Source organism: Python bivittatus, unplaced genomic scaffold (assembly GCF_059951505.1).
Source record: "Python bivittatus isolate LINGU-HERP-01145 unplaced genomic scaffold, Pbiv_v1 ctg000080_np1212, whole genome shotgun sequence".
In the NCBI taxonomy this organism is placed as follows: Eukaryota; Metazoa; Chordata; class Lepidosauria; order Squamata; family Pythonidae; genus Python; species Python bivittatus.
Window position 1 is genome coordinate 29,092,407 of NW_028277035.1, and position 71,256 is coordinate 29,163,662.

General features: G+C 38.6%; 1 protein-coding gene across 6 annotated transcripts; it reads left to right on the forward strand.

Moving 5' to 3' along the window:
- The first annotated feature begins 3,362 nt into the window (after nucleotides 1-3,362).
- P4HA2 (prolyl 4-hydroxylase subunit alpha 2) lies at nucleotides 3,363-55,178 on the forward strand. 6 transcript variants are annotated; one of them, XM_007439399.4, is made up of 16 exons: nucleotides 3,363-3,476; nucleotides 3,980-4,024; nucleotides 18,096-18,186; nucleotides 22,663-22,759; nucleotides 24,078-24,229; nucleotides 28,973-29,110; nucleotides 30,980-31,219; nucleotides 33,684-33,883; nucleotides 35,114-35,290; nucleotides 40,942-41,012; nucleotides 41,971-42,070; nucleotides 43,409-43,462; nucleotides 49,859-49,924; nucleotides 51,743-51,811; nucleotides 53,232-53,328; nucleotides 55,083-55,178. In XM_007439399.4, the coding sequence occupies exons 3-16, from the start codon at nucleotides 18,114-18,116 to the stop codon at nucleotides 55,151-55,153; spliced, it is 1,605 nt and encodes a 534-aa protein (XP_007439461.1). In that variant the 5' UTR covers nucleotides 3,363-3,476; nucleotides 3,980-4,024; nucleotides 18,096-18,113; the 3' UTR covers nucleotides 55,154-55,178. The 6 variants fall into 6 exon arrangements, with proteins under 6 accessions (XP_007439461.1, XP_087989862.1, XP_007439460.1 ...); XM_088133736.1 differs by lacking the exon at nucleotides 49,859-49,924 and adding an exon at nucleotides 49,733-49,792 and having other exon boundaries at nucleotides 3,365-3,476; XM_007439398.4 differs by having other exon boundaries at nucleotides 3,371-3,818.
- Nucleotides 55,179-71,256: the final 16,078 nt, after the last annotated feature.

A 71,256-nucleotide genomic window follows, 5' to 3' on the forward strand; every position in this document is an offset into this window, starting at 1 on the left:
GGCAAACTTTAAGGTGCATTCCTCCTGCTGAAAAAATCTGTGTTGTGCTTAGTTACTGCGATATTAGAATTGGAATTTTAATCTGTTCTTATTCAAGGAAAGTGGAACCATCTACCTGATCATGGTTGGTTTTGGAAGGTAAGCAGGGTTATCAGGCCTATAGGCTGGACTGGGACATTTGAAACAAGATCCACAAAGAAGGCAGTGGCAAATCACTTCCAAACTCTCTATTTCCTGGAATATACAAATAGAGCAAGATTGTTGCATACTGCAACTCAGGGAGGAGCAACTTCCACTGGTTGGAGGGCTACACTAGGTTTTGCATAGCATACCCAGGTCCCCACTCCAAAACTGGACATGACTAGGATCCAATCTGAGAAGAACCTTCTAGGAATGTTGTTAATGTTTGTTATGGGATAAAATGTTAAGGGATAAAATAAAATAAATGTTAGTGAGATGTAAGGCACCCATCCTCATCCATTTTGCAGGGACTCTGGAGATTATTTAAGGTACACTGATATGCCACATGGGCCTGCCCCCAGGCTGCACTTTTTACAGCCATGCTTGAAATTATTATATGAACAGATACAGAATGTTCCAATTTAAGACTAGAACACAGAAGCACATCCACTCTCTGTTTCCTACCCATGATCATAAAGCAGGTTATTTGTAGGCTCTGGGTTATTTCCATAATCAGTTCCTCCACTTAAAGTTATGATGATTGTTGGTTTTAATAGAGAATCAGAAATTGTAGTGAATCTCTAAGACAGCCTTTCCTACCTGCTGTCCTCTGAGAAATTCCAGCCTGCATGACCTAATGCATAATTAATTAATAAAAATAATTAATAATAAGCTGCAGTTTAGTTAGGTACCACTATATTAGGCTTGACTCTTAGCAACTGCATGGACAAACTTTCACCATCTCAGCCTGTCTCCAGTAACAAGCTGTTCCAAGGATATTCCAATGCAGTAATTTTGTGACCCCATCTGTTCACCTCATTCATTATCTTCCCTTTTTCTACTTCTCACAACTTTGCAAAGTGTAGTACTGTTTTCTAATTTACCATCTGCTCTCATCATGTGGCCAAAATATGTGAGCTTCTGCTTGCTGATCCTCACCTAAAGGAGGTGGTCATTCTTTATTTGCTCCTGGATGGAGTGATTGTAGTCCATGGTACTCATAGTAGTTATCTGATCTATAATTCATTTTTTTCCTATCTCCTTTTCATCACTCTTTCTCAATGTCCAACTTTCACAGCAGTACATTACAACCTGAAAGACCATAGCTTTAACTGGCCTGATCTATGGCGTCCACTTCTTCATGGACACATGGCGTCCACTTCTTTATAAGCTCACTAAGCCTATGCAAAGTAAGTGGGTTTCAGTGCAGCACTCAGGGCCATGGAGGCAACATAATTCATTTCACTGAAGAAAAGTGACCCCCCCCCCCCCAATTCACTGTCAGAAAGTTAACTTGGGTGGCATCAAATTGCTTCAGGCTAGCCAGGAAGTGAATCTTCTCAGATTTCTTTCCCAGCACTGCCCAAAGTGTTCCCAGCTGAGGCACACACCCAGCCTACAGCACACACCACAGCCACCCAGCCAGCCCACATGACAAAACATGTGTGGTGATGCCATGATATGAACTCTGCCTTATATACTTGCATCCTACATCTGACCAAGTATGGAAGTTGTGGATTTTGTGTCATGACATCAGGATGCATGTTTCGTTTCTTGTCCCCTATCCCCTGTGGATGTCTTTGCCTTCAGAGTGTGGCAAAAGGGCTATCCAGGCTGTTGAATTCTTGATAAGTGTAATAACCGAAGGAACTGCAAAGTTGATTCAGGCCAGCCTTTATTTGAATCAGGAGGAAGGAGAAAAATTTCCTGCTTTTTTGGGGGAGGGGGTGGAATTTGAAAGAAAGGCAGTATGGGAGTTATATTCGGAGTTAGAGTTTCTCAGGACAGAAATGTTAATTACATCAACAACAAACAGTGGTACAGTTCCAATTAAGGCTGAAAGGACAAAGCTTAATACCTTGTGGGAAAAAGAAATACCATCAATAATTGCTGCAGGTATACTGTAGATCTCCATTTTGTGTTGGGAGAGGGCAATCAACTATTTGTATGTGTCTTATTCTTTATTCTGATAAGGCACAAAGAATAACAATCTACTGCCCAAGTTATCAAGAAGGATAATGTATCTTTTTTTCATGGCATTTCTGAACTGAGATATAAACTGTAATTCTACAGTCTGATTTGAACATTTGGCATTCTTTCATTTTTCTGTAAATGATTTGCACAGGAAAACATCCAAATGAATTGTGATGTATACAGTACATTCAGAAGACAACTCTATTGAACATCTCCATTACTAATACCGTAGCTTGTACATATCAAAATGGGAGAGTTGCTTTGAAGCCGTCAGGACAGAGTTTGAAGTGCCTATTTAAGAGCACATCTAACCTTTCAGTTCAAAATTAGTGGCTCACTTTGCTTAGAGAAAGATCAGCTACTACATTTATTAGTGGCTGGAAACCTCCTATGGACTTTTTGCTGAAAAAAGAAAAAATGAACATGTGATTTTTGGATCTGATGATTAGAAAGGGTAGGTTATGGAAAGAAGGAAATTATGATGTAACCTTAGAGAGGGAAGGTAGAATAAGAAATGCATTTATAGCTGCTGTTAAGAAGATCAGAAACCACTTCTTTGTAACCTTTTTTCTTTTTCTTTGTCTTTCTTTTTATTCCTTCTTTACTTATTCCTTTTCTTTATTCTTCTTACTTTCAACTTAAAATTTGTACTGTTTTTATTCTGTTGAAAACCTCTTTAATAAAAATTACAAAAAAAACAAAAACAAAACCAGCAGCTCACTACATACATGGTAAGAACCACGTTATGGCTTGGCATGACAGATGAGCCCAGCCTTTTCTGATTTGTAAATCATATTTTGCAGCTTAGACTGATGAGGACAATAGTTCATTCAATAAGCCACGCTTAAATTAGGATCTTACGCGAACCCAGACACATGGGTTTCCACTGGTTGTTTTTCGCCATTTCTTCTGCGGAAAAGCCCGTTGTCCATAAAAGTCTTAAGCATGAGCCATAATGGTGTAAAGAAAACGTGTACGTGGGTGCGAACAGCAGGACGAGGCGGGACGGTGGAACCAAGTTCCCAGCCGCCTCAGCTCTTCCGAAGGTGAGGCGGGGCAGCTCTTGGAAGCATTACGGTATCGCCTGAGCCCTTCCTAGCTCTGTGCCAGGAGCGCGGGGGGTGGGGGGAGGAGGGGTTTCCGACGTGGCAGCCGCTCAATAGGAGCGCAGAACGCCAAGCGCATCAGCAAAGAGAGGGCGGGACTAGAAGTGCCAGGGTTGTTCTAGAAAGCGCGGAGCTGTGTTGCGTGTTCTTAGGCGAGCCGCGGTCGCCGCTTCTTCCTAGGCGGGACGGGATCAGGGTACACCTGTGAGGCTCCTCGTACGTTGCTTTGATGCCGACCATCGTATCGGCAGGGCGGCATTTGGTGCTTCTTAGCCTCTGCCATTCTTGGAGCTGTGCTGCTCCCGCGCTCCCCCAGCTCTGCCCGCCTGCTTCTTGCTCACACCTCTCCTTGCTCCTAATTAACCGCCTCCCGCTAGACTGTGACAGGCGCCTTCTTTCCCCCCCTCCCCCGCCCTTACGCGCGAAGCGCGCCTCACCGCGCAATCCTATACATGCCTAGCGAGCAGTAAGACCCACAGAGACTTACGCCCAGGAAAGTGTGTCTAGGATTGCGTCCAAGGCCATCCCTGCATGGCTCCTGCGACCACCGCATGGCAGGTATAGGAACATGCGCCCGCGAAACCCGAAGCTGCCGGCAACGCGTTAGCCTCGTAGGCGCAGTGGAGAAGCGGCGGGTCTGGGAGTGACTTCATCGCTGGCCCAGCTGCAGCCTGGAATGTTTCCACGCCATAATAAACTCCTGCTTAACTTGTTTTCAGGTACAGGCCAGAGGGCAGACAAGGCGAGCACGGTGGTTTCTGCAGGTAACGCTTTGAAACGCTCACCGGGTGACGTCTGGGGGGAGCGGGTAGGAGGTGGGAGGGCGGGGTGAGAAGCGGCGGCGAAGAAGAAGAAGGCATCGTTATTAAGAAAGCTATTTCTGGAAGATCCGTGGCCGGGGAATGTTGGTCGACTTGTGGGTGAGGTCCAAAGTTTGAGAAAACTTGGCCTTCAGCTATGCGGGGGCAGGCTAAGTTCTGCTGCCCTCGAGTGAAAGTGGTTGCTCCTCTTCACCTTCCTGAGGGAAAAAATGACTTAATGGAGTGACAACCCCACTGTGACCCATCCTGTAGTTTCGAAAGCTTCCTCGGCTGTAGTCGTGTGCATCGGCACGTAGACTGGAATTTTCAACCTGCTACATCACAGAAGGTGGCACCTTTTTGGAACAGGGCGGTGGGGGCTCTCTGGCCCTGGTGGGGTGTGGAAAAGGCCAAGTTTCAGGAAGGCCCTGCTTGACTAAAGGTGGAGCCAAGCACCGAGTGGTAGTGAGAAGGGTAGAAAAGAAGTGGTTCTCTTTATCTCTCAGCTTATGAAGGATCTTCCAGCAGGCAGGCAGCCAAATGATCTTGCACTTGTAGCAATTCCTGACCTAAGAAAACAGTAAAGGCTGCAGATTTATCAACTACTTCTTAGGGAAGAGAGGGGAATTGAGAGCAGTGGCTTCCTCTTTAATGGTGTTTTCTCTCTGCCAGTTTCTCTGCCAAAATAAGGCACTAGAGAGATCCTGGTGCCATAGCAATACAAAGGTTCTGCCTTGCACTGCTTTACTTATTCATTCATTATGCTTAATCTGCCCAGTAATGAGCAGAGTTAAGGGCTATTCTAAGTTAGACACTGTACATATACATTATGTCTCTGTGTTTTTTGTAGGGGAGTGTCAAAAGTGAAATTAGAGGGGGAATGGAAAGCCAAAAATCCTGGCAAAAACAGACTGGTGTCCTTTTCTTATATAGCTCTGAGGTGCTTTAGAGAGAGTGTCTGTCGCATTAGGATCTCCCAAGTAGGATATAGAGCAGTGATTCTCAACCTTAGCAACTTTAAGATGTATGGACAACCCCCAGAATTCCCCAGTCAGCTGAAGAAGTCCACACATCTTCAAGTTGCCAAGGTTGAGAAACATCAGAGACACGATTCTGGCTTAACATGATGTGTGCAGCCAGCTATGGTTAATTTAGTGAACCATAATTAAAGAACCATGGCTTAACACAGTATGCAGCCAGATGCAGTAAACTACTCTATGCAACAGTGTTTTGGCTAGCGAACGTGGAGATTTCAGGTTCACCTTATGACTCCATTACATATCTCCATACAAACAATTTGCAGCACATCGGTACCCAGCCAAGGCTAATCTGGTCAGTAAATTTCTCAGGCCTAAATATTGGCTATGGAGATATAGGCTGCATGCAAGACGGTGGCTTTAATGACATTTGGGGGAGAGGACCGTTTCACTGTGCTATGAGATACCACATTCTCTATCCCCATTATGACCACCTTTTTGAGGTCCAGAAACTGGAATGTCTTCCAGAGGACACGTCTCACTGTCATATTTATACTTTTCCTTTCCTCCAGGACTTCTACATTCCAGAGCATGTGGAATCAGGATTAAAAATCAGCAGTGTCAGCTCCAAAGCAAACAAAAAATTATTAAGAAAAACTATTGTTGTAAAAATTATTTGTTTATGGGACTTCCGTTAATGGGTGGAACTCAAAGGGTTTTTGGGGTTTTTTGGTGTGTGTGCCTTCGAGTCACTGTTGACTTCTGGCGAGTATCTGGACTACTCCCTGCAGTTTTCTTGGCGAGATTTTGGAAGTGGTTTACCATTGCCTCCTTCCTAGGGCTGAGAGAGAGCAACTGGCCCAAGGTCACCCAGCTGGCTTTGTGCCTAAAGTCTCCTGGTTTCTAGCCTGATGCCTTAATCACTACACCAAACTGGCTCTTGGAATTCAAAGTAGCTAATAATTAATGCACTATTAAAGCCTTCTTATGAACTTTGTAAGATTACAGGTTTCTGAATAAAAATATCCCTTTCCTTTGATTGTGGTCTACGTAGTTTAGCACATTGATTATAAATGTTAGAATCCTTAAACTAGCTCTCCATCAAAAGGCCATGCTTTGGAATCAAATGAAAAGGAGGGTTTTCATTTATTCCAAAGCATTTATCCCATCATTGTTATAAGCAATACCTAAAGGAAATACTGTAGTAACTTGAAATTTTGAATTTAAAGGGATGTCTGTAGAAAATAGTTTCTAAATTATGTATTCTCATTAAACACAGTGGTGGTTCATTAATGCTGAAATTTGTATAATCTAAAAAGCTGAATAAGATAGGGCACATTTTTTGGTCTGATTTCAGTAGAAGAATTAGACATACTTATATAGCCAACTCTTTTCCAGAAAATACATTTGCATATTGGTTCATTAATGTCCTGAAATGCCTTTGGGGCTTTCTTTTTTTGAATGAAATGTGTGTTTAGTAAAATATGATCTGATAGATTGACTGAAAGTAATTCAAGTACAATGTAAGTTTGCATTATGTACAGTTTCAAACTCTGGTGTAGAGGTTCTGCTTTAATAAAAACAACTTTTGACTAGTAAGCAAATATGCAAATCGAAACCATATTCCTTCCTCTTTATTTTGTTGATTCCTCCTGACCTCAGTCTGTTCTCCTCTGAAACCCCAAATCATCAATTCTGTCACTTCTGACTAGATATACCATATCCCAACTGCAAAAGTCTAACTAGAGTATTCCATGTCTCTCCTGTTACCTCTCCTATTACCATATGCATTTTTGCAGCTCAGATGCAGTACTGTATGTGTAATCCTACTAATGTAATGCCCTAATTGGTATTTCAACATATGCACAGAATAAATATTTTTGCCACCTTGTGATTTTTGGTTAAAACTGTGTTTAACGTATCACAGAGTTAAAAGTGGAAGCTGTAGAGAAATTTTGCCTTGATGTGTGCCACATTTTAGACTTGCATGAGCAGTCAAAGAGCAGCCGAGGCTAAGGCATATTTTTTAAAAAGTTTTGGCTTAATGTGAATCTAGGCACTGTGATTTGTAAACCGTGGTTTATGCTTAGCATACTGTTGGAACCTAGTCAGTTTTGATGATTACGATCAAGGCTGTCTTATAGCTGAGGTGATTGTGGCATTCTTCTTTGCATGACAATCGGAACGTCATTGTTGTATATTTGATGTTGATGCACACAGATTCAGATGAAAATTATCCTTAATTTTTATGAATGATTCAGTGGTTCTCCTCTCTTTTAGCTTGTTTGCTGTTCATAACCTAGAGGGAGAAGACAATTTTCCTTGATTTTGAATGACAAGTTTCTGAATGATCAGGAAAAGATTCAAAGCAGACTTATTTCAGCTAAGATTTCCTTCCAAAGTTTTTACAGCTGGGATTTTAGAATGGTTTTCAATATGGTCTTTTTGAAAATATTTTAATATTCCAAAGTTATTTATAGATATATCTGATAGGATGTTGCATATTAGCATTCTGGACTGTGACCAACAAGTGCAGTTGCATGTCTGCTTCTCCAAAATTTTAACTGGCTCTAGATCAAGAAGACAACCTAGCTTCCTTTTCATGTTTGCAGTTTGGATTGAACAGGTCTCTTCATATATTTGTCCTAGAGCTTTTCTCTTGGGATAAGAGAAAGATAGAATAAACAAATTTAAAGGCATCAGAACAAGAACTCATTGCGGTTTTAAAAAGTCTTTCAGAACTAATCCCAATGTTAGTGTTTTTAAAACTGCATAACCAAGAAATCACAAGGTTACTAACTTTATTAAAGTAAAGGAAACTCATAAGATTATTGATATATGGTGCCACTGTACTCAAAAAAGCATTTGAGACACCACATACCCTCATATTGCTATGAAAAAAGCACAAAAGGATTAAATGTTTGTTTAACATTTAGTTGTTTAATTATTTGCAGATGCACATTAAGCTTTTGGCATGGGAGGTGGTGATGCAGGCATGTGGAAGGGATGAATGTTTAGAGATGTAATATTCAAATCTGGAGCAAGAAGCCAGCTGGAAGGCAGTTATCTTTGGGGAAAGAGGAACATTTAGTAAGGCTCTTGGCTTTAAGAGATTAGCACCGTTATTTAGTTTTAGTAAGAATTGTGTGTGTGCTGCCAAAGAGCTTATGGATTCTAAAGACTTTGGGAAAGGCCTGTACCTTCTGAGGATCAAAGAAAATATAGGTGATACTCCTTTCATGTTATGAACAGTTCCATGCAGGGTCTTCACACTGTTTCACAATCAGCTGTGGACCTGTGTGATCTCACACTGTTATTTGTTTTTGGCATCTAAGATGACTTATTTTTAGCTTGGCAATTGTGCATCTAAAATTTCACCAAAATGACCGTTCTCTTTAACAAGCTACAGGCTCTCATCTCATCCATCTCCTAATCCTGAATTAAAGTTTAGCTGCTGTAGCATCAACTCAGAATGCTGTTCTTTCCATTTTAAAAGTATAACAAAGAAGACAGCAGCTCAGCAGCCTTGCAGCTCCCTCTCATAGCACCTGCTTGGATTTTTTTTTTTTTTTTAAGAAATCGCCAGTTAAATGTACATAGTCCAAACTAAGAATGTGGATGGAGGATTGGGCACTCTTGAGTGGCATTCTTCATATTATTTTATTGGCCAGCTAGAGGGAATACTGTAGTAGAAATTATTGTGAGTCAGGTGTAGACTGTTTTAAGGGACTGGGGAGTAGTAGTGTAGAAATGTTTGATATCCTTAGAATAACATACAATTAGCACTATACCAGCACCATTTGCCTCAATGGAAGGACAGATAAATCTGCAAAGTGTGAAATTGTTTTTTATATAGCAGACATTTCTTCATGGATTCAATATTGATCACACCCCTGAAACCAATATTGTATGTCATCTATGATGTCAGGCCTGGCATTTGTCTAAATAGGGATGATTTTATTGTGTAGCGCATAGTTGTATGTTTAAATGCAGTGGGAAACAGTATTTTAGATTAGGTTTTAAATAGAAATATCAGAAATAGAAATGTCAGTTAAATACAAATATCATATAAAAGCTATAAATAAATCTCAAGTTTTTATTTGCAAGAGCTTCATTTGCTGAATGAGGAGAAAGTAATCCTCAGACTTAAAGTGCCTGAGTAACTGACAACAAATATATTGAGGACCTAGGGTTCTTGGATAGTTATAACTTGGATATTTATAACGTGGATGTCAGGTTCGGTCAGCACGAGGTTTCAGGGAAGCACGGGGCTGCAGGGAAGCTCGCAACCAGACCACGCGGAATCCACCGGCGGTAGCTAGCGGGGAAAAGAGGAACCGAAAGCGCCGCTAATTAACGAGCCACCTGCGGCCAGCTAAACAGGAAAACCGCAGCGGAAGCTTTTAATTACGAACTGATAACGGCGCGAGCAAGCAAGGAACGGGGCCGCAGGGCAGCGAAACAAGATCGTAACGCAGCACAGAACCCGCGGGTCTGCACGTAGCAGGGAGGGGCCAACCCAGCCGGAGGGGGACTGGCAATCAAGGACAATGGACTCTGACCGACCCTGCCATCATGAACGATCAGGGGGGACATTGGGGGGCCTAATAGCCCACAGCCGCAACGCGATCACGAGGCGGGGAAAAGCGCGGGAAGGGGGGAATATAACAAGTGATGCAATTGTACCAAGCCAGTCCTGGCTTTGCTTGTGACTACTACGTTACGCATGAGTAAACCTTCTTTGTGAACCACACGTGTCACGAGAGTTTCTCTGTCGAACGGGGCAAATCTCACAGTGGATACTTATAACTTGGATAATGTTGATCATGTATATAAAATAGTTTCATTTAATATAAGATCTTTGTCATTTTATCGGAGGGTTTTTCTCTTCTGTTGATACCTAAGAGAGAAAGTCATTAGAGCAACTGCAAAGTATGAAACTCATTAAATCAAGAAGCAGACTAGCATGTGAAAAGGCAAAGAGCCACATCTCAAACTAGTTTCCAGAAATCTGTAAAATGATAAAAAGACTGACAAGAGAAATAGAAACAGCTGGTGGTGATAGAACTTCAAATGCAAAAAATATTATAGATTATATATTTCATGTGGCCAAATATACTACATATTCCTTCACCACTTTTTTTTTTTTTTTTATGAGAGCTTCCTTTTTGGACAAAATTAAAAGTGTATAACTTTCTTTGCTTTACTACAGTGGTGATGGCACATTTTAGTGCTATCTCTTTTTACCTGTTTGTTTCTTCTAAGCAGGCAAAAATAACACATTACCAGGCACAACCTAAAGAGTTCTGCAGGTTGTGGTGCCATTTCAAAAATATTTTAAACTAAATTCATAACAAAGCTTACATCTGTCAATGGTGTTATAAATTAAATATGCTTATATTTTATCCACCCACCCACACTCACATACATTTTCTTACTTTTTCTGGAAAAAAGAAAGAGAAGAAAACATTTTACATCTACATCTATTCTCTGGGGTTTATGTAGGATTCTTACCCTGCTTTTTTCCATTTGGTGGAAAACACAAGAGAAACACATTTTTTCCGCTGCTTTCCAGCTGTGCTCCCTCTGTCTGCCCCAATGTGTCCCTAGGCCTTTTGGTTTCTCTACTGACAGCACAGGAGTGGTTATGGAAAAACAAGATGTGGATCATGCTGTAATTACTCAAATCTTTTAAAGCAGTGTTTCTCAACCTCGGCAACTTTAAGAGGTGTGGACTTCAATTCCCAGAATTCCCCAGCCAGCCATGGGAAGTTGAAGTCCACACCTCTTAAAGTTGCCGAGGTTGAGAAACACTGTTTTAAAGCTTTGGAATTTTATTTGGAGATTGATCCAATAAGATAATTTTACAGTACAGCAAAAATATTACTCCTATTTTTAAAAGACCTTTTCACCCAGTCAAGATATTTCTGACTCTGTAGGTAAGTGAATATTGCATGCTGTTCTTAAAATAGCTTTCTTCCTGCATTATCACTGAGGGGAGGAGGGAACGAGTGTGCCACCCTTGACTGCTAAAGAGTGGCATGTAAAGGTGTTGCAGTTATGTTGCACCCTTCTCTGTTAGCCCAGGGGGAACGGAAGTGGTCAGGGAAGGGTTTGAGTACAATTTTTAATATTTCAGTATTTTAATATGTATTCTTTCCATTTAAGCACAGGTTTCACTGACAGTAACCTGCCAAAGCGTTAGGTGATCTGTCAGACAATGAAACAAATGGAAAGAGATTGTGATTACAATGAACACTTCCTTAAATGCATTCCCACCCAGATACTTCCCCTAATTCCCAAGTGTCAACGACCACCACAGTGTCAACCATGGGGTCATGCATGGGCTCCTTGAATTCCTACTGCAACATGCTTTAATACCCCGTAGTCGAAGTAATTTTTTCCTTGCTCCTAAATGTAATTCATTAAGTGTTCTGCCTCCATTAAACAGGATGAGTTTAATTTTTGTTGTCTGGTCTAGAGTGAGTTGCAGACTGCAGGCTTCAGTACTGCTCACTCACCTGCTTCTTATTAGAGAAGAGAAAGGGCAGATCCCAGGTAAGGGCAAATCCCTGGAAAGATAATATCTTAATTAAAATAATACTAAATTAATTATTTTTTGTATTATTTGTTAAAGTCAAGGTCATGTTCTATACCAGTCATTCTGAATTTCACTTAAACAGAAGATTTTTCACTTCTAATTTTGAAAAGAAAAGTCTGATCCATTTGGTTCAAACTCAGTTTGTTCCTTATGCCTAAGATAAAGTAGATACTTCAAACTGCACTAGACTTATAGCATGCCTGTAATAGATAACAACTGCCAGTTTTTTCAATTCCCCTTTGGGGGGGAATTGAATTGGGGTACACAAGTTGTGTATCAGGGTTGCAAGTGGTCTCCATAATGTGTTTGGTATGGACTCAGCTGTAAAAATAATAACAGTAATTTTTAACATGACAGAAAGGATTAAAAACTTTAGAATGTTAAAACATTAGAATGAAACACATTCATTATATTTATTCAAGTGATTTTAATTACACCAAATTAAATCAAATTTCATTTTTGTCTTGGCTCTGTCTATTTTTTGGAGTGTGGTCCACAGCATACTTCTTAAATTCAGAGCATTTTCCTCAGTCTGGAAAAAGTTGTGCATTTCTGGATTAAACTGCTAAGTGTTCAGGGTTTCAGTGTTTTTGTGTGTACTTTGTCCTTGAATGTCAAGTCACAGGTGAATTTGAATAAACAGACATATGGAGACCATATGAATTTTCAGGATGTTTATGTTTCTACAGCTAAGATTGGAGAAACTGTACAACTTCTTAAACTCCTCTTTCTGAGAAACTGTCATCAAGGAATGTGTATTAGTTTCTGGCTAATAGTGTATGTTAAGTTCCTTCTGTGCAATTTACAGTCAGAGTACAAAATGTTAAAAGATTGTTTCTTTTCATGTGGCAGGCATAAAGAGAGTTGTGATTTTGACCTTTTCCCTTTGTCAATGTGCACTTAGAGACACAATTTATCATTCTGGCTAAGTGAAATGTTGTTCGATCAGAAATGAGAAACCCATGGCCCTCTGTATATCTCTGATTCTCAGCAGTTCTAGTTAGCATGACTAGTGCTGAGTTATCTTTCAGCAGCTTCTAGAAGGCTACTTGTTTCGCACCTCTGCAACTAGCTTGAGAAACTTTAACTCGCTGATTTAAATTAATGGCTTGGACCCTAGCTAGATTTCTACAAATGGAAGGACAGCACTAATATCAAACTCAGCGACTTGCTGGCAGAGAAAGGAAGTAATTTTCATGTATTTCCCTTTCAGTGTTTCCTGTATTGTTTCAGGGGTTTTCCTAGCCTGCTCTAAAGCAGACTTCAAGAAGTAAAATAGCCTGCAAAAATCATTTGTTAACTGAAATGCATTAGGATAATTCCACATTTGTGGGGGGGTGGGGGTGGGCTTTGTTTTAGATCAGAATATTAACTGCAAGGAATACGTGCAGAATAAGTTGGGAATAATGGAAAGAAATTTATATGATGCTGTTAAATTAGTGCTTTCTTGTTCCAGCTTTGGTTCCATTGTCTATTTGAACTCTGTCTAAAAAGTTAAAATCCTGTTTGTTTGTTTTTACTCCCTAGCACCCTCCTCAGAGGAACCCAAGATTCTCTTTCAGATGTTTACTGTGAATCAGTATCTTGCACAGGACATCTGACATGATCAGAGGGAAACACTCATAAATGCAAACCTGGGTTCTGTGTAGCATTCAAAGAACATACCGCAAGGCACATTGATGTTAAAGCCGCTGTGCTCTTCAGAAAACCTGGCCTGCATGTTTCCAAGGGTTTCTGTGTCTGCATGCATGTGTCTGCACAGACAGCACTTCCATTGGGAATGCCCACAAAATGCTGCATATACAAGCCCACTGGGTTTACTCCTTTGCTTCATTTGCTGGTTAATGGAGAGTTGCTTCCTCTACCAGCTCCAACTTCATTTATTTGAACTGATACATCTTCACTCTCTTTTATGAGTTACAGTATGATGACTCACTGTTCCAGTCCTTTGGTTTTTCCTTCAAGCACCATTACACGCTTCCATTGATTGCAAATATACACTAGGTTATTTTCAGGCAAAAAATATAAATATGTTAAAAACACTGGAGATCACAAATGGACATCTCTTCATCTTTACTTAGTTTCTTACTGCACCAGTTGAAAGACTTCTGTTTCTTCTGGGTTCCTGGTGAGCTCTCAGGTTAGCCAACTACATACTGTCCACTTTACTAGAAACTTCCTCCTTAAACTCCCTTACTGAACTGCATCACCAAACTCCCATTAGCTCTCCATATGCATTTAACATGGAAGAGATGGGAATGTACATGGGAATGTAAACACAGCACATGTCTTTATTCATTGAAGTAATTGCGTCTGTCTAGGATTGCAGAATTAGCCATGTGATCTTGGAAAAAATATGTCTCTGCTTTAATGAGTAATGGACAGATGCTCCATTTGTGCTCCTTCCCATTCTTTTGAAAAAAATCCAGAGCATTACACAGCCATACTAGCTATCTTATATTCCATATAAAGACTCTGCAGTAGCCCCTGCTTATCAGCAGGAAGCAGCCACCAAATCATCTATGAGAAATCAAGAACTTTCAGGATATGCCCTTTGCAATCTGTATGTATGTATGTATGTATATATGTATGTATGAAGTTTATATGCTGCCCTTCTCCCCCAGAGGGTGACTTAGTAGCTGTTCAGGAGGTGACTTTTCCTTTCTTAGCCCTAACATGTTAGCATTCCATTTTTCTGATTACTCTTCTCTCTTGCCTCTCTCTTCTGCTGAATTTAAAACAGTTTTGCTGGGGATGAGGATGGAATATAAGGCATGGGAGCTGTAAATTGTATGCATAAACACATACCTCACAATAAAGTCATTGACAAAATCTTGGTGCTCTTGTGTGTAGTCAGTACTTTTGGGGAGGACTATGTAAAAAAGGGAAAAGGCCTCTTTTTCTCTTAAGATTGAATAGTGCTGTGGGAAGGGCTAATTGCGAACAATGCTAAGTCTGAACAAGCAGGACAATATTGGTTTGTGATAGATAACATATTTTTAGAAGTTGATTAAAATAAGAAATGCCGCAGGCTGGAGAGGAATTCTGTCTTTAGTACTATACTGCATGGTTCCCTCTGTTCAATAGTCTTTGGGGAATGGCTAAACATTCCTCTGAAGCATGATCCTCTTGCATTTCTGTGAAACTGAATTCTTGGTGCAATATATTGTCCAATCAGACATCTTTAAACTTCAAAAAGTATAATAATAGACATAAAACCTCAAACAGACCAAATGATCTGATGCAGCTTTTTGGAATATGACATTTACATTGGTTATCTGGCCAACCTAAGTGTGATGCATCATGTACAAAGCATTGCCTTGATTTTTTCACACCTACCTGCCAATCAGAGGGATTTTGGGCTGCTGGACATTTTGTATTCACTGACTGACTGACTAAGTTAGTGTTATAGCCGCTCACTTAGAAAATTATAGGCATTTACTCATAAAGTTTCCTTTTAAATCCTGATAGATATGAAAGTATCTATAGGTCTTTATTTTCATTCTATTCCAGGGCTGTTTACCAAACTTCACTCATGCTGCTGTGATAAAGGCATTTTCACTGTTACACACAAATGAGCGGTGAGAGTGAAACTTAGTATGTTCTCTCTCTTTTGATTGCTGTTATTATTGGAAAATCACTGTAGGTAATTTCCAGTTAAGTTTGTATCCAGCACATTCCAGTGACTCCCTGTGTCCAGATCAGAACAAGCACACTTGGCACTTAGTGCAGCAATCAGAAGTATAGCTTGATGTTTGTTTATTACATAAAAGCAAACCTGAAAACATTTAACTAGCAAAAACCAGGATAAAAGGCAGTCAAAAGCATGTGGGGGGTGGGGGGATTGCTAGAGAGAGACATGAACAACAGGCAAGAATTTACATTATCTGTATCAAAAGGATACAGAACTTTCCAGAGCCCTTGAAAACAATACTGTGCCTAATTAGCATGCACGGTCCCAGGGAGTAGCCTTTGGTGATTCCTGCTTTAACCCTTTTATGTGTTTAGAAGTAGCATAGCAGATGGAAAGGAGGACACTGGGTGATCCCTCTTCTATTCTGCACCATGAAGAGACATTTTGGGGGATGGGGATGATGCATCCAACAATTATCAGCATCTTTGTGTTAAGTCCGAAGATCTGAAGGAGGAAACCTCTTATGTCCCTGAAGGCTAGCTGTTACAGTACCCTCATTTTCCACAGTTGGACTTCATGTGGAGATCCTGCATGCTGTGCTAGAGTATGTTCCCATTTCCGCAGTTTGGCCTGTATAGGAAGAAGGCAATGGAGTGAGCAGAACGACTATGTTCTTTCTCATTTTCTTTTTTCACATTTGTTGCAACTAAGCTTCAGAATGCAAGAAGCTGTAAAGATTTGTCATTTTGTTCTGTTGAAGAGCAAACATGCCAACTAAAATTTCATAGCCAGGTATCTCCTCTCTTTAACATGAAAGCTGTCTGTGCTTACGGAAAGCTTTCTGCTCATGGCAGAGAGTGTGTGAAGGCAAAGTGGCAAAACATTCAAACTGCTGGATGAAGTAAACAATGTTCTTTGTCTTGGCAGAGACCCTGAACGAAGGGATATGATGAGGTGGGGGTTGCTCTTTTAACTGGAAAATTTCTTCATAATCACTGAGCCAAGCTGTGTGTAAATGTCTTCAGGAAACAAGAACAAGCACTTCAGATGGACTGTCGTGGCTTAATCTATCCAAATATACACACCCCTGGGGTTCTTCTGGCTTGCTCCATTGTTCTGTTTTATCGCTTGCTGTGGCTTTACTCTTGGCAGGCTCCTTTCATGGCACTTGCCACTCAGTGGTCGAAGATTCTCAAGTTACTTGTGAATTACTTTAGGAGATGGATTATTTGTTTTATTAGTCCTATTTCTTACTAAAGGAGCTCAGAGTATGAGGCACTGAGCAAATAACCCCACATCATTTAGACCAGTGGTTCTCAAACATTTTGGTCTCAGGACACCTTTACATTCTTAAAAACAATTGCAGATCTCCAAACTAGAAAAAGAAAATGTAGAGAGCTCAAGGACAGACCACGCTCCTTAATTAAATATTGGATTTAATCTTAGAAAAGGGAAAGGCAGTAAATAGCCTGGGTAACTGCATCTGAATATGTTCCTTAAAATAAAGAATTATTTATTTAGATAAATTGATAATACTTATTATTTATAAAGCCAAGATATAAAATGATATCTGCAAAACTAAAAATAATGAAAATTAACAACTGGAAAATTCACAAACTCAACTATATAAGAAAAAAATAATTGCAGTACAAAAACTGTTAATAAATATGTATAATTGAGAGTACAAAAATTGTCAGCATTTAATATAATTTGCTAAAATGACATTTGTGCTGATGGGAGCAATCAATCAGGAAAAGCCTTACAGTATTAGGAACTAATACATTGTGTTAATCTTTCACTAACCTTTATTATAGGATTTCTGAAACATGCTTGGTGTTAACTTTTCTATCCCTAAGGGAAAAAAAAAGTCTCAGAAAAAGAATAGAGAGTAAAGTATGTCTGAGTATGGGCAGACTGCTTTGTCTTAATATGTACATAAAGGTTTCATCCAGCCTGCTGATGATAGACAAGGCATAGTGAATAGACTGTTTGTCTGTGTCCCATTCTTAGGCAGTCTGCCTAGACTGATCGCATTGTAAAGATGTAGCTGGAGGTGGGACAGCAGAAAGTTTTTTTAAGACACGAGCTATAATCTGATGTATATGTGGGAAGAAGCTCTGTTGAATTCTGTGGGGCTTATTATTGATACACATCTATAGGATTGCATTGTTAGTGCCTACAAGCTATTCAAATGTGCCATGAAATAATAATATCAGTGCAGTGGAATTGAATGCATAGAGTGCAAACAAGCTATTATGGTGCACAAACATAGGGATCAGCCCAGAGTCACTTGTTTGATATGGGTGGCCATAAAAATTGAATAAACAAACAAACAGTTGAACAATTTTACTATCATACCTTTCATTCTTAGTGGTAGAACTGTTTACTGAATGTGCGGTAGGAAGTTTTAAAAGGTTCTATGGCATCTGGGAACATGGGCCCTGGTCCTGCTTCTCCCATTTGCTTGGCATATCCGTGGTCAAAAAAATTTGAACAGCTGCAATGTATGAAAATTTATGTCAGTGTTACTGAAATATTTTAAGACAAGGACTAAAGCAATCCATAATTATCACGGATGGAATCCAGTGTAATGTCTACTTAGATTAGGGTTGCTGTAAATCAACAATTACTCATAGCATACAGTGCATTCCAATTTAATACTGTGTTGCAGATGTATTGCGCAAGATAGTTTTTCCCCAGTAAAACAGATTTTTCCAATCTGGTAATATAGAGCAATATTGTTAATTAAGGTTATGGAGATTTGGGGTTATTTCTTTCAAATGTTCTCAGTTTATTTTTTCTTTATATTTATTTATCTTGCAGATATCCCATTGATTGAAGATGACACTATGGATTACACTATTACTATTAACCTATCTGGGGTGTATACAAGGAGAATTTTTCACTTCTATAGGTATGGAAAATTTTAAACAATATAGTAAAATCATGAAACTTAAAATCTTGTCTTTTTATGAATGCGACACATATCCCACCCTCTAGTTCCTTTCATTCTTTCTAACCCAATTGGGCCACACGGGCAGTTATGTGTGCCCCTAGATCAACACATTTACACCTCTGCTCCATAGGCTGCATTGGTTGCCAGTTTGCTTTCAAGGTGCTGGTTATGTGGCCAGGTTATTTGAGGGACCACCTCTCCCTGGTTACATCTACCTGTTCCATCAGATGAGGTACAAGAGGCGTATTACAGGTCCCATCTGTTAAGGAGTTTCATCTGACAGAACCCAGGAAAAGAGCCTTTTCTGGCATGGCACCTGCCCTTTGGAACATCATTCCCCCTGAGGTGAGATTGGCCTTGACACTATTGGCTTTCTGGAAGGCCCTGAAAACTTGGTTTTGCCATTAGGCCTGGGGATCCCAGAGAAACATGAAGCCCGTGAAATGGCTGTATTGTGTGTAAGATTCTGATTGCGCTCTCCCGTGTCTTCTGTTTAGTTTTTAATTGTTTTTAATGGTTTTGTTGTAATTATTTTGACAGTCCCCATAGAAGCGAATATGTGTAGCTCAGGGTTGAACTGTGGAGTCCTTGGGGTTCCCTGAGCTTGGCTGTTTTCTGGCAAATGTTTCATTACCCGGCTAGGTAACAACTTCAGTGCTAGCTATTTTATATATACTTTATAATTTTATATTTTATTTAGAATAGCTATCAATATTTCGACAGTTTTTGCTTTTTCTATTTTAATTGCGTGAGCCAGCCAGAATCACATACATGAGATGGGCAGCTATATAAATTCAATAAATAAATAAATGGAATGCTGGAGATAAGTTGTGTAAAAGGTCCTATGATATCAGTAGGATAACTGAATAGGGCCAGACATGATGTTGGCAAAGAAGCCATCAGAAGGAAGACTGAATCTGAAAGTGGGCCTAATCTCGCTGGGGGCTGTGGAGAAATAAATTCCAGGGGGAAAAATTCCCCAGTGCATCCCTGTGGGAGTGGCACTTGGGCAGTGGCTCGGAATGCTGCTGACTGCTCTGTTCTGAGCTCCCTCCCTTCTCCCCACGTGGAATAAGCGGAGCCCACACCACGCTTCCTAGTGCATACATATACACAGATGCACATGGACACAACGCAAGTGGAGAACTGAAACACAGAGGTGCAACACGTTACTTAATTGCATATAAGAAAATGCAGATGCCTCCTATGGCCAGGCCTGATAAAAAATTCCAGAAGCCATGCTTTGCATGCTTTTCTTGCCTCATTTACCCCTGGCAAGAGAAAAATGGTCATTTCTTCTGAATAAGCATACTGTTTTTCACAACTATGTTTTAACTATATTTTTGAGTGCCTAATGCATTTTTAAATCTTAAAAGGACTAAATCTTTTCCAGGTCACGGAGGATAGTGTGTGGCTCATTTTGGCACTAAAACCGAAATGATATCACTTCCTTTCATTTCTAATTTTTCTGCCTGTACATTATTGACTGGAGAGCATGAATTTCTCACATGCTCATGTATTTTCTGACAGAACGAATAAAGTTGCAACTGAAAATGGTGTAGAAAACTATATTCCCATAGGAAATAAAAAGCAACTTAAATAAATTTACCAGTTGGATTCCTGCTCATGAAATACATTCCATTAGTGGAATCAAGAGGAGGATTTCCTCCCTCTCCCCTGTAGCTCCATACAGCCCAGATAAACCTGCTTTGGAGCATTGGAGGACTTTGTGGAGAAGATGGTAGGAGCAGGAGCATTGCAGGAGGGAGGAAATCCCAGTATCCAAGTGGACATCTGCATCCGTAATTTAAGATTCTGCCTGAAATCTAGCTGTTGGCATCTGTTTTATTCCTTTCCAAGATGTGCAACTCAGCATGCAGTGTTTGATGAGGCAGGAGAATTCTTTGTACAAAATGGAAAGGATGACAGATAGCCTTCCCTAGAATTTGGCCACATCACTATAATTTTATGGGCTTAATAATCCTAGAAACATATTTAAGGGGGAAATAACCCATTCTTATGCATGACTCCTGTGAACAATTTCGTAAGAAATAAAACGGGCCATAATAAGAACTTAAATTGGCTGACATTTCCTTCACTTGAGTTTATAAATGTCCATGTAGTTTCTTTCAGGCTCTCAGCCTGACCATGTGACCTTTTTTTATTTAATATGCGTTTCTTAATTATATGCTGGCCTTAGCTAAAGAAACTTTAAAATAGTAATAATAATCTATGTATACACTTTCTGATCTGTACTGAAACTGATAAATACCAGATAGATCCAATTTAGTTTTTTATTACATTAAAATTTAAATACCTTGGCTGATGCAGTTGTATTTTCCTCATACCCAATGAGTGAGCTGCTTAAAAAATTGTCCTGTTTTTAATAAATGGCTTTAAAAACTATTTGGCCTAGACAAAATGACTTCAAATGGAAAAGTGGTAAAAATGATTGAAGTATTAAAGAATGAAGAATTGTTTTTCCAAATCCCTTCCCCAAAGAACTTTTTTTCTAATTTCAACAATAATTCTAATCTGCCAGTTAAATCTTAAGCTAAATTGGAAGGCTCCAGGAGTTACATAGAAGGTTTGAATAAGCGTTTATCACAAGTATACCTGTCTTAGTGACACTACAGTTAGAAGGGTTTTTTTTTCATAAATCCACTATATTATTTTTATATACTGCCAACTGTTTATCTCCATTTCATAAAGAAGCACTGAAGTGAAAAAACTAAGAAGTACTGGTTACATAAGACTTCTTGCCATAAAACAGAGAACTTGGCTGCTCTCTGAACAAGGTTTGGCAAGTCGGCAGATGTCAAATATTTTCTCCCAGTAGAAATTAGAAAGCTGGAGCTGAATCTGATGTTGTTTAAGTAAAAGGAAGCAAGTTTTAAATGGGGTGAGAATGTATCTTGTTTTAAAACAGGCCAGTGGGCAAAGGTCTTTATGAAAGGAAAGGATCTAAACAGAAGACTTATAGAAATCAAATCCTTGAAGATTTATAATTTAAATTACATGGCACGGCTTCCCCAAGGTAGGGGTAGCCAGCCCTCTTAGAATTGTTTTGAGTTGTATTCCCACCTATCTGGAGAATGACAGGTTGATAAAACCAGTGAGTCTGTATTTGTGTGTGAGAGAGAAGCCAGGCCGGGTGGGGGGGAGATGATGGGCAAGGTGAGCTTGTATTCATTTCTTAAATAAAGTTCTCAATACTGAGATGTGATTAACAGTTGAATATTCACATACTTTTTTTTTTTTTTTTAAAGGGAGCAGTTTGATTAGCAGTTGCTTGAGAGTCAATATATTGTAGTAGCTCAACAAAGTTGACTTTTCCATTTAAGGAGGAAGCTCATTGAATCGGGCTCATGAAAAACTGATTCCATCTTCCAAATATCTGGAAGTACATATTGGAGATGAAAGGAAGAATAGAATAATACTTCTCTTCACTGCATCTGTTGGATAATGTTGGGGACAATAAACCAAACAAACTTGTTTTCTTGAACTATCTAATGCATACAGTGCTTCTGGAAAGTTGATATCCAGCATTTTCAACACTGTCTAGCCCAGAGAATAAGCCTATTAACTTGCCCTATTTCTTTCAGAAATATTCTGACACAGAGGATCCTGGTAAAGAAATGAAACCATTTCCCCCCCCGTATACTGAAACTATAGAAATGTAGCTCCAATATTGGCAGATTTAATTTTGTAAGTTTAAATTAATGCTTCTGTGGCCTTTATGATAGTCTCTCATATGTAAAAATGGACCAGCTTATACGTCTTAACCTACTACATCTGTTTGTGTTCTGTGCTGCACACATGGCCGGTTCCTAACTTGTTAAACAAGTTAAACCCTTAACTATTTACTAACATGATCATGATTCAAAATGTAGACTTTCTGCTTAGAGAATGAAGCTTATTTTTCAGATAGTCCAGAAAAAGACAAAACACCAGTTCAGAATTGATCCTGGAGTGTCAGGTTGAAGAGCAAAGTTCAGCTGGATGAACCAAGGAATCCAAATCAGCATACAGATAGGATTGCAGGCAAGATGGTGGTGATGGTAGTAGAGCATTGATTGATACAAGAAGCCAGTCTAGCTGCAGTTTCACTTCTATAGCTCTTCCTATCAGCTTGACTATTTGCTGAATCATACGTCTTTCTTTCACGTAGATAGATGGTCTTCCTTTTTAATTTGTTGTGTATTGCTGGGCTCATGACTTAGACTAGCTCAGCTCTGGATCAGCTGATTGAGCCTGAATCTGTGTCTCCTCGGGTGTGCTCTCTGTCCAGTTCCGGTGATGCAGGCTGAGTCCAGTGTTCAGCCTGGCCAAGTTCTTTAGCTTGTGTATCTGAAGACTCAGACTGATCCCTAACACTTTGCTATCATCCAGTTGAAGAAGGATATAATGATATTTGACTTTCTTCCTTTTAAGGCCAGATGACAGACCTGATTTATGCAGAAAAAGATCTGGTACAGTCATTAAAAGCATATATTCAAGAGGAAGAATCCAAGCTTGCTAAAATAAAAAGGTAAAGGGAAGAGACTTTGTTTTTCATATTAATATATTTTTCTTTACTTGGCTACTAGGCATTGTCACACTATGTTGGCTTTTGCACTTGAGCAAAGAGAGAAGATAAAGGCTGAAAATCTGCAATTTTACCTAAAAGTAAATCCCATTAAATTCAGTAAGGTATTTGCTGTAAGTGATGTCATGTTTCAATACAGATTACTCTCGTTCTGCGTTCTATGTAGAATGTAGATACAATCACCAAGAATTGGCTATAGCTTCACAGAATATAACATAACATTCTACATTAGAAAAACAAGAGTTTACCTTTTTTCCCCCCAGAAATTTGTCAGTGGACCAACAAATATGAATGCAACCCAGTGTGTGAAGAAGCTCTTAGGATAGTCATTGGATTATATTCCCTTGTAGCATATTACCTCAAACCTTATTAATTTCCCTCTCATATTTACAGTAGGGTAACACAAATGCAACAATCAGAGCCAGGGAGAAAAGATGGTCTTCTGATAGGTGAACATATAAAGAGAACTGGGGAGCAGGTTGCGACTGGGCATAGGCTGAGCCTGGAATTTATGTGTAGTTTCAGAATCAAGTTCCTGAATCCTTTCATGTACAAACTAACTTTTTATTTCCTCCTGAGCACTTGTTTTTAATTGCCTAATTCGGAGTGGTGGTGTTAGGGCACTATTTCTGCTATTATTACACAGCAGATATCAGAAACAGTTGCACGTCTAAGAATGGAAAGACATCTTCACGTTGAACTCAGTTTCTGCTGACTGTATCCATGTAGTTCTGTCGGCCATGTTACAGAACTGGCTGTCTGTTTGTTTCAGTTTCCCCTTCAAATACTAACCAGGGCCAACCCTGTTTAGCTTCTGAGAACAGCCAGGATAGGTTAGGTGCTGCCACCTGCTGAGACCTTTCTTATTTATAAAATGTTTACTCAGATTTACCTCTGTATTTTAATAGACGTTTTCCTTGATATAATTGATGTTTTAGTATACAACTTTATTAATTGTTCCTTCACTCTGATAGTTTAAAAATCAACCTGAAAGAAAGAAATAATCAAACATTTTTAAAGGGAATTGGTCATATGAATCTTTGCATATTTAAAGGTACTACATAAGTAATAAAATGCAAGATGGTGGGAAATAGTGGCAATAATTATATCATTTCCACAACCCAAGATTAAAGGACACAGATGATTCTAATAAGAGGGAAAGTAATTGGGAATACAAAGACGTATATTGTTATATCCTTACCTATTCAGGGTTAGTAAGCTAAAATGATATTAAATATATGTATATGCTTTTGTTTTCCAGCTGGGCTGAGACAATGGAATCCTTAACTGTCAAATCCTCCTCCGATCCAGAAGGTTATCTTGCTCATCCTGTCAATGCCTATAAACTAGTGAAGCGCCTCAACAAAGAATGGCTAGAGCTGGAGAATCTAGTTCTTGAGGACACAACCAAAGGTAAGAATATTTGGAGAATCAGACATGTAATATAATCAATATGGATTGTTTTGGAGTTTTTTTCAACAAATTTCCTTCATCAGTAATATTATTCTGTCATCTTTTTATTAGCGAGGTTGTTCTCTCTTTGTCCATAATCATAACAATCTAATTCAAACTCCCTGAACTAATGTGCTAACATGGAATGCAGTTATCTCTCAGTTTTTGCACTTCTCTGAATTGTACAGTGAAGTGACAAATATCTTCAGGAAAGTGTTTGCAAAAATCCACTGATGGGATATAATTGTAGGCCAGCATACAATATTCCAAGCTGATGCATAAAGCACAGAAGGAACTTGTGCCTAAAAATTAGTGACCATTACAGAACGTGAAAGAAACAGTGTGACCTGTCCTCAGTATTTGTAACTGCATGAGGATATTGGTTAAGATGGAATAGTGCTGAGTGGCCAAAAGTTTCTCTTGAATTCCCCTACTGTATCTGGTATGACTTTAGCACATACAACCCCTCCGTTCAGAAACAGATATGTATTTAAGTCTTCATGCTTTCTTTTTTTATAATAACTTTATTAAATTTTAAAAGAACAATAAAAACTAACCAAAACTAATATTAAGAAAGAAAATAAGAAAAAAAAGAAAGAATTGGAAAAAGAGAAAATAGTAAAAAGCAAAGGTGCAGAAAAGAAAAGGAAAAAAAAAGAAAAGAAAACAACAACAAAAAGAATTGACTTCCGACCCACCCCGCAACAGATATAAATAACAATATTCCTCAAACTCTTGCTCTAAATTTACTATGTAATTTCCGTTATTTCTATTAACCCATATTATTTCCAATCATCCAACCCATACAACATAATTTTATTTTTTATATCCCACAAAAAGTCCCGCCCCCCCCAAAAAAGTCCTCATGCTTTCTATAGAAAAGGAAAGGGAGAAAAAGCCGGTGTCTGACTTTTCCCCTGCGGCTGGATTCTTCCCATCAGGATCATTTCTTCAAATTAAGTTACAGTTACCTCCAAGTGCTTTTGAATCATTGCTATTTAGCTGTGGGTCATTTGGAGCAAAGAAAAGGTTAAGATGGCTCTTTCCTGAAGCCGTTTTTCTAAAGGAAGGAATTTTTACTCATCTGGACTCTAAAATTTACATTTGCATACAACATGTAATTAACCTTTCAGAAATGTTTTAGTCAGCCCTGGGAGGTTGGTGAGGCTGAGGAATGTGGATTGGACAAAAGTAAGTTCTGTCTCGGCTTTACTAAAGGAGTGAGTCGTATTTTTGTGATTGGAACTGTACTTCTTTTTCCTTTGCCTACTAAAGACTATGACAGGGATATAATGATGGCATCAGAGAAAGCAGTGGGGAGAATGTTTGTTTGTTTGTTTTTCTTACTTTTTGGGGTTGGGGATTTAAGCCAAATAGATAAGCGGCACAGTGGATTAATGCACACACTATGGGAGGCAAAAAAGGACTTTGGGAGGCCATGACTTATCCTATAGGCACCTTTACAGCAGTAAGAGGCACTGGTATGCTCAGTACAATGTAATATGTAAACAAAAAGACACAGTTCTCACATGCATCAACATACTGCACATCTTCAGATCTGTCTGCAGGCTAGCCTCTCTTTTCACCCCAATACGATATTTGCAAGGGAACATTGTGATGCGTTTGCCTCCCTTTAGAACAGTAGGGAATGGCAGTAAGGATTTCCTGCATCCAGGTTTGCCATTTGACACTGCAGGGTCTGAGAATTGCTGTCCTTCTTCTTAGCGTTTGTCCTGCTCAGTTGCAGAGCCTGCTTGTTTTGCACTGTGCTTTCAGCAAAACGTATCAGTGCACAATGTGACGTGGGGGTGGGGGTTTCAGCCAGCTGGTCACAGAGCCTGATGCTGACTTAGGCTAAGAGAGAGAGGCTGACAGAAGGTCACAAACCTGACTTTTGTCCCTAAGGGAGGACTAGAACCTAGGCCTCCACGCTCCTAATCCAGCATGTCAGTTCTCACACAGGGTCTAAGAGCAGAAGACCTTGTTTCCTATTTTTGAATTGCTTGTGCTACTTGGAAGATGAAAGCCCTTCTCTTGTAAACTAAATTGTCTTTGGCTCCTTAAAGTTTGGGTGAGAGCAGTGTTACTCCAGATATATTAAAAAATAAATGGACAACAGCAAAAAAAAGGCCCCTGCAAAACATCTGTTGCTTTATTTGGAAGTGGTATCCATTTTGGGTTATCCAAATTCATAATTTGCAAACTAGCCACAACTAAGAGAATGGGAATCACTTCTCTAGCAAATCATCCCTTTCAGAAATATTCATAAATATGTTAGACTAATCTTCAAGAAATAAGGTCTGTGTCAATAAGCAAGTAAAACACTAGACTATTCTTCCTCTCTGTTATCGTGATGCCAAGTATACAAGATGAAGTTTCTCTTTCCTTCCACATCTGGTATTGCAGTATGGAGACTGCTATTCAGATGTGATCAACTGTATAAATCACTTTTCTTTTCTTAGAGCCAATAGCCTTTGAAGTTTTTAGCTATTGACCGCATTAAGTCACAGAGAAACATGGTACTTAAGTTTGGCTGTCCGGATATGAATTAAATAAATTTGTGCCTACACAGAATCAAGATTTGTAATCTCTGTGTTTTAAAATGCAGCATTATAAGCAACTATATTTATTCCACTAGATTTTCTTGCAAAAATGGTTTCTATACATAAGCCTAGATGTTCCTTTTGCAGCTATTTCTCCTCTTCCTTTTTGCAAAACTGTTTTTGACAGGAAAGACTTGTTTCTGAATGTTCTAGTGGTATTAAAGAGGAAACATTGTTTTCTCAGAAATCAACCACATATGGTTTAGGGCAGTATTGTGCTTATACTAAAAGCATAGAGGACTTGAAATATGCTTTTCCAGCCAGGGCATGTAGCTCATGTTTTAACAGTACTTCATAAGAGCATTATCTCTTGAAGCTTTGAGAGAGCAGGAAAAGATGACCTGTCTTCACTGGCAAAGGATTGGTACAGACTGCAGAAAAGTTCAGGGAACACAATCACTTTTTAGTTTATACTTCATGTCTCCATTACTTTCAGTGTGTTGGCCATATGTGTGAGTGAGCACTGGGAGTGGAGCCACATCTTTCTCACTGTTGGATATTGAATGGGTTACATTAGAGGTTCTTTGCTTTATGTGATTAAAAGTTATATGTATGCATACATTGTTGGATCACAGTTATTAGCACTTTGGAAAGGAGAAGACTTGCAACTGATTACAAGTATTTATAAAAAGGAGAAACAAGCTTGCCATAAATTTTCTGGCCAGTTATTTCTGAACTTCATAGGCTAAAAAGGCTGAAAAACATGCAAAAACATAGACTTTTGTAATAATATTTTCGATCCCAGAACATTTAGTTATTCTGCTAGATACTCTCTGTTAGCACCCCCTATAGTCCCATTTTCTCACTGGTAGGTCTGCATAATTATTTTGCACATATCTAATGATGAATTTCAGGAATTCCTCATTGGTGAGACCTGTTCTCCACTTTATTATTTAATTGTTCTGATTTACATTAGCTATTTAATTTGTGGTGTTTTTGTTAAATGATGCCTACTGGCTTTTGGAGACTCTTGGTACTGATAGCCATATGCAACAGGGGTAAATTGTTCTTTCATAGTGTTACAAATGCTTTAAATATAAATACATATAAATAAATATCACACCATCTACTAAATACATTGGGTGGACTGTGGCTTATTACATACTGAATGGCCAGTGCTGAATTTTTGCACTTGTTGTGTGTGTTTTTTTTAAAATGTCATTTGTAGTTCAAAACAATCTTGGTAGAAATGCATGGTTAAATACATATTTAAGATGGATTCGGTTGACTAATACTTGTCTCAAACTAGGTAAGATTTATCAGACTGCTTCATTAAAATCTATGCATTAAAAAACCCATGGTAAATTTATTACAAGTGCATCACTGCCCTAGTTGAGGTACAGCAATAAAGCTGTGAGTCGGCCACCAGAACTAAGTCTCAATTTCATGTTTTCTTTCCTTCCCCAGTCTTTTCTGTATCCAAATGGGCAGACAATGGGTTACACAAATTACAGTGTATCTTGAAACCAGAATTAGAAATGATGATTTGAAGTAGATTTCCAATTGTTTTTTGGAGGTAAACTATAGACTGCTCAGATATAATGGGAAGCTGGTTTCTTCAAAGCAAAAAGGGAGGGGGTGGGTTGGAACATTGCAGAAGCACTATGAAATTAGGGTGGGGGGGGTAGAAGGAAGAAATGTCCAAGTAGGAAGTTCAGTACAATTAATCAGTCTATGTTTCGGCAATTAAATTGCTCCAGTTTGGATGCATGGTGGAAAAATATGATGACCTTGTTGTTATTCTTTGGATCCAGTTCCTATACATGGAACTCATCATACCAAAGGACCAAAAGCTCTTATTTCCCCACTGCCTACATTTATTTTCATTTGCTTACTTGAAACATATCCATTTTCTTCATTGTTTCTTCATGTTTAGTTCATTGGATTTTATCTTCATGCCAAATAGTAAATAACAATGTATTCTATGTGATTTGAGAGAGTCTGATGAGAACATTGTTTATTTATGTTTCAATTTCAACTGTTGAATCCAATTTACCATATTCTCTGAAACAGGAGAGATGTTTTTCATTGGAGATAACTCTGCTATTGATTATAGTCTTCTGAGCACCCAGTTAACCATTTTTGTCTTGTTCAAATAAAGGCTTTATTTCAAATCTGACACTTCAGCGTCAGTTTTTCCCAAATGAAGAAGATGAGACTGGAGCTGCCAAAGCATTAATGCGTTTGCAGGACACATACAAGCTGGACCCTGAAACAATATCAAAAGGAGAATTTCCAGGTGGTGATTGAAACCTACTTGATGTTTCTATAAAGCTTATTGATTCTTTGAATTGGGTTCCCTGCTGAATATCAAAAACAGTGGAATATGCTATAAAACCATACAGTTGTTTTCTACACCATATCCTGTGTCCTAAATACAGTTCTAGGTAGCTCTGTGCCAGTTTTTGTTTTTCATTTTGCTATTTCCAAGACTACAGTTAGCAATGGTCCATCAGATTCCAGAAAAACATGCTTAGTCATACTTATAGCATTATTGTAAAGGTGCAGAAATAGCTTGGAAATGTAATGCTCTTGTCCTAAGGTTTACTTACATTTCAAGCAAAAACAATCAGTCTCCACTGTTTAGGTGACTTCTATGCACTGTCAGAATGATTTGGATTCAAACCGGTATGCTGGACGAGAGAGCAGTTTAAGGTCACCATATATTTCAGACAGAGCAAAAATTGTCAAATTGTTTATTAACACTTCTGTGATTATTAGGCCTCATAAATGCATTTATGGCAAGGTAAGTAACTTATAGGCTTCTTGTTAACTATAAACATTTTTGTGTAATCTTTTGTTGATTCAGAAGTTTTATATGCCACATTTACTAGTAAAATCCTCAGAAAGTGGCTTCCATTAAAAATATTTGGATAACAAACTTCAATACGGTGAACCATTAATAAAAGCCAGTATTTGGCTCTAACTCATGCTAACCTGGGATTCATTCCAGTTTTTCACATGGATCAGTTTATTTGGCAACTAGACATTATGAACATCTGGAGTTAAAGGTATATTTCAATATATTTTATTGTCCCAGAATCTAGATGACTCTGTTAGGGTAAATCAGATACACAACTGCACATGGATGTTGTGTAATTGAACTAGAAAGTTCTCAGTGGTTTTTGTGCTTAAATTGAGACTCCACAGAAGCCAGGCCATATTATGCATCTGGTTTATTTTGTGTTCCTTTTAACCACAGAAAACTTTACTTCTGGATGGGGAGGACAGCAGGTTTGACTGAAAGTGTCCAAGATAGCTGACAGTTTTAAATTTTGAAGAGGCAACTCCCCACCCCATCCAAGACTTTAAAGAATCCTGTAGATATGTGACAAGGGAGATATAAGATTTGGAAAAGATGTACTTCAGAATACTTGCTCTTTGATTCCACATATTTGAAATGTAAATAAGGTTTTCCTTGAGGTTTAAGAGAAAGACAGTGGGACTTCAGCTCTCAATTCCCTTTACCTTCCAATTCCACTATTCATACAGATAACAATAAGTATTAGGTCTGAGGGTTTCTGCTCTTTGTTCTCAAAGAGTTTTAAGAAAAAAGTGACATCCTCCCACACTGTGGGGAAAGCAGGGGTATTCCTACTTTCAGTGCAGTTTTTTTGGTTGTACTTTCCCCTAGCAATTTAAAAGTTCCTGGTGAGAGGAGGGGAAATGAACTCAAAGGTTATATACTGAATGAAGTATGTAATCTGATCTTGAATCTCCTGACACCCCCACCCTCACCCTGGTAAGATTCTAGATTGAAGAAAAGGAAGCAACAAGCTGAAGGAACACTAACAACCCAATTCTTGACTCAGTGGTACCTAGGAGTGTAATTTTCAAAGCAGAAGGAGAACAGTTTATTTCTATTTGGTTTGGAAGATTTGTGAATAGGCAGGAGGTCATTAGAAAAATCCATCCTTTCCCTGAATACCTCAGAGGCTCCTCCCTTTATTCAACATGTCCACAAGCAAAAGTAGCCATCTAAAACAAAGGGGATAATAAAATAGAATCAAATGATTTCTCCACGTGCCTTTATTGTGCAGAAATCTATCAGAGGAAAAGCCCAGGCAGGTTTATCAGATGTGCTTAATGTGTGTTTTATTAATTTCAGGCACAAAGTACCGATCTGCCCTGAGTGTGGATGACTGTTTTGGTATGGGGAAAACAGCTTATAATGATGGAGATTTTTATCACACAGTGCTGTGGATGCAGCAAGCACTGAAACAGCATGATAATGGTGAAGAGGCAACCATCACTAAAGCTGAGGTCTTGGATTACCTCAGCTATGCCGTTTTTCAGCTTGGGGATTTACACAGAGCAATGGAACTTACAAGACGATTGGTCATCCTAGGTAAGAAGTTCTGATAGGAACTCACTCTAATCCATAGAGGAAAAGATGCTCTGGAGCAGTGCTTCTCAACCCTAGTAACTTTAAGATGTGTGGACTTCAACTCCCAGAATTCCATGCTGGCTGGGGAATTCTGGGAGTTGAAGTCCACACATCTTAAAGTTGCTAAGGTTGAGAAACACTGCTTTAGAGAGAATGTGGGCAGTTTGCTGCCTTTGTTGGCCCATCCTAAAAAAAGCCTCACCTTTTCCTGGGATCACGAAGCAACCACATGGTCCAGGAAGATAAGTGCCTGAAGTAAGGAGATGCCAAGAGGGTGGGAGAAGATTGTTGCACTGTGTGCCTCCTTATAGGTCCTTAACTCAAGCACTTATTTTATTGGGACCATAGAGCTCCCTGCTTCTTTAAGGAGGCACCACCAAATGCAGCAAGTGTGCCCCCATTTCCTGCAAAGCACCTTTTTTGCCTCAGGTCCAAATAGCTGCACATCCTGAGTAAGAAGGGTAGATCATGCGTTTTTCCTCAACAGGCTTGTGGAATCTCTAATCTGGGAAGCATCTCTAGCCTGCCCACAAAGGCCCCAGTAAGGTCTTGCCAGTGGTGCTCCAAGAGGACAAAAGTTAAGGTTCTGTGATCACCATTGTTTGGAAAAGAATCCCCTTGACAACATAGAATATCACTTCACTGCTGCTCCGATGCTTTTGAATGAAAGCAGCACTAAATTATCCTGAGTTCTGCTGAGATTAAGTGAAACTAATGCTGACCTTTAGATCTTTTAATTCAGACTTCCAAATGAGGTGGTGTGGATTATTTACTCTGTTGCCTTCTCTGTCTTAACTATAAAGGTGATTGAGAAAAACTTTCAAAAGTGGGAAGGGAATAAGAATGCTTGTTTACATTCAGTATTTCATTCTGAACTGATCTAGAAGTAACACTTTCTACTTTTGTATGATTACTATAAATTAAATACCAATGTAATTCTACTTTAGGCCATATTTTGATGAATCTGTAGAAACTACATTTTATCAACATCCCTGCATATTTGGACTGATATGGCAGATCCCTTTCAGAAGCATATGGTAGTGTTGGCAGGGGAGCAGAATCTGATCATTCTTAGTCCACTCCTTTCTCTGAGGACATCTGGTACTACTCAGTGAAATTATTTACTTGAATTAAAGTGTAGTTTATCTAGGGCAAAATAGCAATCCAATCTATTTCTGTCAGGATTGCATTTAAATCAGCGATGGAATCCTAAATATTGTTTTATTTTTTAATGGGTAATTTTCCTTTTCATTCTTTGGTCGTTTATCTTTACGAAAAAAATAATCATTCCTCCAAATATATTTTAAATATATAGCTATCTGATCAGCTCTTTCTTTTCTACCAGTTTGCTTATCCATTTTCTTTTTGCCAGAATAATTCCCTTGCTATGTAATGTTGACTTTTTTTTCAATTTCTTGCCCTCATTCCTTTCATTGCTACTAAGGCATTTGACAGTAATAACCATATACGTTTAGTCTTATATTAAATGAAATCAATAAAGGATTCAAATTTACTATATGATGTATTTTTTATTTTTGTGTTTGAAATTTGATACTAACTTTCATTCAAAGGCATTGGATACTTACACTCAACATGCACACACACACACACGATAATAAGAAGACAACCCTAAACATACTAGATTTCCAACAATGAAAATAATTAATTCATCCATTCAAACTTTGTTGGTGTTAATCTTGATGATTTTGCCTGGGGTCAGAAGCTAAGTAGGGTTGGGCATGGTTAGTGCTTGGTGGGGAGACTACCAGGGAATAGCAGAGCTATAGATTGGACTGGAAAATCTGAATATTTTCTGGAAGAAAGCAATGTCAAAGCCTTCCATACTGTAGCCAAGTGAAGTCATCAGGAGCGGATTTGTACCATCTGAGCCTCAGTTTGGGATGTAGCTCTCAAGTTTCATGTTAATTTGTATATGAATGATATTGTTAAACTTAAAATTTTGTAGGAAAGATTTGAGTGTAGGTCTACGGTTATTCCCTCTTAATTGCTGGACCAGTTCAGTTTTTTTCCCCTAAAATATCCAGAGTGAGGCCTTTCCACTGTGAACCATTGCTTATTCACCCAAAATTGCTTATTCTCTTACTTGATTGGGCTAATCTGCTGGGTAGTTACAATGAAATGAACAAGCTCCCTTTTAACATAAATAAATAAATTGTGTTCTTTTTAATGTAGAGAAAGGCCATGTGTTGGGAAACATGGTCTTACATCATTTTTGAGACAGTGTATTACAGACTTTATTTATTGCCCTTGTACATTTCAAGCCCAATAAAGATTATATCTTTGACTGCCAGAGAGCTTAACAGGAGATGAGAGGGGCAGTTGTCTTACCTGCACAATGTAACTGGTGGCCTGCTATAGATTTCCAAGTCCTGGACTGATTCTCTTCTGATTCTTTCCAATCAAGAGCCAAGTCACGAGAGAGCAGGCAGCAACATGCAGTACTTTGAGAAGCTGCTGGAGAGCGAAAAAGAAACAAACCAATTCAATAAAACATCAGGCACAAGTGAGCCCAAAACGTACAGTGGCATTTACGAAAGGCCTCAGGACTACCTGCCAGAGCGCGAAACCTATGAGGCCCTTTGCAGAGGGGAAGGTGTGAAACTGGTGAGTAAAAAAGTGCCAAAGATTACCAGCTTAAATTCTCATACTGTTAGTGTTTCTTCTGAGCCTGTATTCTACAAGCAAGTTCATCCTTCCTTTTAACTTGCAAAAAAGAAAAATAAATAGGTGGCTTCACATGGCAGGATAATTTAATTTTTATACCAAAAATCTAGCCCCCCATTAAAAAAAATGAGAACAAAAGGACCATTTCAATATTTTAAAAACAATTGCCATTTCAGAAGAATAACAAATGATTTCTCCTTTGAATGATATCCAGTTGCTCATCTGTAAGTTTCAAGACTATTCAGCTTGGTGTCAGTGGAGTTATGAGCTGAGAAAATGCTTAGAATTATGACAGGATGCTAAGCAAGAGATTTTATCTTTCCTGTATGAAATTATTTTCTAAATAATTAAGACTCAGGAGTCATATTTCAACGTACCCTTGCTTATATGCTGGTATATTGTATCATTTGATTTTTGAACTTTTTAGACACAAACACACAACATCGTACATGTCATGACTGGCCTGAAGAGGATTGTATAGGCCATGTAATATAACCCTGTTAAATCTAAGGAAATTCTGAGAGTTTCTTTATTTTATGGCTGTCCGATTCTATGCCTGTAAAATATCTTCCTTTGCTGAATGGTTAAAAGACTATTAGTTCTCCTGATGTTCAGATGAAATCTTCCTATGACCTTCTAGTGGAATTGGCCATCGTTATCATAATTCCTGATCAGCATTGCATCAGAGAATGCTGATCTAGTCATGGTCTTTGGTGCAGAAAAGCTCAAGTTTTTGTCCCCATTTGTATGCTAGTTCTTTTGGTATCCCTTTTCTCTTTTATTCTCCAAGTTACCATGGACGCTTTTCTACATTTAATTAGTTCGTTTCAACCCAAATATCTATTTTGTCAGAGTACTTTTCAGTTGTAGTCTTATATTTGGAGATCCTAGCTATCCCTCTCAAATTTTCTATAATCAGCAAATATAATGATTTATTCCATCTCCTCATGTAAGTCCTTAGTTAAAAATATTGCAGTCATGAGGCACGCTATTCAAAATTTCCAACCCAGTAATTTTGCAGTGTAGAATCCATATCCCATAAATGATATTTGTATCCAAATAAAACATCTAATATATTTAGACTGTTATTTTTCCCTGTAGTTATAAGGCAAATATTGTTTACCTAAATTCAAGAACTAAAATATTCTATTTATCTGGATATATTCATAGACGCCTCGAAGACAGAAGAGGTTGTTTTGCAGATACCACAATGGAAATCGAAATCCCTACTTAATTATAGCACCTTTTAAAGAAGAAGATGAATGGGACAGCCCACACATTGTCAGATATTATGAAGTCTTATCTGATGAGGAAATAGAAAAGATTAAGGAGTTGGCTAAACCAAAAGTAAGAATTTATTTTCTTCAGTCAACTGAAATTATATCAGCATTTCAATTAATTAATATAAGTCAATAAAAGTGAAGTTGAATGAATTGGGGATGTCAGGACCCAGTTCCTTGCAAGGGTGTGGTTGCTATAATATTTTGGAGCAAATTTTGTACCACATTGTTATTTATAGTCATTGAGGCTCATTTATGACAAGAGTTCTGTGTACTATTCAAATATGCAGTCATTTCTCTGGAATGACATATTAGACTAGGGAGCTGTGCTGCCTAAGAAAGTCAGCAAAATTATTTTCTTGTATTTACTGAAATGTCAAGCACAAACTTTTTCCCCTTTCCTCTTATTTTTGGTAGAAGAACAACTGCCTTAAATTGCCTGGTTCAGACAAAACCCGATAAAACTGTGGTTCTGTATTAATGAGTATGAGAAAGGTTCTGTCATATCTTTTTATGTAACTGACCTTTTCAACAATATTTCAGTATTATACTATGCTTTCAACTATAGCTAATCATGACTATGGTTTAGGAAATCAAGCCAACTTCATGCATCATGGTTTGAAGGTTGGCTATTTCAATAAACAATTAATAATGGTTTGTCCATATTTGACACAATGCTAAATTGCAGTTAGCTAAGGAAAAGAAATGAAAGCTCTTAACACTCTCATGAAAAGGAAGAAAGAGGAATATGTGTCCAAGATTTGTTCTTAATTCTAAATCATTATATTTTATTGTGGTTGTTGAAGAAGAATGCTGGTCCCTTGCCCAATGTTGTTTACTGCATCTCTACTCAATCTCTACCCATGCTGGCTGAGGATGATGGAAATTGTAATGAGCACATCTGGAGAAAGCTGATTTACCCTGCTTGATACTGTCAAAAGTATTTCATTTTATCTGAAGACCATTTTAGAAAATATAACAGGAACTGAACCTAGGAACTTGGGTTTTTCTACTAGCGTATAGTTCTTCATGTGCTTTAAAAGAATAGTAGTAGAGTGTTTCCAACTGAACTATACCTTGGTAATTATTTCCTTTACCTCCTCTAATTAGTAGGCTTTGGGACTGAACTTATAATGGCAGTTAATGCTCATACACTGTAATAAAAATAATAATACTAACTAATGAATGATGTAAAGAAAGCATTGCAGTGCAGTAAGGATTTTTTTAAAGAAGATGAATTTATTTTAAATATTTCTGAAGTCATAATTCTTGTTCATCAATTAGTTTGCCTTGTTTAATATTCCTTATGGCTTTTATCTCTGTAAATGAAGACATTCTCCTTATGGTTTATTGTTACCTTAACTGGTTCTTAGACATCAAGCCTTGGACTGAACTGAAAGCAGCCAACTTGCTCAAAACAAAAAGCTTCTATAGGCTGCGTTGTATGCAGTAGGGATGACACCAACATGATGAATATATGTGAAAATTCACCTCCATTTTTAGAGGAAAATGGATCTAGTTTTCATTAAAAATAAGGATTTTAAAGGGACAGCATGATGTTTCATTTCAGTGCAGGAAGTCTAAAAAGAGCAAAGCTGTATATGAATATCTGCTTATTTGAAGCCCAGATTCTTTAGATGTTGATCTGATACACTTAGGTAAATAAAAGTTGCTCTAATTTTTTGTTGATTACAATCCTGGACTATCCTTAAATGAAGCTGTTCTACTGTATTTATAAATGAAAATAATAAGATAAACTGGAACAAATAATCTGGCATTAATATTAATTGCATCAACTGTACAAACCATTTCCCTTTGAAATATACTGTAGATGTATGGTTTTATGGGAAGTACCAGTTGCTACTCATTTTTAATCACTGATTCAAATACATACTAGGTTCCCGGATTTGTGGAGCAAGAGCCTACAGGAAAACAGCACATGAGTCAGAAATCTGGCAATTCATTGTGCCAAAAGCTACATGCCAAGACAAGATAATTAATAGGGAGATTAAAAGACCAAAGAAAGAATATGGAAAAAATGAATTAAACATGGGAAGAAAAATGCTAACAAAGAGAATAATTATGGGTGTTGGTCTATTAGAATGCTTACAACAAATTTCTTGCATTGCTTTAAATAAACATTTGAGTCACAATTATACTGATAATTATGGGATAATTTTTTTCGGCTGCCATATATATTTATTTTGTGCTGTATTGTACTTTTTAAAACTGTTTTCATGATTGTTTGCCGCCCAGAATCACTTGGTTGAGATGGGTGGCTATAGAAATTAAAATGAATGAATGAATGAATGAATGAATGAATGAATGAATGAATGAATGGGCTAACATTGCTGTAGTGTAACGTTCTACCAGCAATCAAAAGAAATAATCCATGCTGTGATGTTAAAAAGTTTGAAATAAGAATTTGCCTAGTTTGTTACTGTCATAGATCATATATACGTATTCCTGAGTTTCCCTATCAGACTAAGAGTTTTTCAGATCAGTTCTTGGTGGTCTGAATTTATGCCCAGGATTTGGACAAAAACAAGACAAAACAAAACATGAAATTGTAACCAACATGAGTGATTTGTTCTTTTTTAAGCTTAGCTTCAGCAATGCTCATATTTGCTATTCCGACTCCAAACTGAGAAGAGGGGAGATAACTTGCTGCTAATTAATATGGATATTTCATTTTAATTTCTTTGTTCTTTAAGGCAATTAAAAATGACAAATACAACCACATTATTACATATATAAGAAAGAGTTTAGAATTACATCTCTTCAAGCAATACTTTAGTGGCTTAAACTGAGTTTCTTTTTTTTTCAAGAACATTATTAAGTTTCAGTAAAGAATAAAATATAGAAAAATCAGGGAAAAGAAAGAAGATAGCAAAAGAAAGAAAATACGGAAGAGAAGTAACTTCTGACTTTCTTTGGTATAGGCATAGATATAAAATACTCTTACTCTAATATTTAAAATGCTACAAAATAAATCTGTATCAGCAAAAAATATAAAATAGATTAATACAAAGTATTTCTGTAGTTATAGAATAAATCAGTCATCAAACCCCAAAATCAAAATTTCATTTTTTTGAGTCTCAAGTAAAAAGTCCAGGAGTGGTTTCCAAATAGAAACAAAGCTAGACAATGTCTTTTCTTTAATCGAAGTAGTCAGCTTCACCATCTCCGCCAATTCCATTAGTTTCACTATCCATTCTTCAGCTGTGGGCATTTGTAAATCTTTCCATTTTTGTGCATATAAAAGTCTTGCTGCTGTTATCATATACAGAAATAAATTCCCATGGTTCCTTTCCATCTGTTTATCCATCATACCTAAAAGGAAAATCTCTGGTTTCAGTTGTACATCCAAATGGCTTAAACTGAGTTTGCTCCTGATTTGTGGAGCAAGAGCCTACAACAAAATAGCACATGAGTCAGAAATCTGGCAATTCATTGTGCCAAAAGCTACATGCCAAGACAAGATAATTAATAGGGAGATTAAAAGACCAAAGAAAGAATATGGAAAAAATGAATTAAACATGGGAAGAAAAATACTAACAAAGAGAATAATTATGAGTGTTGTCTATTAGAATGCATAGAACAAATTTTAGTGAAATGGCACTGCTTTAAATAAATATTTGTGTAACAATTAAGGTGCAGTTATACCATTATGATTACAGGCAGACTGGTAATGAGGTGGGGCAGATCCTGATTGGTTCATCCAAACTCATCTCTTAATAAGGTCCTTCCTAATCATTCCCATTTCCTTCAGACTTTAACTTTCTGCTCATTGTATTCTGCCAATCCTCAGAGATATTAAGTAAAAACTAATCATTGCTTTATTGATGCAGTCTGTTGCATGAATATATTAGATATGCTGGAGAATTCTGGCAGGAGACAAGCTTTCAGTGGGTTCTTTTCTCCCAGCATATCCTTTTTTTTGCTCAGAGATGCTCTTTCATACAGGTAGTCCTCGACTTACGACCGCAATTGGGACTGGAATTTCCATCGCTAAGTGGTGCAGTCATAAAGCGAGATGTCATGTGACCGCATCCCTTAGTGATGGCAATCCCGACAGTCCCGGTTGCTGTCATTAACCAAGAATTGTGGGTTGTTAAGTGAGTACCCGCCCAATCCAAGCCATTCTGGGCTTGGTACCTCCCAGCTCTGAGCCTTAGTAAGATAAGGGACTGCCTCCAACTCCCCTGACCCACCTATCTCCCTGACATCTCTGCCCTTTTGGCCACCCTGCACCCTGCCTTGTGGGGTGGTAAGCAGCCCCAGAACTGCATGGCTCTGGGGTAGCTTGCCACGATTCGGGAGCTGCAGCCACCCCAGCCCAGTCCCAGCTGCAGTTGCCCTTGCCAACCTGCACTTCAAGACCCCTGCCACCCTGTGCTCTGCCTTCCCAGCTGACCTTTGCTGTCTTCTTGCTCCCACTGCTGATGAGGCATGCCTGGCCTGGCTGCTGGATTGGCCTGGGGCTGGGTTTCGCATTGCAAAAAAAAAAAAAAGCAGAAAGCAGCCCCAGAGCCACAGCGTGCCAAAAAGCCCCTTTGGCACTGTGTTCCTGGGCTGGGTTGGGGCTGGGCTTCAAGCTGATATATCTGTATCTGTATCTTTATCTGTATCCGTATCTGTATATCAGAGAGCAGCCCCAGTGCTGCAGCGTGAAGCCCAGCCCCAGCTCAGCACAGGAAGTGGTACTGTCTGAGCTTGGTTTTCTTCCTGCAGACATTTCATTACCAGGCTAGGTACCATCATCAGTGCTCTGACACAAAGAAGTGAAGTTTGTTGGCTGTTTATATAGAGCAGCTTATCATACTGGGCTTTATACCCTCTTCTCGCTAAAATCCTCTTTGTTTCATATATTCTGGCCTGATTCCCTGCCTTGGCACAGTGGCTTTGTATTACTTTCACTGCCACCACCAACCTGCATAGAATTTATCTTCCTCTTAACTCCAGCATGAGGAACAGATAGGAATCCCACAGCATATACCAGCAAATTACAGAATTACAGGTAGTCCTCACTTGATGATGGTAATTGGGGCTGGCAATTCCATCACTGAGCGACACGGTCATAAACCACACCAACTTACAATGGCAGTTGCAGCAGTTCCAGTTACGGTTGTTAAGCAAATCCTGCATGGTCATTATATGCGACATCACCATTTGCAGCCTTCTGCTGGCTTCCCCATTGATTTTGCTTATCGGAAGCCAGTAGGGAAGGTCGCAAATGGCAGTCATGTGATCGTTGGGATACTGAACGGCTGCAATTATGAGGACTGGTCATCAGTCTCCTTATTCAGTGCTGTCGTGACTTCGAACAGTCCCTGAACAAGTGGTCATTAACCAAGGACTACCTGTATAAGAATGGTACAAGTGAGGTAAAGTCTATAGTCCTGCCCCGACCCGCCAAGAAAAACTGTAGTATGAGCTTGAGGTGTGCTGAGGAAAAGCCACCTTCTTCCCACCTCTGATCCCCCAGGAGTCAAAAGAATATAATAGACTTTACAGTGATGAATTTGTTTACCACTAATGCAGTATCTCACTTTTCAGACTGTATAGAATAAACTCTAGCTGCAATACTGTACATCATTTTTAAAAGAATCTGTGGGATGTAAGCATATAAGGGTTGGGAATAATAGTGCAAGATGAGTTTGGCATGTATTTTTGGTACTATTTGAGTTAGTAAATCTTACATATCTTTTGATACAGTTGGCAAGAGCTACAGTCCGGGACCCCAAAACAGGTGTTTTAACAGTAGCCAACTATCGGGTTTCTAAAAGGTAAATTGTGTAAGAATGAAGTCCATCCTTTCTTATGAATAACTTCCAAATACAGTGGAACCTTGGTTTACGAACTTAATTCATTCCGAATTGGTCGCGACCCGAAGCAAATTTTCCCATAAGGTTCAATGTAATTACTGTTAATCTGTTCTGGCGTGGAGGACAGGGAGGTGGCTATTGCTTGGAGGGAGAGTCCCCCTCCCTACGACCACGCGGCAGGGGTGGAAAATGGCCGCGGATCACGTGTCAGGGGTGGAAAAATGGCCGCAGATCACATGTCGGGGCGGAAAAATGGCCATGGATCACATGTCAGGGGCGGAAAAATGGCCGCGGACCATGTGTCAGGGTTGGAAAATGGCCATGGACCACGTGTCAGGGGCGGAAAATGGCCGCGGATCACGTGTCGGGCGGAAAATGGCTGTGGGCCATGTGTCACAGGCGGGAAAATGGCCACGGACCGGGTCACGAGAGGGAAAATGGCCGCGGATCCTGTTCGTAACCCAAGGTGGAGTTCACGAACCGAAGCAAAATTTTGCGGCCGGAGCTGGTTGTCACCTGAAAAGTTCGTGAACAGAAGTGTTCGTAACCCGAGGTTCCACTGTATATTGATAATGAATTAAAACTTTGAAATGTACTTCATTTCAAACCTGACCAACAATTGAAATGTTTAGTATTTTTGCTGTTCTTCTTGTTTTTTGTTTTTTTTTTTACTTTATGGGATAGATTTTATGTATCATGAGTTAAAACATACAATTTTGATTTCAAGTTAAAATGTGTTATTATATAAGCCATTGCTTAGAGACTAAAGCCTAAAAGTTGATTTGTGAAGAAGTGCTATAAATGTTGACCCATTTGCAAAGATGGATGAAGTTATGCAAGGAAGTGTGTTGGTATGTGTGTTTTAAATTTCACAGTGAGTTGAGGTTTTAAATTCTTGTACAAAATCTTTTTCTGCAAGTTCATGGCTGGAAGAAGAGGATGACCTGGTTGTTGCCAAAGTAAATCATCGAATGGAGCAGATTACAGGATTAACTACCAAAACAGCTGAATTATTGCAGGTAAATATGTTACTGGTTCTTCCTTCAGGCAAGGGCCTGCCTTCTGTCTCTGGAAGCAGAACTGCATGAAAGTTGTTGAATGTGTAATGCCCTGAAAATTATGAAACAAAAAGTAGGCCCCCATCCCACCCACCCCCAAAAAGGGAGAGATTATCTTCATATTTTGATTGAGATTTTTATAATTCAAAACTCTGTAAATAGTAATGGCTGCCAATAACATTTAACAGGAAGCTTAACTATATGGGCACCGTACTTGCACAAAATTCACCCATTTTTAGGGTCATTATCTATTTTTTTAAAAAAATAGCAGAAAAATGTCTACAGTTTCAAATCCAATAGGTTCCCTTCAGTATTTATCATTACTATTATTATTATTATTATTATTATTATTATTATTATTATTAGATTTTTATCCCACTTTTTAAAAATTTGGTCAACTCAAGGCAGCAAACATACTTAATACTCCTGCCTTCGATTTTCACTAGCACAACAACCCTGTGAAGTGGGTTTAGCTGAGACTGAGTGACTGGCCTAAAGTTACCCAGCTGGCTTTCATGCCTAAGGGAGGCCTAGAGCTCATGATCTCCTGGATTCTAGGCCAGCACCTAGTATGAAGAATTATATTTAAAAAATAATGCAGTCTCTGGCTGACAGAGCAGGACAAAGAGCTGAGATTTTGGACATCTGCACAACTGGAATTTCTACTGCAAAAAAGATGGTGATCAGCTCTCCTCCAATTGCTGTTTTTGACATAGCTTAAGAAAAAATGTGAAACTATTCAAGAATAAAAAAGCCAGTTTCTCTATAGAGAATTTTCCTCCTTTTTCTATCTCATATGTCATTCCATGTGGACAATTCAGTCTTCTCAAAACTATTTTCCTCAGATTATCCTATGCTGAATTATAGATTGATAAAACCAATCCTCTGTGTAGTAGTTAAAGCACCAAGCATACTAGTGTTGCATGCATGCATGCATCATGCATGCATACATACATACATATATACCTATACCACATGCGATATTCCTTGCTATGGGTAAGGAGGGTTTCAGGAAATTTTACCAGCATGCCACAAGTACAAGCAAACCAAGTCTTATCCCAAGCACGCTCATCCTGTTCTATCAAGATAAGATCTCTAATCTGTAGATTTCCTTGCAATCAACCTATTGTTGCCCACATCTCACCAACGCAGAGGAATATGCAGCGTACTGACACACATTCAGCATGCAATACTGATGTTTTTAAAATAAAATGTGTTATGAAAGATTACCATATTTTATTTTGCTTAAAAGGTTTTGCTTTTATTTTGCTAATATATTGTCATTTTGTCTGCATTTAGGTTGCTAATTATGGCATGGGAGGACAATATGAGCCACATTTTGACTTCTCGAGGGTAAGATTTAATATTTTAGGTACTTTTCTCAGTTATTGCTAAGCATATCTGATATTTTAAGGGCTAAACTAGAGGTGATAGAAATTCCTAGTTAATTTTGACATCTTTTTTTCTCTGTACAAACAAGGACAGGGTGGGACTGATTTGGATCGGGGTTGAGTTAAAGTAACTCTATACGAGCACCCTGATTTAAATTGCCCCAATACCATCTCCCAGTATTAGCAAAAAAAATAATAAGTTACATTGAAATGGGACATTGGGTGTGGGGTTAACCTTCCCTTTCCACTGCCATAACTGATTTATTCAACCCCATTCTAGAGCTGCTGTTTTTTGTAAAGAAAAAGATCTTAGGGAATCCATGTCATCTTTTGTTTGTCCCACTGGGCAACTATGAACAGGTACTGGTATTATACTCATGAAGGCAATTTTTCCTTACAAAGTATGAAATACTGTATGAGTGATGTTTGCAGAATATGTATTATATTTAAGCATTTATGTTTGGATGAAACAATCTTATGGAGAGCAAGGAGAGCACCATGTGCATTTATGTATTTTTTTTTCCTAAATTACTTTCTCTCAATTAGAAAAATTAGGATTTCCTCCCATAAAGTACTTTCATTTATAAACAAAGAATTGCTGTGGTTAGCCAAGATTGGGTGCAATGGCAAAGTAACCCCCCTAAAAGATACCCCCCTCACATGCCCCTCTAGTGGCAAAAGTATATTATCTGTCTATAGCAGGGGACTATTCTAGTTTTCCCAAACATGTATGTACATAAAATGACCATAGTGATTTTTAAAGGAGGTAAGTGTATTAAAGTTTGTGATTTGTAGACATCCTGTATTGTGTCCAATGTTTAGGAAGAGAACTTTAAGGTTCATGTATTTTGAAAAAGAGATGGCATTCACAGGCCCACCTTTCCCCTAATGTCTCCCTTGTAATCTGGAACATAATATTATCAAGAGACAAAGCTGTAGCTTTTTTCCAGTGGTGTTATCTCCAGCTATCAACATGTTAGCCAATAAAGTCAAATGGTGATAGGGAACTCTTGATAAGATCAGATCTCATTTCCATTTCAGCCATCTTTAGAAGTCAGTTAAGAGGTAGCCATCGATTCCATGTAATATATTGTTCAGGTTCCAACTGAGAAGTTGAACATCTTTCAGATGCATAATCATGTTAGATCTCAATAGTTCTGTAATATAGTTTGAAGGTTAAACTGTTGGGATTGTTCCAATTTTTTTTCAATGGTTCTGCACTATAGTTTAAAGGTTAAACTGTTGGGATTTTTCCAGTGGTCAACAATTACTAGAATTCAGCATTCCCTGCAGCAAACTATGCCCAAGTTTGAAAATCCAAAAAGGGATGTGTGTGGGCCCTAGATAGGTAGAGTCGAGTTGAGTCTCCAGGACTGATTTTATGGTACCCCTCTTGATACCTCTCTCCAATTTATGATAAACCATTGATGAATACTCTGAGTATGATTTTCAAGCCATCTGTGTTATCTACTTAATAAACGTGTACCCAGTCCACATTTAATTAGCTTATCAATCAGCATATCTTTAAATACTTTGGTGAAATGCTTTGCTAAAGTCAAGATTATGTCTGTGGCATTCTACAAACTATTATTATTTATATTTATTTATATTTCAAATTTAGATACCGCCCATCTCACAAAGAAGTGACTCTGGGCAGTTCACAATAAAACAACAATAAATGTTAATTAAAATACAATAAAAACAGTATAAAAATACAGTCAAAATAAAATAAGATCAAGCACATAACTCAGTAAAAAATAGTCTTGTAATAATTTTAGCTTTTTAGAGTAGCACCATTTGTTGACTTTGTTTTCTTTCCCCTCCTTCCCTTTGTTGAAATACTGGGGGTGGGGGGGTGGGATCATGTCTTCCTACATAAAGACATGATAGGACAAACTATTTTTTACTTATATATCAAATTTGTCACTGCCTATCTCGTTAAAAAGTGACTTTGGGCAGTTTACAGAGGAGATAAAACCAATTAAAATACAATATGAAAACAGTCTTAAATATGTAATAAATAAATTCCAAGAATGATGGAATTGGTGAATAGTTCAGGGAGTGACATCAGGGCATCAGCCACCCCCAGGATTGATTAAAACTCTTATCACTACATGCAAGCTGGCAGAGCCAGGTCTTAAGTCCTTTCCAGAAAACCGGGAGGGTAGGGGCCTGCCACACCTCTGGGGGGAGAATATTCCAAAGGTGGGGGCAACGGCAAGTATCAACCTGATTGCATCTCTGTCAGGTCAAATCTCTGTCATTATAAATCAGTGCACACTTAAAGCTTCTTCACTGATGCTGATTTGTGTAAGAGAGGCAACAAAACAACCAACAAGATATTTATTTTTGGATGATATATAATGCTTGGAATGTAGTTGTCAGCAGCCAAAGTTGTGGAAAGTTAACAGCTGGATTTCTTACGGATTTGGATTGGTCCTCCAGGCTCTGTATATAGCACAGGTTATAACTTGAATCCATTTGCTGTTACTTTACAGTGATTAAAGTTTATGAAACAGTTGTATAGCTGTTGATTGATTGACTGATTGAAGTGTATTAGCCACCCAACTCCAGTGGACTCTGGGCAGTGTACAGAACTAAAAAAAAAGCCCATAAAAACAGCAAGAAACATTAAATCAACGGGCAACCCAGATTAAAATACTCTGCTAACAAAATCCACAAAACAAAACAGGGGCCATTAAACAATGATGAACATCAACCCCAGGCCTGGGACCAGAGGCAGGTTTTCAAGGCTTTCCAGAACCCCAGGAGAGAGGGTGCCATCCTTATCTCTGGGGGGAGGCTGCTCCAAAGGGTCGGGGCTGCAACAGATAAGGCATGCTTCCTGGATCCTAAAAGATGGCAATATTTAATGGAGGGGACCTGGAGCATAAGCACTCTGTTGGAACACACTGGGCAGGCAGAAACGATTGGAGATAAGTGGTTTCTCAGGTGTCTAGGCCCTATGCCATACAGGCCTTTATAGATAATAACCAGCACCTTGAATTGCACTCGGAACCAACTGGCAGCCTATGCAGCTCGTGTAGCAGTGGTGACACATGGGCACACTGAGAAGTGCTCATTACTGCTGGCGCTGCTGCATTTTGAACCAGCTGTACCTTCTGGGTGGTCTTGAAGAGCAGCCCCATGTAGAGTGATTGCAATAATCCTAGTGTGAGGTGACCAGGGCATGAGTGATTGTCTGAAGGACCACCTGATCAAGGAAATGGTGCAACTGGTGTACAAGGACCCCAAAGTTGCACACTAGTCTTGACTGTGGAAGTGCAGCCCCATCCAAAACTAAGGATGGTGATGTCTCCAACTTAGGGGATCCAAACAGCCACAGCCACTTGGTCTTGTTAGGATTGAGCCAAAGACTGTTCTACCCCATCCAGACCCGAACAGCCTCCAGACACTGGGTCAAGACGTTGACAGCTTCACCTGTGCTGCTTGTGGTTGAGATGTAGAGCTGGGTATCATCAGCATACTGGTGATACTGCGCCCCAAACTGGCGGATGACCTCACCCAGTAGTTTCATGTAGATGTTGAACAGGAGAGGGGAGAGCATCAAGCCCTGAGGCACCCCTCACATGAACTGCTTGACAGGTCCTCAGGAAAAACTCCAAGCTCCCTCTGGAACCCAACAGGGTCCATCAGTTGCCTGGGGCGGGCCGGCCAAATAGGCCCTGTCTCCCTGCGGAGGTGGATGGTCCCAATGAGTTGGGGGGCAACCAAAGAGTGATCTGTCCATGGCAATGGACTGATGGTGATGTCCTCCAATGCCAGATCACGTTACAACTGCCCCGAGACAAAAACCAGATGTAGTGTGTGACATCCAGAATGTGTCGGGCCTTCTATCATTTGGGACAGGTCCATGGTTGCCATGGAGGCCATGAACTCCTGAGCAGCCCCAAACTCAACCAGGTGGCAAGTTAAAGTCCTCAAGGACCATCAGCCTCAGGGACTCCACCACTAATCTGGCAATGGAATCCAGCAGCTCAAGCAGGGATGAGGGAGGGCAGTACACCAGCAATAATCCCAACTGTTCCCGAAGGCCGAGCTTAAGCCAGAGGGTCTCACATCCAGTTGTCTGCAGGGCAAAGCCTCTAAGAGCCCTCAATGACTCGCAGATGATGATAGCCGCCCCACCCCCACTTCCCTGGGGTCACAGCTGGTGCCAAACCTGAAACCCAGGTGGGCATATTTCCAAGAGGGGAAAACCCCACCCCCAGGCCCACCCAGGTCTCAGTTATGCATGCCAGGTCAGCACTCTCACCCGTAATTACATCAAAGTTCCAGGTGTGATAACCAAATCAAAAAGTTTGGGGATTCCTGTGGCATCTATTTGCCATGATGTCACAAATTTATTGATGTTTCAGTTGCTCTTCTTTTTGGTTTTAGACACAATCTCTCAGCTCCCTATACATTTTTTCTCCACATTGCCTTATTCTGTAGTACATGATTCTCTTTTTTCCTATATCCTTTATTATGCATTCTTATTCTTCCTATTCACTATATAGCACCATAGATCTTTGTATCATGCTAAATGTATCATTTGTATCAAACAAATGTATCATTTGTTATCTCCTTCCTAATGCTATAGGCCACTCTATAGCTTTGTTCAACTGTTCCTTCCCTCCCTCCCTCCCTCTCTCTCTCTTTTTTGCCCTGCCCTTATCTTAATTGAACTTGGTAATGCATGAGGTTTTTACTTTTCCAGAAGTAAATATTTCATACTGCCACTCAGATAGCAGTAGTTTTTACAGCATTAGTAGCGGGAGAAGGGGAGTAAAATCTACCCCTTACCTCTATATTGAGAAAAAGGACAAAAAATCCAGACTTTTTTTTTTTTTAGATGTGTCTGTAAATGCATAGAGCAGACCAAAAATAGGCAAAAAGAGAATGTAGTTAATCTGCAGATTCTATATTTTACAATTTTGTTCGAACTGGAGATCATATCACTAAAATGGAAATTGAAAATAGATCTAAATCTGTATACAGATTTAATCTGCATGATGCATTTAATCTGTGTATTAATAGTACATGTAACACAGCCTTGTCTGTCAGAAACATTTCATTCAAAGCCAGTGAAACCAGTGAAGTTTTTAAATATTGTTTTTTAAATTGAAATCTGGGCCTTTTAAGCTAAATGTGCCAAGTCTAAATACTGTAACTGACTATATAGTCTTGTTTAATGTTTTCCCCTCTTTTCTCAAACTTGAATACTTTGTGGATCACTTTTTAATAGTTTCCTAAATCACCTCAGGCCTCTGAGAGAGGAAGATTCCTAAATCATCTCAGGCCTCTGAGAGGAAGATGAATGAAACTGGTCCTGTCCAAAGCTTTGCTCTTGCATGGTCTAAATGAATATTAAGGAAAGCTAACAGTATTTTCCAGTAACAGTTCCTCATTGCAGTTCCAGAAAAACAGCATTTTCTTTGCTGAAAGCATTATTGCTTTTGTAATCAATCACAGCAAAACATCAGTAAAGGCTCTGAAAGAACCACAGTTTTAGTGGAAAAATGTTTGTTGCTCTTACATCTATTATCTCCAAATGCAAAGATAAGAAAAGTTGCTCTATTGCTACTTGGGATTTAGTAGCAGAGAATGTTCCTGTCAGACTCTTTAGTTCTTGCCTGCTGATGATAAAGGGGAACTGGCACTTTGATTTCCCTTGCTGGAAGGTGCCCTTTCCCTTTTTATAGTGCAAGGAGTGGCCCATTCAGCCACGAGTTTACCAAAGGTACTAATCCAATAGCAGAAAAAGAAGCTGCCAGCATCTCTGATGTACTGCAACTCTTGTTTGGTCATGGAATGATACACTGAGATCTCTGTGCCAAACCAAAGTGTGGTTTGTTTATTTTTGGCTAAGCATGTTGTGTGTAGCCAGCCATGGTGGTTTGTAACTTTGGCTTAGCATATCATACAATCTCAGTTGTGATTTATTCAGAAAGCCATGGGTAAACAAGCTATGGCTTAGCACAATGTGTGGACCAAGCTATGTGTTACCTTTGCAGAAGTGTTGTTCAGTATGTTGAGTTAATATGCTACTGCCTCTGAGACTTTGACTTAAGCCTGCAGCCCTGCTTATATGTACCTGAAAAAAGTCCAATGGGACAACTGGGGGGGCCTTGGTTCCACTTAGATGCATAGGCAATCTCCACGTCCTGTTTCCAAAGCTACAAACATGCAACCAATTTGGAAGTTGGGTTAAAGTTGTTGTTTGTTTCAGCGACCCTTTGACAGCACGCTCAAAACGGAAGGAAATAGGCTAGCAACATTTCTTAACTATGTAAGTACCTCTGTGTTCTTGTCTACGTACCTGAAGTTTGCAGTTTACTTTTATTTAATTTTGTAGAAAGATGAACCTGATGTTTTCAAGCGTTTAGGGACTGGGAATCGTTTGGCCACTTTTTTGAATTATGTAAGTACTATATGAGCAGTCTTGGACATGTGGAGTAAGGCTTGCCTTTTTTCATGTTGTCATCTTAAGTGAAACTGATTGCATGATATTTTTTAGAGTTTGTTGATCCAGCATTACATGGAGTCGTAGTATCTGTGGAGATGAAGTCTGGCATAATTGTGCCAATGAAATGGGTGACTAAAGTACATTTTTAACAATGGAACTTTTATGAGAACTGATTCGGGAACACCTTCAATCATTATTATTTGTGCAGCCATAGAATCTGTTCTCACTTTACTTGCCACAACCTGAAAGCGTTAGATTTTGCAGCTCTTTCAACCAGGCTCTCGAATTTGTAGGAAACTTCTTGAAAAGTGGCTAATAAAAAGCATTAGTTTACTCCAGAGGTGTGCCTGCAGTGCAGTTGCTATGACCATTACTAGTTCATTAGCATATCACTTCTAGTCTGCAATCTAGCAATTATGTAATGTATCATTAAACCTACTGGGCATTCATTAACCATCAACAATTTATAGATTGTTGATCTAGAGAAAGGATTGCTGATATCTTTCTCTCTGCTTGCTGTTGCCAACATCAACTGTAGTCGTATTTTGTCATTTTAACTGGAAGGTACATGTAGGCACCTATGTTTAAAAATGACCATGATAAGGGAATTTAGTAGAATCTCCAAATTGGAATGGAACCAGAAAGAATTAAGGTATTTCACTTTCAGTTATCATGTCAGGGTTTGAATTTCTTCCTGAAATTAGCAAAATTCCATGTCCCGTATAATGATTGCATATCTTTAGAGGTGCCTTGTCCCTAAATTAAAACATGGTAGTTTGGATCCATCAGTGGAACAAAATCTAAGTTATAGAATGTGATTTTCTTGCTCCTCCCTTTCTACTGTGGCCCCCTGTATCACTTGGGGTTAGTACTGGAGTTGCTGGGAAACAGAGTTGGCTGCGTTATGCAGATAGAGCAGGAAGTTCATGGACTTTGCTACTCTCTTGTATGAAAAGCAACACAATTTAGAATCAGATCCATTACATGAAAGTAACAATTCCTCTTAATTAAAGACACTATATATGATTGAAGTGCTTGTGTTCTGTGGTATCCATGGCTACTTCATAGCACCAAAATAAAGCTGTGTTAGTTTCATTGCAGTGTTTCAAATTCATAAAGAGATTGCTCAGAGATGCACAGAATTAAGCAACATCATCAGTGCTAAGGCAGTTTTTCAATTTGCTAAACAAATCCATTGGCCAGAGGACTGTGGTCTTTTCTCGCATAGAGGAATATTCAGAAGAGATAAGTTTGCGCCGTTATTGTAGTCCCAATTGTGATCAAACTGTTTTTATACCAATCCTGAGTCAGTTATTTCTCTCTTATATTTAAAAAAATGACTGGCTATTTTTTTTAATGCATATGTTCCTGTTGGATTTTTTATTCCTAAAAATCTGTGTCCACAGTCTCTATCTCTCTGTTAATGGTGTCAGGGGCCCTCCTTCAAAACTCTGAATATAGCTCCCAGAGCCCCTCCAGGGGTTGCTGCAGTATTGTAGATTTCTAATGTGACAGAAGGGGGAAATTTATTATGAAATATTTGAAGAGTAGTCATATTATCTGTACTTAATGGAGTTCACATTTTGGTGTAAATTGAATCAAATTTAGGTTTTATCCTGGCCTCACCCACTTCTTAGAACATGGCCTTTATCCTGCAAAAGGATGCAAACCCTTGCTGGGTAAGAAGAGAGTTGATCTAGAAATAAGCAGAATATCTTATTATTAATGCTGAATCTTACAGCGATTTATGGGTGGCTTTTTTCCCCTTCTCAGATGAGTGATGTTGAAGCAGGAGGTGCAACAGTTTTCCCAGATTTTGGAGCTGCAATTTGGCCCAAAAAGGTAATATCCGTCCTTGTCTATAACAAATGCTTTCCCACTAGAAGGGTGATAAAACCAGCTCTATTTCCTTAGATTTGATCCAGTCTACGCCATTTCTGTTCAGTTAATCATTCAGGATGACAAGATTCTGGCAGTGAGATATTTTTGGTTGCTATCCATTGGTGAGGACATTCCAGTAGGGCAGCACCAGTTTTTGCTGAGTCTTACTCAGACAACCTTTCCCTGTATTAAACAGAATTTTAAATCAGTCTTTGCCTGAAAGAGTTTTATAATGTGTATTTAAAGAGCTTGATAGGCATTTGTTTGATTGAAGGGCTTCATACAACTTTATTTCCCAATAAGAGAACAGGACTTCTCCTACCTCTTCTCTTTGCTACATGCCAGCTCTGTCCCACTGCCCCCCAGTCCTCAAGCAGATTAGAAGTTTATAAACCATATTTGCAATGGGTCTTACATAACATACCATAGCTTATTAGCATAACAAGTGAATCCAGCCAGTTTGACATACTTTTCAGTAGAAATTTAAAGGGATGCATTTGCGTCCCACTGAACTCAATGTGACCTGCATCCAGAAGATATTGTTGTTTGCTATACATGCATTTCTCTTCAGACAATAAAGAGTAGTGTTGTTTCCTGAGTTCCTCTTTGTATGAATATTGATATTATGCTGGTTTAAAGGGCCAGCAGGATCCTTTATTAACTTTTCCCCAAAGAAAACATGCTTTTTCTTCTGCAGTTGATAGTACCGTGTTCAGCATAACTCCTGGAATGGAGAGCCTTTTGTTCTAAGGGAAGCTGCTGCTTGAATAATTTAGAAGTTTAAATGATCAATAATTTGGTTCAAGTTGTTTCTATTTGTAGTTAATGTAGTTAATACATGTGCAGTAATATGCATGTTCCCCATATCTTTGCAGGTTTAAAAAATCTTTTTACAAATTAGCTGCAACTTTGATTCTAATTAATAGAAAACCTGCAAGATCTTTGGGCTATTCACACGAAATAATATTTTTGATATAATTGGTTATGTATTTCTTCATTTCTAGAGAGCACAAATTAGTGCCGTTTTACTGTGAGTTCTAGTCCCCTCTTAGGCACAAAGCCAACTAGGTGACTGGGTCAGTCACTCTCTCTCAGCCCTAGGAAGGAGGTAATGGCAAACTACTTTTGAAAATGCTACCAAAAAACTGCAGGGACTTGTCCAGGCAATTACCAGGAGTTAAGGCACAATTTTCCTTTTTCAACTTTCCATCTGCGTTCAAATACATTGCCATTGGAATCTCACTGGAAGTAGAAACTGGAAATACTGTAGATATATTCCAACGTATTAAGAAAATTGTTATAGCAGGTAAAATACAAGTTAGATGAAAATGCACTCAACACTGAATTTATTTAAATGAGTAAAGTCTTTTGTTGTTTTCAGGGGACTGCAGTTTTCTGGTATAACCTCTTCCGAAGCGGAGAAGGTGATTACCGAACGAGACATGCAGCATGTCCAGTGTTAGTAGGCTGTAAGTGGGGTAAGTAAAAATCATCTCTTCATTTTTGGGAAGTAAGACTTAAGGATCATCAAACAGTTAAGGAAGACTGGATTATTTCTGGTCTAGGATTTTTGTATTGCTATGACACATTCTTGGATATTATGCTCCCACATTAAGATTCCTTTGCTGTTAGCTTATGTCTGTGACTTTGATGTTCATTTATAGGATAAGAAAAGTAGAAAATGGTACCTGCTATAATAATGACAGGATGTGAGTAGCTAGGCAAAACATAGCATTTCAATGAAATTTTAAGCAGCAGAACCTTTGAATGTTCAGAGTCCCATGTAGTTGTCTGTAGCATCATTCAGGTATTATTCAATATGGAATACTCACTGTATGAACACTCTTGTTAATTCCCACCCACCCAGGTCCATCAGAGTTTCTCAGATGGCATTGGCTCTCAGTGGGCATTTTGTGTTCAGCACAACCATTTGTAGGAAGAAAACCTATATGCATACAGTTGGGCCATGAAATGCGTATAAGGGAACAGTCATCATGAAGCAGTGGTAGCAAAGGGAGAGGGATGTCAGGAAAGCTTGAGTGAAATAATGCCAGAATGGACTAAGGATGGTTCTGAAACTCAACACTTGTAGGAGCCTCATGATCCATCTCCCATTCTGCTCATGGGATGTAGTATTAAATATTAAACGATCTCATTTGCATCCTCCTACCTAGAGGGCTCAAGGGGAGCCTTCCTCAACTTGCGTGCTCTCCAGATGTGCCATTGCTGAGAATTCTGGGAGTTGAAGTTCACACATCTGTAGGTTATCCAAGTTGGGGAAAGCTGCTCTATGGCCACATGTAATCCAATCACACTCCTTTTGAAACCTTCCCTAACATTCACAAACTGGGACTAAAAAAAAAAAACAGCTCATTTTTCTTTCTGCTTTTTTGGGGGTGGGAAAAATCGGCAAAATAAGTTCAAATGTAGCTCCTAGCTAGAAACAAGTTGTGCACTGCTCCTCAAGGATTCAACATACATACATTTATTTATTTGTTTGTTTGTTTGTTTATTTATTTTTTAAATTTGTCACCGCCCATCTCACTGTGGGGTGACTCTGGGCAGTTTACAGTAAAAACAGAATAAACATTAATTAAAATAGATAAATATAATTAATTAAAATATGCTAAAAAACAAAACTTCCTTTATGATATTTCCAAGAGGCTGATGTTAATTAGGTGTTACTAAACTCAGGGAGCATCATCAAGGCTCCAGCCATCCCCAGGGTCTATTGTATCTTTCCTTGCCCCATGCCAGTTGGCAGAGCAAGTCTTCAATACCCTTTGAAAAATTGGGAGGGTAGGGGCCCGCTTCACCTCTGGGGGGAGAGTATTCCGTGAAGAGGTAGATTGGTACATCAAGCTGTCCTCCAAGGATCCAAACTCACACGTTCATCATGTGAGGATAATGGACAAAGGTTAGAAAGAGAGAGGTCCATTTATACGATCTCTACATACAAAAACTAGATTTAAAGCAGATTGGAATACTACTCTCAACGGTATATGAGGATTATGTGTATATGTATCGTCCAATAAAACTGTATTCCTTAAAATGTGGTGCAGGAAAGTTGCATGCTGATGCTTTTGCATAACTGCTGTCCACATTTTTATTACTTTATGGGCTGTATTATTTTATTATATAATTTAAAGGACTCATGCATTTTTAGAGTTGAAGATGCTTAGACTTTTATATAAATGAATAAATGTAACAATCCTTACCATTTTTTTAACAGTATCAAACAAATGGTTTCATGAAAGAGGGAATGAATTTTTAAGACCATGTGGTACAACAGAAGTGGACTGAAACCAGCCCAACCATTTTTTTTTTTCCTCCTCTGCTGACATCCTTGTGCATTGTTCAGTTCATTTCTAAGAAATGACTCCTATTCTACTAAGGAAAACGATGGCATTATTTATTGAAGAATGGCAGCATCTGACAAGGAAAGAGGACAGCTGGTGCTATGTGCTTATATTATTGACACTGTCATTTCCCTTCTCTCTTCAGTTTCTGCAACATCCAGCAGTGTGATATGTTACAGATTGGTCACGGAACACTTTTTTCAAAATGTACCTTTAAAAAATATAATTGTATTTTCTAGGGTGTACAACTTACATTAAAAAAATACATAAAACTTTTTTAAAAGAAGCCACATGTGTCGTGTGTGCTTAATTTGTGGCAAACATTGAGATATTTCCATTTGATCATTCCCAAACCACTGGCTATAAGTGGGGAAGAGGAAGTGAAGGTGACCTGAGCATCATAATGGCTACAAATCTCATTTGCTGCAGAATCGGGAAGAAGAAATCTCATTTAGGGGAACAACTTGAAAATCTTGGCTTCAGATTAATGTGCACAGCAATGGCTCAGTAGGCTTTAAATCATGTGCTGTGGGAGGTGTATCATGTATATTTGTTGATTTTTCCCCTGTGGCTAAACTGAAGGTAGACACAAAAATTCAACTGCAGGAATTGTATTTCACAATGGAAAAAACCATAACTAGGCAATGAAGAGAGAACTCAGCAGGTTCCTCTCCCCAGCTAGAACACTGCTGTCTCTGAAGGAGAGGGAGGAGATTCATGCCAGGGATATAGGGCAGAGGTTCCCTTGGAGGAAGGTGGAAATGAGCCACCTGTACCCCATGAGTCACAAGACAGCTTTGAACCCCCTTCTTCCAATCTGCCCATTTGCTAAGTGCAAAATAAAACTGAAACACAGACACTTGCATACATTAAACATCCAGAACAAAACCAATCCCACTCACTTGCATGATGTCATGATGGTATCATTTCCTTAATCTCCCCATTGCCAAAAACAATAATAAAAAGACACCTCTGGTGTCCTCTGGGTGGAAAAAGATGCTTACATGGCCATGGATCACTAATGCAACCATCCTTGTCTTCAGTCATGTGGACATTTTATTTAATAGGAAATGGATTATCTCTTTTTTTTAATAGTAATTTTATTGAAAATTACAATTAAAAACGTAAAAACTAATACAAACTAAACAAATTAAAAAATTGAAAATGCAGAAAAGAAAAAAGAGAAAAATAGAAAAGAAAGAAAAATTAAGAATATAATAAAAAGAAAAGAAATGATAAATAACTTCCCCCTTCATCACAACAACGATAAACAATTTTAGTAATTTATCACTTTCCCTTAAAATAAAACGAATGATCTCTTCTTCCCATATCCCATCTCTTATCTATCAACAAATCCTTAAAGCCTCATTGTTTCAGTCCTGATCAGCAAAAGTCCATTAAGGGTTACCAGAGATAATAACATATCCATTTTAACCTTGATCAGATAAACCAACTTTATATTCCTTTCTTTTACTTTTAATGATCTTGATCTTTAGTCCCTTCAAATAATGTCCTAGAACTTGATTTTTTTTTTCATTTTTTATTTGTCCCTTCTCACAAAATTCTTCAAAGTTTTAACAATCTCTTTTGTAAATCCAATATAGGAAAACTATCCAGGTCACTCTGTTGGTTTGTTATTTGTATATCCCTTTTAATTATTAAGACATCAGCCATTTTCTTTTGTATGTCCAGTGTGAAATCTTTTTCCATGTCATTCTTGTAGCCTGTCATTTTTAAATCCACTTTCAGATCAGTCTCAATTTTGTCAGATAAAACCTGTTCCTCTTCCATAACATCTTTTAAACATAGTCTATCTATAGAGGCAGACACTCTTAAAATTAACTTCAGGCTCCATTGTTCAAAAATATCCTTCAATGTTAAAATATTTTGGTCCATTCTGTATTAGTAAGTCAAATTTAAGTGTTCTTCTCCTTTAATTGTAATCTTTAGTTCCTTCTGGTTCCCTCTAGTGTCCAACCTTCAAAGTCTCATCCTATCTTTTTTTTTTTTTTTTAAAGAGAATTCAAAACAAAAGCATTTTCCCACAGGAAGGATTCTTATAATTAATTCCAAAATCTTATTTCAAATCCATCTGGACCCTTAGTCCATTTGTAACTTTCCAAAATCAAAATTCTAATCACCCATTTGCTGTTTATTCCAAAAGAAAAAAAATTAAGTCCTTAAACTTGTATTTAAAACTTCTTTCACTAACGATTGAAGGAAAATTACCTAGTGCTGTAAAACCTGCCAATCCAAAGGTTCCCAATAACTGAAAAATGTTAAAAAGCAATATCCAAAAGTAATATTCTTCATTCTGCTGCAGTCATTGGCTCTGCTTTTAGCGGAGGAGTCTAGTTCGCCATTTCTTCCCTGGAAGTGGATTATCTCTAAAGAACTCTCATTCTCTCAAGAATTATAGGATGAGTCAGACTGAATTTTTGTGATATCTGGCTGTCTACATAATTCCATTGTGTTATAGCTGTTTTGAAAAAAGTTGCAAAAGCAAATGAAATAATGTCATTGCTGTGAGTGCAATGTGCGTGCAGCCTAAGGCGAACACAAAAACCATAAAGTAAAGTTGCTTTGGATCCATAAGCACATGTTCAAGTCACAGACTTTTGAAATGCCCTTATGTGGAAAATAAGAACATCTAAATTGTACCATGGTTCAAACCATTGCTAAGAATAATGATTAGCTGGCAATTCCACTATTCTGTACTCCTTGGTTCCTAGAAAATACTTGGAGCATACGAGAAAAGAGAATACAAACGTTTGTAAAAATTTCTCTTGGAGACAGTTGTGGCTTTATGTACATGCATATTACTACATTTTTAATTATGAGAAACATATGACTTACTTTTTCAGTTAACAAAATGTAGGAAGTCTTATCTGAATAATAACTTGATTATTATTTGTTATGGCTGTCCATATGATTGATATAGCCGTCCATATGTTTTTGGACACTCAGCTCCCATCTGCTCCAACCAGTGTGACCTTCCTGAGAGAGGGCACTCGACAGATCTGCAGGGAAAGACTGTTCCAGGGGGTGAGGGCCACAGCTAAGAAGCCCTGGCTCCTTTCCCCTGATCTCAAATGGGGGAAATCTCGGCATCCCTGCTCATGACATGCATACAATGAGGGGAATGCTCTAAGTTAATTATCTGTTAAGTTACTTTGAATTCATGATGAAACCTGCAGATCATGGAATCTTTAGGAAGAAGCTGATTAATATTTTAATATTCTATTAAAAATAATACCAGTCAGCGGGTGGGTATCCTTTTGTGTTCAAAGGGTTGGGACACACCCATTGAATCGAGCTTTGCTTAACTGTGATTTATTGAAGAAAGTATCATTGGCTGGGTTCATACAAACTCTTGTGCAAGAGAAAATGCTGCCCTCAAACTTCCTTGAGCCATGATCCCTAAAATAATAAATGCATTTATTTGACACTACCAACCCTCTCCTTCCCATGAATAAAATTGCCAGACTGCACAAGCTGGACAAGCCAGCTGGCAGGCATCCATCTGCATATGTGCAAGCTAGGCGTTCAGGACTCCTTTGACAACTTTGTGCTCTCAGCAATGGCTCTTGCAACAGCCCTGGGGAATGTCATGTTCCTACATGAAGTACAGGAGTTGCAGTGCTGGGGTGGCCTGGAGTGGACATGCAGGCTCAGTGCCAGGACACAGCATGCAGCCACCCCTGGAAGAAAGGGAAGGTGGTACTAGACAGGAATACCTCCATCCTGGCCAGGTCTTCATGGGTGGCACTTATGAGCCATTGCTGAGAGCACAAAGGCTGTTGAAGGAGAGCCCCGGTGCCTGCATCACACACACAGCCCAGTCTCGCACCAGCCGTTTGGTGGAATCCAGGCAGAGCAAGAGAGATTGGCTCACAACCCCCAAAGGCATCGTGAACTGCAATTTGAGAACGCCTGTGCTAAGGTAGAAACTTTGGCTTAAAAAGCAGAATGACAACACAGCAAGGTGAAATACTTCGGCTAGTTTGGGCATAGAGTTCTTGTATCCCACTTCAACAACATTTGCTTTGCTGTTGCTGATTCATAAGACTCTTTCAGTTGAGGACATATCTGTTAATATCTATAACTAGAGCTGTTATTCAGATTGTTTTTCACATCCTTTTGAGTAAATGGGTTGATTACTAGATAAAAATGTTACATAAAGATTTTATCGAGAGAGAGAGTGTTGCCTTGCTTCAAATATTATTTTGATTTACGTAATTTCCTAACTGACAGAAATATTGGACTTGTTACATAGAAATGGAACTTATTTCCACACATTTGCATTTGCACATGGGTTAAGTGCACTGTGTTGGGAAATACTAGATCTGAGTTTCAATATAGGTGGGAGGTTCAGAAAATGAGCAAGCCTGTTCCATGGACTCTGAAAACACAGTCATTTTTAATCTCTCTAAGCTGACCAGAAAACTTTTTATATGATGATCTATCAAGTTTATAAATAAATACAAATACTATTATTTAAAATAATAGTAATATGAATATCAAATATTAGTATGGGTTTGCATTCAGAGATCATGCATTTTTGTACCTTCAGTGTCATGCTATAGCTAGCATGCTCAATAGCAATCTTTTCAGAATTTAAGTCAATGTGTATTCAGATCATGATGCATGTGAAGTTAGTTTTTTAAAAAAAAAAAAAAAAAGGTCTGCTTTTATACTAGACATTTTTATGGGATAGTCACTATAATTGGTTTCCTCCTTTTAAAAAAGTGTTTTTATAGTTCATCTTCCATTCCTATCCCCAAAGCATTTTAACAAAACACTTTTGAAATTGAATGGGACTGATATAGAGCATCTCTTTCCTGTGTTATCCAATCATAATGAGCTGGATCACTTTAGGTAATAGGGCTTCAGAGAAGAAGTCCCCCTCTTCTGAAACGATTCTGTCAACTCCATTCTGCTTATTGCTTTCCTTTACTTCCTTGGCAGAGGAGGACACTTTTTCCTCCTTTGGACCATTAAAAGGATATGGAGCGAGGCAGAACCTGGAAGAAAAACGCAAAGTTTAGGGCAGAGGGAGAGACCTCTCTCTATGGATTTGCAGAACCTGGATGCAGAGTCCTCATGGAGACTACCACAACTAGCCTCAATTTTCTAAAAATCAACAGTGAATAGACTGTCAGAAAATAGGACAGATAGAAATCAAACTGCATTTTAGTATTTTCTTCCCACAAAGGCTTGGCTTGTGAAGCGATTGCTGTTGTTTGGAAAGATGATTAAAGCTGTCCTATTAAAGTCTTTTCCTTATTCTGAATGAAGCATTCAAAAAAATCCCCTGAAAATCCAGCCTTTTAATGGTTGGTTGCTATTTCCTTGGGAGTTTAATACTGTTGTGTATTTAGAGGATCATTTACTTGTATATGTACAGATGAGTGTCAGTTTTAAATCAGTTAGAATATGTGGCACAAATTCCCTAAATAAATAATAAAAACATGTCCAGATTTGTTTTGGATTCTAAACAGTTTGGTGTGCAATTGACATTTTTGTTCAACCCTTGGATTCTATCAAGACCAGGCTATCCTTGTTAGAGAAATCTAGATCTAGATTTACATTTTGGAGTGGGTTAGAGGCCACCACCTCCTCCCTTTTGTCTTTAAACAAGGATGTTTCATATTGAACTATACAGTGGAAATCTTTCGTGCCTAATGCTTGATCAAGGTCTCCAAAAAAATTTAGACAAGACACAAATTCTCACCATGCTTGACAAACTCATACCAATTTGTTTGTTATCAGCACCATCATAACAGGCTTACCAGATCCAAAGCCTCTAAGAAAAGTCTGGGGGAGGAGGCTGTAACTACTGGTACATTCTATAATAAAAGCAAAATTAGGATAAGGTCACTGACACCTGTAAATATAGGACCAATCCAGTACTTTTTGCTATTACCCACCTCCAGTGAGATGAAGACTGAATCCCTAGTGATGGGATAGAGAGGCCCTACAGAAACCATGATTCTATCTTCCAACACCAAGCCACAATTACTTTTGTTGTTGTTGTTCAGTCGTTAAGTCATGTCCGACTCTTTGTGATCCCATGAACCATACCGCACCAGGCCTTCCTGTCCTTCACTGCTTCCCTGAGTTTGCTCAGTTTCATGCTCATTGCTTCAGTGATGCTATCTAACCATCTCATCCTCTGCCGTCCCCTTCTCCTTTTGCCTTCCATCTTTCCCAGCATCAATGCTGGAGTCCTCTCTTGCATTAGGTGACCAAAGTATCTGAGCTTGAACTTCATTATCAATCCTTCCAATGAGCAGTCAGGGTGGACAATTACTACATAACCAGTATCCACCCAGACTGAGGAATCTTGACTAATGGCAGAGGCATCACAGAATTATTGAAAACCTATTTTGAAGATTGTGAAAAGGAACAGCACTCAAAGAGCAGTAAGATCCCATATGAACCAGGCTAATTGGATTCAGTCCAGGCAGCTTCGTGTAGCCACCTGAACAGGACATTCTTCTGCTCAGAATGCAGAGCCTGAAATCCCACAGTGCCTTCCTGTACCTCTTCTGCCTGGAACTGCAATGCATTATTCCTTTGGGATATGTTCTGAATCACAAAAAAATATGTTGCCTTCTATTTTTCTCCTGAGTAATTGCCAAAGGGACTCTGACCACTTATAGTGAGATGAAAATGTGCACCGATACAGCACAAAATTTTTGAACAGTCAAGACTAAGCAAACATCTAGTTCCTGTTACACTATTCAAAATCCTTTCCCATTTATATTACAAGCAGTTAAGTGAAAAACAAAAAGTTATTCCCTTTGCCTATAACATTAGCACTGCCATATCTGGGCTACAAAAAATGTAGACAGCTACAATATGGCAGCAAAAATAGAAAACTCTGATTCTTTATTGCCATCCAATGGTCATCCAGCTTTTGCAGTTGAGATATGGTAGACCTACAGAACACAGTCAGCAACTAGCCCAGAGAGACCTCCTTGTTATCCATTTTAATCCCTAACTAGATAAAAAAATCACAATTTTGGAAAAACAATGCCCTCAAACTCTTTCCAAAGATCAGACTAAGAAGCCAATGCATATAGGTAAGGGTTACTTTTACTGTAACAACTCTAGTAACAGAATCTTGCAAATCTGAAAGTGCTTCCCATTCCCTCACTTTATCTTTGTGTGAACTAGGGAGGGGCCTATCTGAGGCATTTTCTCAAGTTATTTTCTTGGCCTGGGCTCAAGCCCCATTTGTCTGATTGTTGCCTTAATAGTGGCTCTTCTCCTGTCCTCCAAGGCCATTCCCTCTGCCATCTACAGTGTCTGATAACTCAAGATCCCTTCCACCAGGACAGCAATAATATGGCTTAGTATCATTAGCCCCTTCTTCATTGGCCAGGCAGACAGAGAAGGGGAACCTGGCCATGTAGCCTGTCAGCATTTGGAAGATAAGTTCAGTGCTGCCAGGCCTTGGCAGTGAGATGTCAGCCTTGCAAAATAGTCCAGACAAGAAGCACACCCAGGAGTACTAGCTCTAACTTATAATAAAGGTTAAGGTTATATTAACAGAATCTTGCAAGTCTGAAAGTACATCTCTTCCCCCTCAGCTTTACAGTCCAAGAAACTAGGGAGGTTCTCTTCTGAGACATTTGCCATGCCCACATTCCTGCTGTGGACTCAGCTGCCATTTGTCTGACTGTTTGTCTCCCTGTTGTCTAGTCTGCGTTATAGAACAACAGGGAGATTTTGGTTAGTGAACTAAGAAGGAATGATATGAGCAGACTCTGACTCATAAGGAAATTAAGCCATTGCCAAGACAAGTTAGTAAGTGCCAGAAGTCTTGTCCTGGATATATTTCTCCGAAGAATTATCTCGTTAGTAAAGGTGAGTTCTTTTTAAGGTTCCCTTTATGTTAAAGATGGAAATATGAATAAATACAAGTAATACTAGTGCTTATATCAGTTTTTCCCAAACTGGCATCCTCTAGGACTATTGGCCACAATATCCAAGGTTTCCATCAACACAGTAATTTGTATCTTCCAGATGGGAATGTTTATTTCAACATTTGCAGTTTGAAATGCATGCTGATGGCCAACACTGACAAGAACTTGTTGGAATTGGAATTCAACACTAAACTGCTCAGAAATTAAAACTCACAACTAAAAAACCCCTGCACTAATTAATGTAATGATGGAATGGAAAGGCTTACAGATGAAGACCAGACATCTAAAGATCTTTTAAATAAATCTATCATCTATCTATCTATCTATCTATCTATCTATCTATCTATCTATCTATCTATCTATCTATCTATCTTAGACCTTTGTCTGCAAAGTGATGCTGAATAGCAAATCTAAAGTCTTCTGCAGGTGTTCATTTTCTATCCAAAGGTTTGAATAATTATAAATAAAGCAAATGTTATACACCTTTAATATTCTGTTATCCAAAGGAAAACAACACTATTAACTCCATTACTGTATGTTCTATAGCAGAGATTTGCTTTACAAACAAGGCAGGGTCATGTTCAATCTGCATATATAAGCCAAGGACTATAGTTGTTGAAGAGATCACATACATTGAAGCAAATTCTGTTGCTTTGCTTCAAGAATGACAGAAACTAGAATTCTGTGCAGCCCTAGAAGCAGCATTTAAAACTACAGGACTTAACACAGAGACCCAAGAAAACATAAGGCAGACAATCATACAACAGATCAGAAGAACACAGTATCTGCACCAACTCAAAGCAGAGGACAGAGCAGCCCTCAATAGCCTAAGGGAGGACCAAACCATCATCATTCTCCCAGCAGACAAAGACCGAACCACAGTTATTATGGATAAATCACAATATTTGCAAAAAGCCAAAAAGTTATTAGAGGACAAAAAAAACCTACATCCCAGTTAACACCAACCCAATACAGAAACTAGACAACCTAATCAAGAGAACCCTTAATGACCTAACCAAGAAAGGCCAGTTCACAAAAGAAGAACAGTGGTGGATGAAAAGCAGTGGATCCATCCTCCCATGTTTCTATGGACAACCAAAAATGCACAAGCCTGACATACTGTACCTCTCCAACCAATTGTATCTTTACCAGGGACTCCAACATACAACATAGTGAAAGAACTGACAAAAAAGCTTGGACATCTCACAGAGAAGAGTGAATATTTTATCAACTCCTCACTACAGTCCCTCCAGAAAATCAAAGATATACACATAGATGAAGATGAAATTATGATCTCATTTGATGTCACAGCACTTTTTATATCCATAAACGCAGAACTAGCAAAAGAATCCATATCAGCAGCACTATACAACACACCTGACCTAACCAAATACACTCAGATCGAAAAACCCAGAATCATGGACCTCATCAACCTCTGCCTCACTACCTATTTCCAGTTTGAGGGACAAATATACCAACAAATCAGAGGCACACCCATGGGATCACCACTGTCAGGACTCATAGCAGAGATTGTAATGGTCTGCCTAGGAACTATAGCACTTCCACACATACAACCTAAAGTATGGATCTGGTATGTAGATGACACCTTTGTTATAATAAAAAAGGAACAACTAGAGAAGACACATGAAACCATCAACAACATCTTCAAAGGAATAAAATTCACCAGAGAGGAAGAAGACAACACGCAACCCTTCCTGGATATCCTCATCAACAGAGGAAACAACAGTAAATTAGAAACCCAAGTCTATCAGAAGACAACCCACACTAATCAAGTACTCCTTTACCAAAGTAACAACCCAACTTCCCACAAGAGGAGCTGTGTAAGAACATTATTCAAACGAGCACAAACGCACTGCAGCAACCCAAAACAGCAGAAAAAGGAAACAGATCACCTATACAACATCTTCCAACAAAATGGATATCCACACAACTTTATCAAAAAGTGCCTGGCCACTCAACTTACTACAACACAACCAACACAAGCTATGAGAAGGATAACACTGCCATAAATCAGAAACGTCTCAGAAACCACCAACGGACTACTACAACCACATGGCATCTCCCTAGCACACAAACCAACTAAATCCCTCCAAAACATCTTAAGCAAACCAAAAGACCCAGTAGCCCAAGAAGAAAAACCAGGAGTCATCTATAACATACAGTGTAAGGACTGTAACAACCACTATGTAGGACAGACAGGCAGAAGGCTTGCAGAACGCATCCATGAACACCAACTAGGAGTCAGAAGACATGATGAAAACTCCTTAATCTCACAACACATGGACAGACTCCATGGATAGTTTCAGCTGGGATATGGTCTTAGACCAAGCTAAATCCAAAAATGCGAGGGAATTCTTGGAAGCTTGGTATTCAGACAAGGCAGCCATTAACAGGCACATAGAGATAAACAACATCTGTATTCATTGATTCAGAATACTGAATCAAGTATTCAGAAGAGACAATAGAAAGGAAAACAAAAGACCAGAACATCTCCTCACCAGCAATCATCACCCAGATAAGCAGAGATTAACACCAAGTTTATCACCAGACATACAATCAGCAGTAAACAATACCCTAATCAAGGAACTACCAAAGGAGGGAAAAAATAAAACAAAACAAAACCCACACCCACACCCACACCAACACTGGCAGGGCATGCCACTGTATATAAACAGAGGGCAAACCCCATTCCATTCTAGCACTGAAGATGTTACCTAGCCAGGTAACGAAACGTTTGCAAGAAAACAGCCAAGCTCAGGGAACCCCAAGGACTCCACACTCCTTGATGGAGGTTAAACGTTTAGGGCTAGAAATTAGGGTGACATATCTAAGCTGCAAAAATCTGGATTACCACCATGAGATATGGAAGATGAATCTTTGCTGCCATATAGCGCAATGCAGCTATCAAAGCCCTTTTGAAGGTAAGGATGCATATCCACATTAAACAAATTCTGAGTCCACAGTGACAGACAGGCGCTTCTGAGGGAAGTAGAATGTGGTGGAACCTCTCCAAGGGGAATAAAGTAGGTCTACCTCAAAGGCTGGGAGACATTGCATAATTTTCTCCAAATATTTTCATGGGGTGACTACCCTTTTTTATCCACAATGCTACAGGGTGACATGAACATTTGAAGGACTACAATAACAGCAAAAGAAAAAAGAACATACTAGGGGAAGGGGAGTTGAGTTATTTCCCCCTTCCTTAAACATTTATTTTGTCTGTTGTCCAAAATACTGGTGAAACCATTCTCTCAATTCCTCCATGAAGAATTTTTATAATAAGTCCAATTCAAAGTCTGATGATATTCTGATAGCATTTTATGAGATCTCTTTCTCACTGGCAAACTGGAGAAATAAACAATAGTAAACCTAAATTACAGTTCATAAAATTTCTACAGAAATTTTTCTTCTGGAAAAACAGCTACAGAGAGGAAGTTGATCCATATCTGTGGTCTGCCAGCTAATGTCAAGCAAAGAGAACTACATTTCTCTTTGCACGCAATTTTGGCCTCCAGCATTTTCAGCTGATGTTCACTGTCAGTAAGGGCTGTGAAATAAAACTGTTGACTCTTTCCTTCCTTTCTTCCTAAATAAGAAATTTAAATCAGATAAGAGTAGCTGAACTTCTAATATTTAGAGATGGGACATTTTGGTAATAAAGAAAGTGCACTACTTATGCTAATAAACGGGATATTCCTGTGATTTCTGTCCTAAAAAGAACAGAACAGGGGGACTGTGGAAATGATTAAGAATTCATTGTAAGGTTTGCACCTGAGAAGAGATGGGGTTTAATGGAATTCCCTGTGCCTGGAGGAAGTTCTGATCATTGATTGGGTTGAGCAAGCTCTGTCTTTACCTTTTGCTTTTTGTTTGTTTGTTCCTCACAGGACTGCATCTTTAAAATCAAATGGGGAAATGTTTCAGAGCAGAATGTGCATTTAAACTGGTGGTTTAAAGTTTTGTCTCTGAAACCTGAAGCTCCATTTAAGCATTTTCACTAGTAGTCACTGCTCAGCCCAAGTCTGCATGGCTTGTTCTTCCCCCACCACATGCTCTTTAGCTATGTCCAACTCTCAAGGGCCAGGAAATTCTGAGTTTGTAGGCCCAACGCATCCAGATAATGGTAGGTTGAGGGAGATGTGTTAATCTTTCATACAAGCTGAAAGTTGGTATTGTGCCATTATATGCATCTGAATGTCCTTAATGCACTAAGCACAATATGAAGAAACAATATTTTTTGCTATCTTCTCTATTGCCAGTTGAGATTCTAGATGTTTTATTTATGTTTGCCATACTTTATATAAATGTTTAAAACTCTTGTGATTAAAATCTTGTAAATATGAGACTTGAAAGAAAAACGATGCTTTCACCTCCATAACTTTAGTTTAAATATGATATTTTAATAAGTGAAACAGGAAAATAATCCTTGAAATGAATTCTTTTGTTACTTCTCTGCATAATCACCACTGTTTGCCATACACTTCTGCCAACAATGGACAACCTTCTTAATATAATCAGGAAAAAAACTCTGTACTTTGTCTCTTCAACCAAGTCCTAACCAACCTTTCTCCCTCTTCATTTAAGTCAGATAGATACCCATGAAGGTCTTCCTTCAATTTGGGGAAATTGTGAAAGTTGCATGGCATCACGTCCGATAGATGTAATGTAAATTCAGACGTGCAGTTCCAAGAATCAGAAGCATGTATTTCTGAAATCATGTCCTAAGGTCATGTCCAGGACAAGGGGGCCAGTAAGTAAATGTGTCTGTAGCCACATTCTATAGAGATAAGAACTTACAAAATAGTAAGTAAAATAAACATTCCCATTTTCTATGTGGCTTTTTCTGTAATGTGAAAATGTGAGCTGAAATGACTGTACTTTGAGAAGATTCCTGCATGACGTGGCTGTGAAATGAGATTAAGTCATCTATTTCTATTCAGTATTACTGCCTGGCTCCACTGTTTTAAAAATGGACTTTAATTGGGACACTTATTGAAGTGCTAAAAGTGTCTATCTGTTACTATCCATTCCAGTGCTTGAATTATGAGAGGAAGTCTTGGTAGAGAAACATCAAAAAAATACATATACCCTAATCAAAAACCTACAGAATCAGATCTCTTTTATTCCCCTTTAAGAACAGTAGCTATGGAGAAATGAGGACCTAAGGTAAATGTTCCCTCCCCATCTGCCTACTGGGCATTGAAATAGTGATCTAATCAAGAATTAATTGGCCTGAAATGGGCAGCTATTTCATCCTTGGTTTTCAGCAAACCCTAACCCAAATATTGTGACAGAGGCCAGAGTGGAGATGTTAAAGAATGGAGTGATATTAAAGAATAGTTCCACAACTTTTCAGAATATATACAGTTAGACTAATCTATTTAAAGTTACTTAACTGCAGTCAAGGAAAGGGAATGCCCGTGAAGGCTATAGGTCTGTGCACTGCATCAGTCTAGGTGCAGTTGGTGTCCACTTTACTAGTGCTTTCTGGATCATGTATCCCATTTGTAAAACATGAGACATTCCATCAGGCTATAGCTGCTGTCCACCTCCTGGAACATGGCATCTATTGTTCTGCACTGAGACTGGGAAGCATGGGATCTGGATTGAATAAATGCTCCCAAATGCATCTGATAAAATCATGGAAGCACCACCTAATTTGTCCTGGACAAGCTTTGCTAGGTGTGCAAGATGTGAAAATGGGAGTTGGCCTTCTTTATGCTTGCCATTTTGAGAGTTTATAACTTTATTAAAATTTTTATAAAGAAAGATAAAAACTAACAGAAACTAATACATAGAAGAAAGAAAGAAGAAAAGAGAAGAAAAAGAGGGAACAAAGTCAAAAGAAAAGAAAAGAAAAGAAAAAGTAGGTATAAAAAAGTAGTTTCCAGTTTTCTTCACAGCAGTTATAAATATAAATTTACCTCTTACTCTATGGTTACATCATTTTTTTCATTATTTTCTATAATCTATTTTTTTAATCATCAAAACCATAAGTCATAAGTTCATCTTTTTCTGTTTCACGGAAAAAGTCTATAAAAAGTTTCCAGTCAACCATAAACTTAGATGATGTCTTTTCTCTAATCAAATATGTCAGTTTGGCCATCTCTGCAAGTTTCATCATCTTCACCATCCATTCCTCCATTGTGGGTAATGTTGGATCTTTCCACCTCTGTGCATATAATAATCTCGCTGCAGTTACCATGTATAAAAACAAAGTTCCATGACTTTTTTCCAAGTGTTTATCGATCAGTCCCAAAAGAAATGCCTCTGGTTTCAATTGTATATTAATCTTTAAAATCTTCTGAATTAGCATATATGCAGTATTTGAATCCAAAACCTTCTGGCTTTTTTACATGTCCACCAACCATGATAGAAAGTCCCTTCTTGTTCATGTTTCCAACATAAATTTGAAGTGCCTTTATACATTCTAGACAGTTTTCCCCATGACATATGCCAACGATACATCATTTTATAAACATTCTCTTTAAGATTATAAGATAGTGTACATTTCAGTCCTTTCAACCACATATTCTCTCACTATTCCATCTGAATATTATATCCAAAGTTTTTAGCCCATTTTATCATCCATTCTTTCACTTGTTCTTCTGTCTCAAATTTCAATAAAGGTTTATACCGATTTTGAGAGTTTCCTAACCTGTGATCTGCATCCAATCAGGGTGTTTCCCCGACAGGTTTGACGATGAAATTAAACATGCACTGCTGCTAATGGCTTCGGTGCCCATGGCTACTCTTTTGCCCATGGGTGGGCAAAGAAAATGCAAACTGCTTCCAACTGTGCAATCCACAAAATTTACACCTGTACAATGTTACCGTTTTAAAAAAATGCCCAGAAGTGCCTTGAACACTATGCTATGACACAGTAACGCAGTAACGCTATGATAATGCTGTGATATGACCCGTGCACGTTAAGGACCGTTTCCTTGCCTTGCCTGTCAGGAGTAGGAATCTGCAAGCACAGCTTTGAATGTTGCACAAACATGTACCTTTGATGTTGCTGGCTCTCCGTGTACTGACTCCTCCCTTTTGCAACTAGAGAAATAAGAATATTTGCTTCTCTGGTGGCTTTTAAAGTCAGGCCCAGCGTGCTTCCCGCTTGCTCAAGAAGCTGGATAGTTGTTACGTTGCTGACCTTGCCTTCCTTCCCTTTATATTCAGGGTTCAAAAAAAGGTCCTTGTGAATAGCATGATTTGAAGTCCTACTAAGTGGGGGAGGCAGGCGGGGGGAAGGCTATGCTATGGATGGTCATGTTGGGGGGTAGGATGATATGCTAGAGATGTATCTCTTGCCACAGAGTAGTTGCAGCCTGTTGTTCAGATGTGGAAGTAAGCTTTTATGGCCAGTATGTCCCAATAGGTAGATACTTTAATGTTTTGCAAAATGCAGGGAATGTGTTTCTTGATTTTTTTTGCCCTCTCCCAAAATGGCTTTGCTGTTATAACTGAGCTCTTCCACCTCCTTGTGTCAATAATATAGTCCAGTGTTTCTCAACCTCAGCAACTTTAAGATGGGTGGACCCATCTTAAAGTTGCTGAGGTTGAGAAATACTGATATAATCAATTTGATTTTTTGTGCTCCATCTGGTGATGTCCATGCATACAGGCATTGTTTTGGCTATTCGAAGAATGTGTTACTCTCCTGCTTCATTTTTGTTTCTGGCCCACACAGTCCAACTGCTTTTTTCTCCTTACTATTTCCTACTTCGGCATTCCAGTCTCCAACCATAAGCAGCACATCATGTTTGCACATTCGATCAGTTTCCAAATGAGCTTATCCATAACATTTGTCTACCTCCTCTTCTTGTGCATCAGTTTCTAAAATCAATATTACACTACAGTTGCTTTGCAAATGTTGAAATATACAGTATATATAACTCATACTTTCCACTAACTTTTTACTTTCTACCTGTAAGGAGTTACAACTTCCAGAATTTCCAGCTAGGACAGTTAACTGGTTTTTCAAGCTGCGTTGCCAGGTACAAATGCTGTCAAAATCAGAACTGTAGACTTAGGAGTAGCCCCTGTGACCAGTATTCCCCCACACATTAACTAATCAATGTGGGAGTATTAT

Excerpts from the sequence above, each read along its gene's own strand:
- P4HA2 (XM_007439399.4), top strand. The coding sequence starts at position 18,114 with ATGACACTATGGATTACACTATTACTATTAACCTATCTGGGGTGTATA. Across the intron at positions 18,187-22,662 it reads AGAATTTTTCACTTCTATAG|GCCAGATGACAGACCTGATT; the intron begins GTATGGAAAATT and ends CTTCCTTTTAAG. Across the intron at positions 31,220-33,683 it reads AAGACGATTGGTCATCCTAG|AGCCAAGTCACGAGAGAGCA; the intron begins GTAAGAAGTTCT and ends TTTCCAATCAAG.